This window comes from Sorghum bicolor, chromosome 8, assembly GCF_000003195.3.
Source record: "Sorghum bicolor cultivar BTx623 chromosome 8, Sorghum_bicolor_NCBIv3, whole genome shotgun sequence".
In the NCBI taxonomy this organism is placed as follows: Eukaryota; Viridiplantae; Streptophyta; class Magnoliopsida; order Poales; family Poaceae; genus Sorghum; species Sorghum bicolor.
Window position 1 is genome coordinate 55,443,895 of NC_012877.2, and position 70,096 is coordinate 55,513,990.

Consider the following 70,096-nt stretch of genomic DNA (forward strand, 5'->3'; position numbering starts at 1 on the left):
TCTTTGGAAACGTTAAAGTGAAACGCTCTATTGTGAGGGGCTATTTGATGGTTTCAATGCATCGTTGATGATTTTTTTTTTTTGAAACTGTGCAATGACAATAGCCATTGAGACTGGCCTAAGGTTGCACGCCTCAACTAACGATATTACTAATAACCTTCACTACTACAGAATGAGGCATTGGTCGATGCCCAAAATGGCCAAAAACCTCGGCCTTTTTGCGGCCCGGGGTTAAAGACCCCTTTAGCACCGGTTCGTGTTACAAACCGGTGCTAAAGGGTCCTGCCCAACGGCTACTGACATGTGCTGTCGGGGCAGGGACCCTTTAGCACCGGTTTTTAACAAGAACCGGTGCTAAAGGGGTCCCTTTAGCACCGGCCAGAGCCACGGGCCGAGGCAAACCCTTTAGCACCGGTTTGTGTTACAAACCGGTGCTAAAAGGTAACCCTTTAGCACCGGTTTTTGCTCTGAACCGGTGCTAAAGGTCCGGTTTATAGGCCGGCTCCCTCCTCCCCTCTGCCCATTTGAAACCGAGAGCACCATTGTTGTTCTTGGAGCTTCTTCTTGCTTGTTCTTCATTTGTTCTTCATCTCCAACGCCCATCGTTGATCTTCTTCGACTCCGTCATCGTCTCTTCGCGCTTAGAGGTGACTAACTTCAGCCTTTCTTGTCTTTTTCATGTTGTTTTTGGCTTGTGATGTTCCCATCATTTTTTAGCTCAAATCCACTTTGTTATTTTGAATCATTCACATGAATTAGTATCCATATATATATATCATATTTCATGGTTGACCTAGTTTTAATATATTTTGCAAGAATGAATTATAGTATATTTTTATAATCATAGAAAGTAGGATAGTTCAAATTAATTGGTTTGTTAATATCACTTGATTTATTTTTATTACTACATATAATGTCCATTGTATCATACATGTTTACTAGTAAATGTGGAATTTATAATTGTTTTAAAATTGAGTATGGATAGTAGATGGCAACCGTGACCGGGTCTTCCGTCTCTCAACGGGTTCAAAAGCGATACCGTCCGGAACTCCCTCTCATTACTTGTGGCAAGTGTGGGCAGAAGATTTTGATGGAGTACAAAGTGTCGAAAGAGGGAGTAAACAAGGGTCGTATATTCTACAAGTGTCCAGATCGTAATGTGAGTTATTTCCAGACATTTGCTTATATATGTGCATATTTTTTTAAATGATATTAATTAAACTTTTGATTCTCTCTTTTAATTTCAGTGGGACGGTACCGGCGGATGTACAGGTTGGTACTGGGAGGAAGAATACATTGAACACATTAAGAAATCTTTTGCACAGGTGGTTGAGGCTGAAGGTGGTGAGGCAGTGAGCCGACGAAAGAAGTTCAATGAAGTTGATCAAGCGAATGATCTATCTATTATAGTTGGGATCGGACGCGAACTAATTATGTTGCTTAAGTGCATTTTAGTTTTATTTTTTTTAATGCTAGTTGCGATTGTATTTGTTGTAGCCAAGCTTTTCTAAATTAATCAACTATGTATCTTAGACATGTTGTGCAATAAGATGAGAAACTATATGTGTGCATGGTTTTTATAATATATATGTTATCTTTAATGCAGATGGTAACACGTAATTGGATGTATAATGCCGATCGGCGCTCCGAAGAGTTCATTAATGGCGTGCACTATTTCTTAAGTGTGGCCGAGTCAAATAAGAGGGACGGTTTCATGTGCTGTCCATGTGCCGTGTGCAAGAATTTGACGGAATATTCTAACTCAAGAACTCTTCATTCACACTTATTAAAGTCTGGTTTCGTACCAAACTATATTTGTTGGACCAAACATGGAGAAAGCGGGATTATAATGGATGAAGGTGAAGAAGAAGAAGAAGAAGAAGAATTGGACCATGCCAATATTATTGCTCAGTACGGTGGCTTCAATGATGTTGCAATGGGGGCAGATAATGAAGAAGTGGTGGCGGCAGAAGATGATCGGGGCGATGATGCTTTTGGTGATGCCATCCGTGATGCACAAAGAGAATGTGAAAGTGATAAAGAGAAAGCCAAGTTCGAGCGCATGCTAGAGGACCACAGGAAATCGCTATATCCCACCGCTGAAGAGGGGCAAAAAAAGCTGGGTACCACACTAGAATTGCTGCAATGGAAGGCAAAGAATGGTACATCTGACAAGGCATTTGGGCAGTTATTGAAGATCATAAAAAAGATGCTTCCGAAAGGCAACGAATTGCCCACCACTACGTATGAAGCAAAACAGGTTGTCTGCCCTTTGGGATTAGAAATCCAGAAGATACACGCATGTCCTAATGACTGCATCCTCTACCGTGGGGAGGAATACGAGAATTTGGATGCATGTCCAGTATGTAAGGCATCACGGTATAAGATTAGACGAGATGATCCTGGCGATGTTGAGGGTGAAGAACGTCATAGGAAGAAAATTCCAGCCAAGGTTATGTGGTATGCTCCTATAATACCACGATTAAAACGTCTGTTCAGAAATAAGGACAATGCAAAGTTTTTGCGGTGGCATAAAGAAGACCGTAAGATAGACAATATGCTGAGACACCCTGCCGATGGATCCCAGTGGAGAGCGATAGACAGAGAATTCCCAGATTTTGCAAATGATGCTAGAAACTTGCGGTTCGCCTTAAGTACAGATGGTATGAATCCTTTCGGTGAGCAGAGCAGTAGTCACAGCACTTGGCCAGTTACTCTATGTATCTACAACCTTCCTCCATGGCTATGCATGAAGCGGAAGTTTATTATGATGCCGGTGCTTATCCAAGGACCGAAGCAACCTGGCAATGACATAGATGTCTACCTTAGGCCATTAGTTGAGGAACTTCAACTTTTATGGAGCAAACCAGGAGTTCGCGTGTGGGATGAGTACAAACAAGAGCACTTTGACCTGCGAGCATTGCTGTTTGTAACAATCAATGATTGGCCAGCTCTGAGTAATCTTTCAGGCCAGTCAAACAAGGGATATAATGCATGCACACATTGTTATGAAGACCTTGACTGTGTATTTTTGAAAAAATGTCGAAAGGTCGTGTACCTTGGCCACCGTCGGTTTCTTCCTGTGAACCACCCAGTACGAAAGAAAGGCAAGCATTTTAAAGGTACGGCAGACCACCGGACCAAACCTCTCAATCGAACCGGGGATGATGTACTCGAAATGGTCAAGGATATAAAAGTGGTATTTGGAAAGGGACGAGGCAGCGAACCTGTTCCCAAGGATGCTAAGGGACACGTACCCATGTGGAAGAAGAAATCCATATTTTGGGAGCTACCTTACTGGAATGTCCTAGAGGTCCGCAACGCGATCGACGTGATGCACCTGACAAAGAATCTTTGTGTGAACTTGCTCGGATTCATGGGTGTCTAAGGGAAGTCTAAGGATTCACTTGAAGCACGACAAGACTTGCAGCGCATGAAAGAACGAGACAACCTGCATCCAGAAAAGACAGTTGATGGACGTCATTACTTAAGCCCTGCTAGCTACACTCTGAGCAAAGAAGAGAAGGAAAGCATGTTTGAATGTCTTAGCAGCATCAAGGTCCCATCTGGATTCTCCTCCAATATCAAGGGAATAATTAATGTGCCAGAGAAGAAATTCCTGAACTTGAAGTCCCATGACTGTCACGTTCTAATGACGCAATTGCTGCCGGTCGTTTTAAGAGGAATTCTACCTCCACACGTACGTCTAGCCACCGTAAAGCTATGTGCATTCCTCAATGCAATTTCTCAGAAGGCAATCAATCCAGAGCAACTAGCTACTCTGCAGAATGATGTCGTTCAATGTCTCGTCAGCTTTGAGTTGGTGTTCCCTCCATCCTTCTTCGATATCATGACACACCTCCTAGTTCATCTGGTCAAAGAGATTCGTATTCTCGGTCCTGTGTTCCTACACAACATGTTCCCCTTTGAGAGATTCATGGGTGTCCTAAAGAAATATGTCCATAGTCGTTCCCGGCCAGAAGGAAGCATTGCCAAGGGCTACGGAACAGAGGAGGTCATAGAGTTCTGTGTTGACTTTATTCCAGACCTTGACCCAATTGGCATTCCTGAATCTCGACACGAGGGCAGACTCAGCGGAAAGGGAACACTTGGGAAGAAAACATATATTGGTACGGGAAACGATTACTTCAATAAAGCACACTACACAGTTCTCCAGAACTCCTCATTGGTGGAACCATATGTTGAGGTACACAAAGATTTCCTACGGTCCCAGTGGCCCGGGAAGAATGAAGCTTGGATAATGCGTCAGCACATGGAAACTTTTGGCGATTGGTTGCGCAAAAAATGTCAAGGTGATGAAAACATTGATGAGCAGCTTTATTTGTTGGCCAGGCAACCATCATGGCATGTCCTCACATACAAAGGGTACGAGATAAATGGTAACACATTTTACACAGTTGGCCAGGATAAAAGGAGCACCAACCAAAATAGTGGTGTACGCGTGGATGCCACGGATCCAAATGGGAACAGACAAACATATTATGGACGCATAGAAGACATATGGGAACTAGTCTATGCAGCTAATTTTAAAGTTCCTTTGTTCCGGTGCCAATGGGTGAAGATGACCGGAGGTGGGGTAACAGTCGACAAGGAGTATGGGATGACAACCGTGGACCTTAACAATAGTGGGTTCAAAGACGAACCATTCGTCCTTGCTGCAGACGTGAGTCAGGTGTTCTATGTCAAAGATATGTCTACGAAACCAAAGAGAGGAAAAAATGATGACCACTCAATCATCAATGTGCCAAAGCGCCACATTGTCCTTTTTGGGAAAAGAAACATTGTCGGAATTGAGGACAAGTCAGACATGTCAGGCGATTACGAAAGGGATGATCGAATTCCGCCCTTCATAGTCAACAAAGACCCAAGCATTCTGTTAAACAATGAGGATACTCCATGGTTACGGCAGGATCATAACCAAGGGTCATACGTCAAGAAGAAGTTCACTGTTGTGTCGGCTTGACTTTGTATGAAACTATATTTGAGAATTGTGAATTTTGATGTGTGTAACAAACTTTGTATTCATGACTTTTCCAATTGTTAGAGATCATCAAATGCAAAATTTGTCATGACTATATGTGTCAATTGTGGATTTTCAACTACACCTTCCCAAAACTTTGTCAAATGCAAAAATGGTCTATATATGAAATGTAGATTTTGATGAGTGGAACAATATTGGTATTCATGACTTTTCCATTCGAGACCATCTAGGGTTCCGAAACCGCTGCGTGGCTATGAGTTCTATGAAAATTCAAAATTTAGTGGTCCAAACTTTTCCAAATGAAAAGTTGACCATTAGACAAAATGTAGAACTTGATGAGTGTAGCAAACTTTGTATTCATGACTTTTCCATTTGGGACAATCTAGGGTTCGGTCAAAGGGTGTGTTTGTAAAAACCAATGCTTTGACTTTGGTCAAACTTGGTCAAATAACCCATTTGATGACTTGAAATGAAAAAAGTTTGAATACAAAGTTGTTAGAGATCATCAAGATCTATATTTTATATATTGTCCATTTTTCCATTTGGATAATTTTGAGCCAATCCTAATTACATTTCTATAAAATCCAAGACGGGTTTTGGTCAAATTTGGTCAAATGACAAACTAAATTACTTCAAATGAAAATATTTTGAATACCAAGTTGTTAGATATCTTCAAGATCTAAACTTTTTATATACACAACTTTTCCATTTGAGAAAGTCTAAGTTAACAATACCCACCAATTCTTGAATCTCACACAAACTATATGAAACTATATGTGTCAATTGTGGATTTTCAACTACACCTTCCCAAAACTTTGTCAAATGCAAAAATGGTCTATATATGAAATGTAGATTTTGATGAGTGGAACAATATTGGTATTCATGACTTTTCCATTCGAGACCATCTAGGGTTCCGAAACCGCTGCGTGGCTATGAGTTCTATGAAAATTCAAAATTTAGTGGTCCAAACTTTTCCAAATGAAAAGTTGACCATTAGACAAAATGTAGAACTTGATGAGTGTAGCAAACTTTGTATTCATGACTTTTCCATTTGGGACAATCTAGGGTTCGGTCAAAGGGTGTGTTTGTAAAAACCAATGCTTTGACTTTGGTCAAACTTGGTCAAATAACCCATTTGATGACTTGAAATGAAAAAAGTTTGAATACAAAGTTGTTAGAGATCATCAAGATCTATATTTTATATATTGTCCATTTTTCCATTTGGATAATTTTGAGCCAATCCTAATTACATTTCTATAAAATCCAAGACGGGTTTTGGTCAAATTTGGTCAAATGACAAACTAAATTACTTCAAATGAAAATATTTTGAATACCAAGTTGTTAGATATCTTCAAGATCTAAACTTTTTATATACACAACTTTTCCATTTGAGAAAGTCTAAGTTAACAATACCCACCAATTCTTGAATCTCACACAAACTATGTGAAACTATATGTGTCAATTGTGGATTTTCAACTACACCTTCCCAAAACTTTGTCAAATGCAAAAATGGTCTATATATGAAATGTAGATTTTGATGAGTGGAACAATATTGGTATTCATGACTTTTCCATTCGAGACCATCTAGGGTTCCGAAACCGCTGCGTGGCTATGAGTTCTATGAAAATTCAAAATTTAGTGGTCCAAACTTTTCCAAATGAAAAGTTGACCATTAGACAAAATGTAGAACTTGATGAGTGTAGCAAACTTTGTATTCATGACTTTTCCATTTGGGACAATCTAGGGTTCGGTCAAAGGGTGTGTTTGTAAAAACCAATGCTTTGACTTTGGTCAAACTTGGTCAAATAACCCATTTGATGACTTGAAATGAAAAAAGTTTGAATACAAAGTTGTTAGAGATCATCAAGATCTATATTTTATATATTGTCCATTTTTCCATTTGGATAATTTTGAGCCAATCCTAATTACATTTCTATAAAATCCAAGACGGGTTTTGGTCAAATTTGGTCAAATGACAAACTAAATTACTTCAAATGAAAATATTTTGAATACCAAGTTGTTAGATATCTTCAAGATCTAAACTTTTTATATACACAACTTTTCCATTTGAGAAAGTCTAAGTTAACAATACCCACCAATTCTTGAATCTCACACAAACTATATGAAACTATATGTGTCAATTGTGGATTTTCAACTACACCTTCCCAAAACTTTGTCAAATGCAAAAATGGTCTATATATGAAATGTAGATTTTGATGAGTGGAACAATATTGGTATTCATGACTTTTCCATTCGAGACCATCTAGGGTTCCGAAACCGCTGCGTGGCTATGAGTTCTATGAAAATTCAAAATTTAGTGGTCCAAACTTTTCCAAATGAAAAGTTGACCATTAGACAAAATGTAGAACTTGATGAGTGTAGCAAACTTTGTATTCATGACTTTTCCATTTGGGACAATCTAGGGTTCGGTCAAAGGGTGTGTTTGTAAAAACCAATGCTTTGACTTTGGTCAAACTTGGTCAAATAACCCATTTGATGACTTGAAATGAAAAAAGTTTGAATACAAAGTTGTTAGAGATCATCAAGATCTATATTTTATATATTGTCCATTTTTCCATTTGGATAATTTTGAGCCAATCCTAATTACATTTCTATAAAATCCAAGACGGGTTTTGGTCAAATTTGGTCAAATGACAAACTAAATTACTTCAAATGAAAATATTTTGAATACCAAGTTGTTAGATATCTTCAAGATCTAAACTTTTTATATACACAACTTTTCCATTTGAGAAAGTCTAAGTTAACAATACCCACCAATTCTTGAATCTCACACAAACTATATGAAACTATATGTGTCAATTGTGGATTTTCAACTACACCTTCCCAAAACTTTGTCAAATGCAAAAATGGTCTGTATATGAAATGTAGATTTTGATGAGTGGAACAATATTGGTATTCATGACTTTTCCATTCGAGACCATCTAGGGTTCCGAAACCGCTGCGTGGCTATGAGTTCTATGAAAATTCAAAATTCAGTGGTTCAAACTTTTCCAAATGAAAAGTTGACCATTAGACAAAATGTAGAACTTGATGAGTGTAGCAAACTTTGTATTCATGACTTTTCCATTTGGGACAATCTAGGGTTCGGTCAAAGGGTGTGTTCATCAAGATATATATTTTTATATTTTTTATTTGATGAAAATTATACCCAACTAGCATTCCTAGTAATAAATAACAAAAATAAAAAGTTTTACGTCAATATGATGTGAAAATAAATTTCCAGTTCATTGGATATAGTTTTTGTAAATTTATTGGAATAATATATTTTTGCATTAACAAAATACTAAACAATTCTTACAAAATCATTGCAAATTATAAAAATACAATAAGATATTTAAGTTTAAAAGTTTTCATGTGTATATTAAAACAAATTACAATATATGTCACTGTTTAAAAAACATTATGCAAAATATTTAATTTACTATACAATTTATAATATAAACTGTATATATAAAACAATTAAAAAACCCTAAACTAAAAAAATGGGCCTTTAGCACCGGCCCATAGTGGGAACCGGTGCTAAAGGGTCCGCCCCTATATAAGCAGCCGGCTCCCTGGATCCGGCAGTTCTTTCGTCTTCGTCTTCGTTCCAGCGCCGCCGCGGTCGTTTCGTTCTCGCCGCCGTCGTTTCGTTCTCGACTCCCTCGCCGCCGCGACCACCGTCTCCACCAGCGCCGCCGCGGCTCTCCACCAGCGCCGCCGCGGCCCTCCTCCAACGCCGCCGCCGCGGGCCACGGCCAGATCGAGCGCGCGGGCCACACATCATCCAGGCCACGTCGATCTTCCCTGATCTCTAGCTCCGGCCGGCCTTGCTAAGTATAGATCGAGAACGCCATTGATTAATTATGTATTTATATAGACTAGCTAGACCAGAAATATATATACAAAAAATATTACATATATATACATAAATTAATACTACAAATCAAAACACCATATACATATATATATATATGTATATATGGTGTTTTGATTTGTAGTATTATTTTTTTATATATTTTTATGTATATATGGTGTTTTGATTTGTTGTATTATTTTTTGTATATATTTTTATGTATATATATATATGTAATATTTTTTGTATGTATGTATATTTTTTTTGTACATATATAGACACATATATATAGTTTGTATGTATGAATTATAATTGTTTGTATGTATGTATTATTTTTTTAATATATTATTCTAGTATATATATATAGTATGTATGTATGTTTTATTTTTTGTATATATGTATTATTTTTTGTATGTATGTATATTATTTTTTGTACATATATATACACACATATATATAGTTTGTATGTATGAATTATAATTGTTTGTATGTATGTATGTATGTATTATTTTTTTAATATATTATTTGTAGTATATATATAGTATGTATGTATGTTTTATTTTTTGTATATATGTATTATTTTTTGTACATATATACACACACATATATATAGTTTGTATGTATGAATGTATTATTTTTTTAATATATTATTTGTAGTAGTTTTTTTTAGTATATATTTGTTGTATATTATTCTTGTATCATATTTTATTTTCTAGTATTTTGTAAATATTATTGTTTGTACTATATTATTCTAGTATTGTTTTTTTAGTGTATTACTTGGCTTAAAAGATTCTAGTATTATTTTTAGAGCACTCCAACACTTTAATTTGTAGTCGTACTAGTAGTAGTATATAAGTCTCTAATATATGTTCTAGTAGTGTTTAGCCACTAAATTTATTCTAGTAGGGTTTTGTATATATTTTTGTTTGTACTATATATTATTCTACTTTTTTTTATTAATGTATTACTTGGCTTAAAAGATCCTAGTATTATTTTTAGAGCACTCCAACACTTTCATTTGTAGTAGTATTAGTGTATTTCTTATCTTATATAGAATATATATATATATATGTATGGTTGCAGACATAGAAATGGCTGACCATCCTCATGATGATCCTGATTATATGGAAGCTGCCATTCAAAATATAATCGACGACAGTAGTCAGTACTTCGTTGATTACCACGACATCATGCAAGGCAATCGTACTGAGCAACAAGAGGGCAATGCCCCTGAGCAACAAGAGGGCAATGCCCCTGAGCAACAACTTGTCGTGCAACAAGAAGAAAATACTGGCGAGGTATGTAAATGTAAACATATATAAATAATGCATCTCTTACATTAGGTTTTAGACTTATTACTTGGTTATTAATTTAGTATTTTTGTTTCTATATGTACGTGTAGCCTTCTGGATCGACCTCTATGGGGAGAAGCGTACCTCCACGAGGACCAAAGAAGCCGTTGGAGGGCCGCTATGTAATCTCTGAGTTTGAGATAGCTACAGGCAGACCACTTGGTGAGCATGCAAATAAATATGTTAATCACTGTGGATATCTTGTGAGAGATCAAATACCGATCAGTTGTCGTGAATGGAGAGAGAAGCGAGGTGCTCCTGAGATCAGTTTTGTCTCTGATCGTGACAAGGAGTTAGTTTGGAAAGCCGTCACAGACGTTTTCACCTTCGACACCAACGATGAAGAGTTGAAGGTGCGAATTTATGACTGGACTATGAAGAAGATGGCAGTACTCTTCCAGAATTGGAAGAAGTCTTTGTACAATAAATATGTCAAGAAAAACGAGACTCCAGATTTCAACCTCAAGCAATATGTAAAGCTGAGGGCCTTCTGGGATGACTTTGTGCAGTACAAAACATCAGAAGAGGGCGAGGAACGAGCCAATAGAAACAAAGAGAATGCCAGTAAAAAGGCATACCACCATCATATGGGATCAGGTGGTTATAAGAGTGCTGCTCCCAAGTGGGACCGAATGGAACAGGAGATGCTTGCTAGGGGGGTCACACCTGAGACAATAGCAAAGAATTGGAGCGAGCGCTCCAAGCATTGGTTCTACGGTCATGGGGGAAGCGTGGACCCAGACACCGGGGCGCTAGTTTGGGGCCAAGAAATCTCTAGAGCAGCAGAGAGACTAGTCCGTGCACGTGAGGCGGTTCAGTCTGGTGAGTTCAGGCCTAACAGGGAGAAGGATGAACTCACCTATGCGCTTGAAAATCCTGAGCACGGTGGGCGTACGAGAGGCTATGGGGCAGTTCCGTGGCTGCAATCATTCCAAGCTGATCAAGATACCTACAGAAGCCGCCAGAGAAAGAAGGATGAGGAGGCAGAGCGGATCCGCCGCCTGGAAGCTTTTGTTCTGCAGTCACAAGAGCGCGAGAAAGCTCGTGAAGAATGGATGCAGGCAGAGATTCAAAGGCAAGTGCAAGCAGCACTTAGTCAAATGACGAAAGGGCAAGGTACATCACAGCCTGAGGTCAATGTTAGCCCCCCAGGCCAGTTGAAAAGCAGCTGCGCATCCACGGAAGTACCAACCATTCAGGATGACACGAAGCTACACTTCCCCGTGGATGATGTCACAGAGGCTTTTACTACCTGTGAGCTGCATGTACCAGATGGGAATGCCACCAAAAAGGTGGCTATCGCTGTTGTCAACCCTATCGACCGAACGGGCACTCCAAGAATCCATAATCGACCAGTACCTGGTGGATATGCTAGCGTCTCGGTTGATAGGGTTGAGAAAGGTTGTGGCAATGTGCCACTAGACATAGAAGGGGGAGACGGAGAGAAGACCTTAGGTGAAGCTGAGAAGACATTTATTTGTTGGCGCAAGCGCTTCATAATTATTCCTCAGCATAGGTTTGTGTGTGATTTTACTTCTTATATTATTTATTATGTATTGAAATTTAAAAAAAGTTTACTCACAAAACTTGTAATTGTTTTCTTTGCAGGGACTCCTCCAACCTAAGTCCAGTTCTCTCCCCAGCGCATCATAGTGCTGCGGGCGGTGACAATGCTGGATCTCCTCCAACACCTGCGGCGGCCACACCGACCCCGCCACCGCCTCCACCACGGTCTCCTCCCCCTCCACCGCCTGCACCGCCCTCTCCAAAGAGTGCACGGTCGGTCCCCTCGCCTCCAAAGCGAGGTAGTAAGAAGCGGTCCGTCCAAGAAGGACCGAAGTCATCGGTCCCACCTCCAAAGAAGGCTGCCTCAGCAAAGAGAGCTAAGACGCCAGAAAAATTACCTTACGAAAAGAGTGAAGAGGAGGTAATTGCTACATCTAAAGCTGAGGTCCAACAATTTTTTGATAAAATAAAGGAGGAAAGGAAAAAACGGCTTAACCCAGAAAAGCCGTACTTTTATGTGAAGCCATCGGAACTGAGGCAGAAGGTGGCGGACCATCAAAAGAAGCAACGCGAAGCTCAGAAAAAGCCAGCACTTTCGGACTATGAGCGGTCTCTGGTCAAGTCTTCACAGCCTACTAAGAAGAGAGTAGGAAAGGGGGTCCCACAGCTCGGAGAAGTATCAAAACCGGTGCCCCCTTTGATTGTGCCAAATCAATACGGCTCAAATGAAGACTTGATGCCAAAGAAATCCTTAGCGTTGTCTGAGCTAGACTCGCTTGAGAGTTACTTTGGACAGAGCGGTTTAAATATAGAAGAAATTACCGCCATTCTTGGATGTCATACATTTGAAAAAGCCGAGGTAGTTGATCAATGGAGGGCAAGATATGAACCGGGCAGGAGTCTATTCGACCCTAAGCGTTTACACGAGCTCGGCACACAAATGTTTGCAATAAACAAATGGTGCATTGAGGCGTCTAAAAGGGGAGAGAATTGGATTTCTGTTCGTATTAGACAACATCACTACTTCCGTGGAGATGACCTCATATACGTGCAGTTCGAAGAATTGCACCAATTATGCCACCTCGACGCTCTTGACAAATCTCTTGTCAGCTGCTTTTGTCTGTAAGTATTTTTCCTTTTTATTATACTTCTAACTTCTTTAATTACATGTATATAATCCTTACACACTTAGGATTTGTATGTATATATGCAGGCACCAAATGAGAGAGCTCAGAATGAGAAATGACAATAGTATTGGGTTCGTTGACCCTTATATTGTTTTCAAGGCTCCGCAGGCAGTGTGGACAGCAGATTATGAGACAGAAATCTGCACCAATCTTATGAGGTTCTTTGTAAACCAAAAAGAAAAACAAAAAATACTCTTCCCCTTCAACTTCGAGTGAGTTATATAGTTATTAAGTGCATGCATATTTTATTTTACATTATAGGACTGACCCTATATATGTGTGTGTAAACAGCTTTCACTGGATACTCATGGTCATTGAAATTCCCAAGAACCGATTGATAATCTTTGACTCAATGAGAAAACCACAAGAAAATTATCAACAAATGGTAAACATTATTCAAAGGTACGTAATGTCGATCTCAGCTACAAAAATATCATAATATGACTCTGTAATTATTAGTTCACGATCCACAATGGCTGTGTATAGGGTTTGGGAAAGATTCATTGACCGTGAACATCTCAGTGGATGTAAAGCGCCGCTTAACATAATACATCCACAAGTAAGTTCTACTAGCTAACAAACTTTCGCTAACTTTTAGCCTTCTTATTGTCGTGGTTATGAATATTTTTATATATATATACATCGTACAGTGGTGTTTAAGACAAGAAGGAGGGAACAATCTATGTGCATATTACGTGTGCAAATTCATGATGGCACAAGTCAATCAAACACCCACAGAGACGCTCAGAGTACGTTACATGTCTCTTTTCATTATCTCCTGAATTATATTGAATAACTTAGATAACTAATACCTTTTTTATTTATTTCAAATTAAAGACGGAATGGCTGAGGGAAAAGGTCCTACAACAAGACCGAATCAAAGCTATCCAAGAGACGATAGCAGGATTTCTCCGCGACCAAGTGATCAATCCAAACGGCGAGTTTCACTTCAACGGCAACGAAACTCTTATACCAAACAACGATGATCATTTGTATCGTTTGTAGACATTGGGAGAACAAACTCTATGTATATATGTGTTACGAATTTTGTACATATAAAACTATATATATATAAAGCTTTTTACATATCTATTTAATTTTTGATGTGGTCTATTCATTTTATTATAGGCAAAGCTTAACTATTAAGCTTAGCCTATAATTTTCATTTATATATGCTTAATATGCGTGTAATATAAATATATTATTGTATCAGCAAAACATGTATTGAAAAACCTATTATTATATATTATATATAAACAATAAACAGAACCGAAGAAGTGAACTAAAAAAAAGAAAAAGAAACCCTTTAACACCGGTTGGTAACACCAACCGGTGTTAAAGGGTCCTGCAACGTGGCAGCCCTGGCAGGACCCTTTAACACCGGTTGGTGTTACCAACCGGTGTTAAAGGGGGGGGCCTTTAGCACCGGTTGGCCGAACCGGGACTAAAGGGTGGGCCTTTAGTCCCGAAAGGGCAGCACCGGCTCGGGAACCGGGGCAACAGGCCCTTCCCGACCGGTGCTAATGCCCGATCATGCAGCAGTGCTTACAATGATAGGCATTTCTCGATACCTCGTGGACGAAGCAAACCAAGAAAGCATGGAATAAACAACTTTCTAGTTAGTAGGCTAATATAACCGCTAATGAATTATGCAAAATTAATAAAACTGAGCTACAAAGCTAGGATAACACAAACTCAAAGTAACCAGCAGCTATGAATAAACAATTTGGACAACAGGTCATGCACAAGAGATCATGATATAACGTTCACTGTAGCAAAGAAAAATGCTTAAACATTAAAACATGCTATGGTGGAGTCACTACTACAGAATGAGGCATTGGTCGATGCCCAAAATGGCCAAAAACCTCGGCCTTTTTGCGGCCCGGGGTTAAAGACCCCTTTAGCACCGGTTCGTGTTACAAACCGGTGCTAAAGGGTCCTGCCCAACGGCTACTGACATGTGCTGTCGGGGCAGGGACCCTTTAGCACCGGTTTTTAACAAAAACCGGTGCTAAAGGGGTCCCTTTAGCACCGGCCAGAGCCACGGGCCGAGGCAAACCCTTTAGCACCGGTTTGTGTTACAAACCGGTGCTAAAAGGTAACCCTTTAGCACCGGTTTTTGCTCTGAACCGGTGCTAAAGGTCCGGTTTATAGGCCGGCTCCCTCCTCCCCTCTGCCCATTTGAAACCGAGAGCACCATTGTTGTTCTTGGAGCTTCTTCTTGCTTGTTCTTCATTTGTTCTTCATCTCCAACGCCCATCGTTGATCTTCTTCGACTCCGTCATCGTCTCTTCGCGCTTAGAGGTGACTAACTTCAGCCTTTCTTGTCTTTTTCATGTTGTTTTTGGCTTGTGATGTTCCCATCATTTTTTAGCTCAAATCCACTTTGTTATTTTGAATCATTCACATGAATTAGTATCCATATATATATATCATATTTCATGGTTGACCTAGTTTTAATATATTTTGCAAGAATGAATTATAGTATATTTTTATAATCATAGAAAGTAGGATAGTTCAAATTAATTGGTTTGTTAATATCACTTGATTTATTTTTATTACTACATATAATGTCCATTGTATCATACATGTTTACTAGTAAATGTGGAATTTATAATTGTTTTAAAATTGAGTATGGATAGTAGATGGCAACCGTGACCGGGTCTTCCGTCTCTCAACGGGTTCAAAAGCGATACCGTCCGGAACTCCCTCTCATTACTTGTGGCAAGTGTGGGCAGAAGATTTTGATGGAGTACAAAGTGTCGAAAGAGGGAGTAAACAAGGGTCGTATATTCTACAAGTGTCCAGATCGTAATGTGAGTTATTTCCAGACATTTGCTTATATATGTGCATATTTTTTTAAATGATATTAATTAAACTTTTGATTCTCTCTTTTAATTTCAGTGGGACGGTACCGGCGGATGTACAGGTTGGTACTGGGAGGAAGAATACATTGAACACATTAAGAAATCTTTTGCACAGGTGGTTGAGGCTGAAGGTGGTGAGGCAGTGAGCCGACGAAAGAAGTTCAATGAAGTTGATCAAGCGAATGATCTATCTATTATAGTTGGGATCGGACGCGAACTAATTATGTTGCTTAAGTGCATTTTAGTTTTATTTTTTTTAATGCTAGTTGCGATTGTATTTGTTGTAGCCAAGCTTTTCTAAATTAATCAACTATGTATCTTAGACATGTTGTGCAATAAGATGAGAAACTATATGTGTGCATGGTTTTTATAATATATATGTTATCTTTAATGCAGATGGTAACACGTAATTGGATGTATAATGCCGATCGGCGCTCCGAAGAGTTCATTAATGGCGTGCACTATTTCTTAAGTGTGGCCGAGTCAAATAAGAGGGACGGTTTCATGTGCTGTCCATGTACCGTGTGCAAGAATTTGACGGAATATTCTAACTCAAGAACTCTTCATTCACACTTATTAAAGTCTGGTTTCGTACCAAACTATATTTGTTGGACCAAACATGGAGAAAGCGGGATTATAATGGATGAAGGTGAAGAAGAAGAAGAAGAAGAAGAATTGGACCATGCCAATATTATTGCTCAGTACGGTGGCTTCAATGATGTTGCAATGGGGGCAGATAATGAAGAAGAGGTGGCGGCAGAAGATGATCGGGGCGATGATGCTTTTGGTGATGCCATCCGTGATGCACAAAGAGAATGTGAAAGTGATAAAGAGAAAGCCAAGTTCGAGCGCATGCTAGAGGACCACAGGAAATCGCTATATCCCACCGCTGAAGAGGGGCAAAAAAAGCTGGGTACCACACTAGAATTGCTGCAATGGAAGGCAAAGAATGGTACATCTGACAAGGCATTTGGGCAGTTATTGAAGATCATAAAAAAGATGCTTCCGAAAGGCAACGAATTGCCCACCACTACGTATGAAGCAAAACAGGTTGTCTGCCCTTTGGGATTAGAAATCCAGAAGATACACGCATGTCCTAATGACTGCATCCTCTACCGTGGGGAGGAATACGAGAATTTGGATGCATGTCCTCACATACAAAGGGTACGAGATAAATGGTAACACATTTTACACAGTTGGCCAAGATAAAAGGAGCACCAACCAAAATAGTGGTGTACGCGTGGATGCCACGGATCCAAATGGGAACAGGCAAACATATTATGGACGCATAGAAGACATATGGGAACTAGTCTATGCAGCTAATTTTAAAGTTCCTTTGTTCCGGTGCCAATGGGTGAAGATGACCGGAGGTGGGGTAACAGTCGACAAGGAGTATGGGATGACAACCGTGGACCTTAACAATAGTGGGTTCAAAGACGAACCATTCGTCCTTGCTGCAGACGTGAGTCAGGTGTTCTATGTCAAAGATATGTCTACGAAACCAAAGAGAGGAAAAAATGATGACCACTCAATCATCAATGAGCCAAAGCGCCACATTGTCCTTTCTGGGAAAAGAAACATTGTCGGAATTGAGGACAAGTCAGACATGTCAGGCGATTACGAAAGGGATGATCGAATTCCGCCCTTCATAGTCAACAAAGACCCAAGCATTCTGTTAAACAATGAGGATACTCCATGGTTACGGCAGGATCATAACCAAGGGTCATACGTCAAGAAGAAGTTCACTGTTGTGTCGGCTTGACTGTTCCATTTGGGACAATCTAGGGTTCGGTCAAAGGGTGTGTTTGTAAAAACCAATGCTTTGACTTTGGTCAAACTTGGTCAAATAGCCCATTTGATGACTTGAAATGAAAAAAGTTTGAATACAAAGTTGTTAGAGATCATCAAAATCTATATTTTATATATTGTCCATTTTTCCATTTGGATAATTTTGAGCCAATTCTAGTTACATTTCTATAAAATCCAAGACGGGTTTCAGTCAAACTTGGTCAAATGACAAACTAAATTACTTCAAATGAAAATATTTTGAATACCAAGTTGTTAGATATCTTCAAGATCTAAACTTTTTATATACACAACTTTTCCATTTGAGAAAATCTAAGTTAACAATACCCACCAATTCTAAGTTCTCACACAAACTATATGAAACTATATGTGTCAATTGTGGATTTTCAACTACACCTTCCCAAAACTTTGTCAAATGCAAAAATGGTCTATATATGAAATGTAGATTTTGATGAGTGGAACAATATTGGTATTCATGACTTTTCCATTCGAGACCATGTAGGGTTCCGAAACCGCTGCGTGGCTATGAGTTCCATGAAAATTCAAAATTCAGTGGTTCAAACTTTTCCAAATGAAAAGTTGACCATTAGACAAAATGTAGAACTTGATGAGTGTAGCAAACTTTGTATTCATGACTGTTCCATTTGGGACAATCTAGGGTTCGGTCAAAGGGTGTGTTTGTAAAAACCAATGCTTTGACTTTGGTCAAACTTGGTCAAATAGCCCATTTGATGACTTGAAATGAAAAAAGTTTGAATACAAAGTTGTTAGAGATCATCAAAATCTATATTTTATATATTGTCCATTTTTCCATTTGGATAATTTTGAGCCAATTCTAGTTACATTTCTATAAAATCCAAGACGGGTTTCGGTCAAACTTGGTCAAATGACAAACTAAATTACTTCAAATGAAAATATTTTGAATACCAAGTTGTTAGATATCTTCAAGATCTAAACTTTTTATATACACAACTTTTCCATTTGAGAAAATCTAAGTTAACAATACCCACCAATTCTAAGTTCTCACACAAACTATATGAAACTATATGTGTCAATTGTGGATTTTCAACTACACCTTCCCAAAACTTTGTCAAATGCAAAAATGGTCTATATATGAAATGTAGATTTTGATGAGTGGAACAATATTGGTATTCATGACTTTTCCATTCGAGACCATGTAGGGTTCCGAAACCGCTGCGTGGCTATGAGTTCCATGAAAATTCAAAATTCAGTGGTTCAAACTTTTCCAAATGAAAAGTTGACCATTAGACAAAATGTAGAACTTGATGAGTGTAGCAAACTTTGTGTTCATGACTGTTCCATTTGGGACAATCTAGGGTTCGGTCAAAGGGTGTGTTCATCAAGATATATATTTTTATATGATTTTTTATTTGATGAAAATTATACCCAAGTAGCATTCCTAGTAATAAATAACAAAAATAAAAAGTTTTACGTCAATATGATGTGAAAATAAATTTCCAGTTCATTGGATATAGTTTTTGTAAATTTATTGGAATAATATATTTTTGCATTAACAAAATACTAAACATTTCTTACAAAATCATTGTAAATTATAAAAATACAATAAGATATTTAAGTTTAAAAATTTTCATGTGTACATTAAAACAAATTACAATATATGTCACTATTTAAAAAACATTATGCAAAATATTTAATTTACTATACAATTTATAATATAAACTGTATATATAAAACAATTGAAAAACCCTAAACTAAAAAAATGGGCCTTTAGCACCGGCCCATAGTGGGAACCGGTGCTAAAGGGTCCTGAAAATTTCAGGACCCCGCCCGAGCCCGCCTAGGACCCTTTAGCACCGGTCCGTGGCTAGAACCGGTGCTAAAGGGTCCCTTTAGCACCGGCTGGTAACACGAGCCGGTGCTAAAGGGTGACCCTTTAACACCGGCTCTTTTTACCAGCCGGTGTTAAAGACCCTTTAGCACCGGTTCCAGCCACGGACCGGTGCTAAAGGGTCCGCCCCTATAAATGTGTGCAGGAGCCCTGGATCTGGGCAGTTCCCTTCGTCTTCGTCTTCGTCGAGCAGAGATCTCCGCGCCGCCGTCGTCCAGCGCCGCCCATTCGTCTCCCAGCGCCGCCGTTCGTCTCCAGCGCCGCCGCCGCCATCTACAGCGCCGCCGTTCGTCTCCAGCGTCGCTGCAGCGGCTCTCCACAGATCTACGTATATTTCTTCATGTGTATCGATCGCTCGTGTGTATATATATATATATATATATATATATATATGAATACCAACAGTTTATATATATATATATATATATCTCTTATATATATATATAAGATATATATATATATGTGTATGTATGTATATATATATACTATTATTCTTGTATCATTTTGTTCTTGTATCATTATTTTATATTATTAATATATTTTGTATCATTATGTATATATACTATTATTTTATATGCACTTAATTATGTACTATTATTTTGTATCATTATATATGCACTTATATTTCATACCGAATAGTTTATATACTATTATTTTGTATTATTATGTATATATATGCACTTATATTATTCTTGTATCATTTTGTAGTATTATTAATTTTTTAGTACATTATTCTATGTGCAAGTGTGTATTAGTTTATATACTATTATTTTAGTATTATTTTTTAGTATTATATTTTAGTATATTATTCTAGTATATTACTTGGCTTAAAAGACTTTGTAGTATGTTATTCTAGTATATTATGAATTGTAGTGTTTTGAATTGTTATGAAATATATTTTGTGCTAGTGTTTTGAATTATTATGAAATATATTGTGTGCTAGTATATTATTCTAGTGTTATTGTCTGTATTATTTTTTTAGTATTACTTTTTAGTTTGGAGCACTCTAGCACTTCTATTATTCTAGTGTATTTCTTATTATGTATATATATGCACTTATATTATTCTTGTATCAATTTGTAGTAGTATGAATTTTTTAGTATATTATTCTATGTGCAAGTGTATTACTTGGCTTAAAACATATACTATTAGTTTATACTATTATTATAGTATTATTTTTTAGTATTATATTTTAGTATATTATTCTAGTATATTACTTGGCTTAAAAGACTTTTTAGTATGTTATTCTAGTATATTATGAATTGTAGTGTTTTGAATTGTAGTGTATTATGAATTGTAGTGTATTTCTTATTAATGTATTACTTGGCTTAAAAGATCCTAGTATTATTTTTAGAGCACTCCAACACTTTCATTTGTAGTAGTATTAGTGTATTTCTTATCTTATATAGAATATATATATGTATGGTTGCAGACATAGAAATGGCTGACCGTCCTCATGATGATCCTGATTATATGGAAGCTGCCATTCAAAATATGATCGACGACGGTAGTCAGTACTTTGTTGATTACCACGACATCATGCAAGGCAATCGTACTGAGCAACAAGAGGGCAATGCCCCTGAGCAACAAGAGGGCAATGCCCCTGAGCAACAACTTGTCGTGCAACAAGAAGAAAATACTGGCGAGGTATGTAAATGTAAACATATATAAATAATGCATCTCTTACATTAGGTTTTAGACTTATTACTTGGTTATTAATTTAGTATTTTTGTTTCTATATGTACGTGTAGCCTTCTGGATCGACCTCTACGGGGAGAAGCGTACCTCCACGAGGACCAAAGAAGCCGTTGGAGGGCCGCTATGTAATCTCTGAGTTTGAGATAGCTACAGGCAGACCACTTGGTGAGCATGCAAATAAATATGTTAATCACTGTGGATATCTTGTGAGAGATCAAATACCGATCAGTTGTCGTGAATGGAGAGAGAAGCGAGGTGCTCCTGAGATCAGTTTTGTCTCTGATCGTGACAAGGAGTTAGTTTGGAAAGCCGTCACAGACGTTTTCACCTTCGACACCAACGATGAAGAGTTGAAGGTGCGAATTTATGACTGGACTATGAAGAAGATGGCAGTACTCTTCCAGAATTGGAAGAAGTCTTTGTACAATAAATATGTCAAGAAAAACGAGACTCCAGATTTCAACCTCAAGCAATATGTAAAGCTGAGGGCCTTCTGGGATGACTTTGTGCAGTACAAAACATCAGAAGAGGGCGAGGAACGAGCCAATAGAAACAAAGAGAATGCCAGTAAAAAGGCATACCACCATCATATGGGATCAGGTGGTTATAAGAGTGCTGCTCCCAAGTGGGACCGAATGGAACAGGAGATGCTTGCTAGGGGGGTCACACCTGAGACAATAGCAAAGAATTGGAGCGAGCGCTCCAAGCATTGGTTCTACGGTCATGGGGGAAGCGTGGACCCAGACACCGGGGCGCTAGTTTGGGGCCAAGAAATCTCTAGAGCAGCAGAGAGACTAGTCCGTGCACGTGAGGCGGTTCAGTCTGGTGAGTTCAGGCCTAACAGGGAGAAGGATGAACTCACCTATGCGCTTGAAAATCCTGAGCACGGTGGGCGTACGAGAGGCTATGGGGCAGTTCCGTGGCTGCAATCATTCCAAGCTGATCAAGATACCTACAGAAGCCGCCAGAGAAAGAAGGATGAGGAGGCAGAGCGGATCCGCCGCCTGGAAGCTTTTGTTCTGCAGTCACAAGAGCGCGAGAAAGCTCGTGAAGAATGGATGCAGGCAGAGATTCAAAGGCAAGTGCAAGCAGCACTTAGTCAAATGACGAAAGGGCAAGGTACATCACAGCCTGAGGTCAATGTTAGCCCCCCAGGCCAGTTGAAAAGCAGCTGCGCATCCACGGAAGTACCAACCATTCAGGATGACACGAAGCTACACTTCCCCGTGGATGATGTCACAGAGGCTTTTACTACCTGTGAGCTGCATGTACCAGATGGGAATGCCACCAAAAAGGTGGCTATCGCTGTTGTCAACCCTATCGACCGAACGGGCACTCCAAGAATCCATAATCGACCAGTACCTGGTGGATATGCTAGCGTCTCGGTTGATAGGGTTGAGAAAGGTTGTGGCAATGTGCCACTAGACATAGAAGGGGGAGACGGAGAGAAGACCTTAGGTGAAGCTGAGAAGACATTTATTTGTTGGCGCAAGCGCTTCATAATTATTCCTCAGCATAGGTTTGTGTGTGATTTTACTTCTTATATTATTTATTATGTATTGAAATTTAAAAAAAGTTTACTCACAAAACTTGTAATTGTTTTCTTTGCAGGGACTCCTCCAACCTAAGTCCAGTTCTCTCCCCAGCGCATCATAGTGCTGCGGGCGGTGACAATGCTGGATCTCCTCCAACACCTGCGGCGGCCACACCGACCCCGCCACCGCCTCCACCACGGTCTCCTCCCCCTCCACCGCCTGCACCGCCCTCTCCAAAGAGTGCACGGTCGGTCCCCTCGCCTCCAAAGCGAGGTAGTAAGAAGCGGTCCGTCCAAGAAGGACCGAAGTCATCGGTCCCACCTCCAAAGAAGGCTGCCTCAGCAAAGAGAGCTAAGACGCCAGAAAAATTACCTTACGAAAAGAGTGAAGAGGAGGTAATTGCTACATCTAAAGCTGAGGTCCAACAATTTTTTGATAAAATAAAGGAGGAAAGGAAAAAACGGCTTAACCCAGAAAAGCCGTACTTTTATGTGAAGCCATCGGAACTGAGGCAGAAGGTGGCGGACCATCAAAAGAAGCAACGTGAAGCTCAGAAAAAGCCAGCACTTTCGGACTATGAGCGGTCTCTGGTCAAGTCTTCACAGCCTACTAAGAAGAGAGTAGGAAAGGGGGTCCCACAGCTCGGAGAAGTATCAAAACCGGTGCCCCCTTTGATTGTGCCAAATCAATACGGCTCAAATGAAGACTTGATGCCAAAGAAATCCTTAGCGTTGTCTGAGCTAGACTCGCTTGAGAGTTACTTTGGACAGAGCGGTTTAAATATAGAAGAAATTACCGCCATTCTTGGATGTCATACATTTGAAAAAGCCGAGGTAGTTGATCAATGGAGGGCAAGATATGAACCGGGCAGGAGTCTATTCGACCCTAAGCGTTTACACGAGCTCGGCACACAAATGTTTGCAATAAACAAATGGTGCATTGAGGCGTCTAAAAGGGGAGAGAATTGGATTTCTGTTCGTATTAGACAACATCACTACTTCCGTGGAGATGACCTCATATACGTGCAGTTCGAAGAATTGCACCAATTATGCCACCTCGACGCTCTTGACAAATCTCTTGTCAGCTGCTTTTGTCTGTAAGTATTTTTCCTTTTTATTATACTTCTAACTTCTTTAATTACATGTATATAATCCTTACACACTTAGGATTTGTATGTATATATGCAGGCACCAAATGAGAGAGCTCAGAATGAGAAATGACAATAGTATTGGGTTCGTTGACCCTTATATTGTTTTCAAGGCTCCGCAGGCAGTGTGGACAGCAGATTATGAGACAGAAATCTGCACCAATCTTATGAGGTTCTTTGTAAACCAAAAAGAAAAACAAAAAATACTCTTCCCCTTCAACTTCGAGTGAGTTATATAGTTATTAAGTGCATGCATATTTTATTTTACATTATAGGACTGACCCTATATATGTGTGTGTAAACAGCTTTCACTGGATACTCATGGTCATTGAAATTCCCAAGAACCGATTGATAATCTTTGACTCAATGAGAAAACCACAAGAAAATTATCAACAAATGGTAAACATTATTCAAAGGTACGTAATGTCGATCTCAGCTACAAAAATATCATAATATGACTCTGTAATTATTAGTTCACGATCCACAATGGCTGTGTATAGGGTTTGGGAAAGATTCATTGACCGTGAACATCTCAGTGGATGTAAAGCGCCGCTTAACATAATACATCCACAAGTAAGTTCTACTAGCTAACAAACTTTCGCTAACTTTTAGCCTTCTTATTGTCGTGGTTATGAATATTTTTATATATATATACATCGTACAGTGGTGTTTAAGACAAGAAGGAGGGAACAATCTATGTGCATATTACGTGTGCAAATTCATGATGGCACAAGTCAATCAAACACCCACAGAGACGCTCAGAGTACGTTACATGTCTCTTTTCATTATCTCCTGAATTATATTGAATAACTTAGATAACTAATACCTTTTTTATTTATTTCAAATTAAAGACGGAATGGCTGAGGGAAAAGGTCCTACAACAAGACCGAATCAAAGCTATCCAAGAGACGATAGCAGGATTTCTCCGCGACCAAGTGATCAATCCAAACGGCGAGTTTCACTTCAACGGCAACGAAACTCTTATACCAAACAACGATGATCATTTGTATCGTTTGTAGACATTGGGAGAACAAACTCTATGTATATATGTGTTACGAATTTTGTACATATAAAACTATATATATATAAAGCTTTTTACATATCTATTTAATTTTTGATGTGGTCTATTCATTTTATTATAGGCAAAGCTTAACTATTAAGCTTAGCCTATAATTTTCATTTATATATGCTTAATATGCGTGTAATATAAATATATTATTGTATCAGCAAAACATGTATTGAAAAACCTATTATTATATATTATATATAAACAATAAACAGAACCGAAGAAGTGAACTAAAAAAAAGAAAAAGAAACCCTTTAACACCGGTTGGTAACACCAACCGGTGTTAAAGGGTCCTGCAACGTGGCAGCCCTGGCAGGACCCTTTAACACCGGTTGGTGTTACCAACCGGTGTTAAAGGGGGGGCCTTTAGCACCGGTTGGCCGAACCGGGACTAAAGGGTGGGCCTTTAGTCCCGGAAGGGCAGCACCGGCTCGGGAACCGGAGCAACAGGCCCTTCCCGACCGGTGCTAATGCCCGATCATGCAGCAGTGAGTATAATGACTCATGCGTACAGATCATAAATGCTGCGGTATACAACTACAGATACAAGCTATCTTGAACTTCTCTAAACATCTCAATAATATAAAACCTGCACCAAAAGCCAGCAGGCTAATAAATAGGGCCACATCTCCCGTTAACCCTCCGATTATGGATTAGGCGCTGTTTAGTTTCATCCATCCCATCGAATCTTTGAACACATGCATGAAACATTAAATATAGATAAAAAAATAAACAAACTACACAGTTTGGTTAAAAATGACGAGACAAATCTTTTAAGCCTACTTAATCTATGATTAGCTTTAAGTGCTACAGTAACCCACATGTGCTAATGACAGATTAATTATGCTTAATAGATTTGTCTTGCAGTTTCCAGACGAGCTATGTAATTTGTTTTTTTATTAATTTCTAAAAACTTCTTCCGACATCCTTCCGACACATTCAATGTGACACCTAAAAAATTTTCATCTGCAATCTAAACAGGCCCTAGGTCCCGTTTGGCACTACTCTAGCTCCGAGTCTGGGTCTGCACCCGCTAAAATCGTGCACCCTTTATCCACCCGCTCAACTTGAGGCCTCGTCCACGCCGCTGCCGGGAGCTGCTCCTGTCCACGACTTCTCCTAGACGGACCTAGGAACGTGGACGTGGGCGCATGGCATGTACTCCCTCCTTCTAAATTGTAAGTTATTTAAAAAATTTTAAAGAATCAAAGCATTTAAAATTTAACTAAAATTATAGTAAAAATTATAAAATTTTATGATATCAAATAGATATACTATAAAAATATCTCCTACAATTAAAAAGAACAAAACTAAGATGTGACATTCCATCGCGTCGCCTTTGAGGCTACGACGTGCGATACCACACCGCGTGCGAAAAGGAAACCACGTCGCGTAGTGCCCGAAAGAAGGAAAGTGCCGGCAGGTGCAATCAGGTTTCTGCATTCGTCGCTCACAGAAAGAAACCGCGGCGCGATCGACGTCCTGGATCCATAAGGCGCGGTGAGCCTTCATCATGGCTCCGTTGAAGGTTGCGAACCTTCGTGTGCGGAGGAGCTCGACGTGCGGCCCTGACAACGCCGCATCGGAGGTCGACGGTGCTCGCGTGGTGGGAACAACAGCCTGAAGCCGGCGACAAACAGAGGGTATGGCTTCGACGGCAATGGATCCTACATCGACAGAAGCGGATGCGACCGGCCTACACTCGACACAAGATCTCTCACGGTGAGTGGATGGATCGGATGTGCCGCGTGGACGAGGAGAGGGTGTGTCCGTACTTGCTAATTCTAGGCTAGACGGCAGGCGAATCTGGTGTCAGGACGACCGCGGATGAGCCACCAATGCAGCGAGGGATGGTCTCTTCCTATGGAAGTGCTTGGGGTTGCCTCCGTCCTCATGTGTTGCACAGATTCATGCACGACCTTCGACCGCAATGGCGGCAGCCGGGAACTGCAAGCCCCTCCACCCCCAATGCGTTGCGAGCACGCAGGCCATAGCCATGTTTTCAGATCGGACGACTAATCGCGATTAGTCGTTCTTATCGTAATTGCGTGCTCGATAAGTTTCGTTGATTCGATCAGGTCGATCAGAAACCTTATCATCCGATTAGATGCTATTAGTCGTGATTAGTCGTCCGATAAGTGTAGCAGGATGATAAGTTGGGCCAGTACAGGAATATTGTATTTAGTCCTGTAGAAAGAATTCGGTCCACTTAAGGCTGCCCATTAAAATAAGAAAAGAACAAGAGTGAGTGAGTGAGTGAGTGAAGTGGCTGAGTGAGTGAGTGTCCAGCAGGCAGGAGCTGCAGCCGCCGGCATCCTGCTCTGCTCCTGCTCTCCCTCGTAGCCGGCGTCCAGCTCTGCTCCTGCTCTCCCTCACACCCGGCGTCCAGGACACGTCCGCACGACTCCAGCTCCGCCCGCGACTCCCATCTCCGCCCGCGCGAGCTGCAGCCGCCGGCGTCCGCACTTCCGTCCGCGTGAGCTGCAGTTGCCGGCGTCCGCACATCCGCCTGCGCCTTCACGTCCGTCCGCGAGAGCTGCAGCCGCCGACGTCCGCACGTCTGCCTGCGCCTCCACCTCCGCCCGCGAGAGCTGCAGCCGCCGGCATCCGCACATCCGCCTACGCCTTCACCTCCGCCCGTGAGAGCTGCAGGCACCAGTGGATCCGCCCGCCTGCATCAAGATGAGCCACTCCTCAGTCCGCCTTTGCTATTGTGACTTATGAACTGCCTGCTACCTCAAGCTGCAATCACGGGTAAGTGGCCAAATCACCATGATAATGATTTATTATGCCATGTATATATATATATATATATATATATAGTATATACATGGTCGATCAGGTTATCTAGACATAAGGACGACTAAATGTCTGATCAGCCCGATCAGACCGACTAATCAACCCTAATCGCGATTAGTCGTCTGATCGGTGGTCAAACAATTAGATTCGATAATACGATCTAAAAACATGGGTTCATAGCATCTCCAACATGTTGCATCTTCCAAGGTCACAGCTCAAGGGGTCCAAGCAGATCAAGCCGCTTTGCTACCGGATTTGGCATTGTGTGCAGTGCTATGGAACCGGCCATATCGTGTAGGTACCCTTCTCTGCTTCCACTAGGAGCTATCTTGCTCTATTCTGAATGCTGGCTTTGTGTTGCTTGGGTATCTTAGATGAAAGCATCCATGAAGTTGCCATAAATACATTGCTGATTTGATGTTGCTCGAGGAGCTCAGGTGGAGGCATCCATGCCCCTCTGCGATCTAGCCTCCAAGCTGCTCTATCTTGGCTTCCAAGGGAAGTATCATTTTGCAAGAGGTATGTATGTGATTATGTTCATATTTGGTTTTCACTTCTTACTGTCCTTTAATAACGAGAATTTTTTATTTTTTATTTGTGATAATTCTAAGAATGATGATAATCTAATTGAATATGATTGTCTCTATTTATGAGAAGTGTGTGCACAATATTCTCTGACTTAGCACTCTAACTAAAGAGTAAGCACCAAAAGAGATAAGTTTTTTAGTTCAATTTATCGAAGTAAGGTACGACATCCTTTTGGATTCAAGAATTCAGATTATTTATGTGCTGCTACAGAAATGCACTTCTGCTTGATATTGTGCCACTTGTGAATTAAAATAGACAACTAATTGTAATGCTAAACATGTCTTGTTTTCTTATGTGTTTTAGATGAATAGTTTTATATGTGTTTTTTGTTTAAAAATGTTTGAGATACTATGCTTGTTAATGTTTCAGAAGTCTGATTATGTAACACTCACTGAACATGGAGGCTGCCTCTTTGCTATATAAATTTATTTGAATCCAACAACCTTCTATACTGACCAAACTGAAACTTAGTGTGTTTGTTTGTAAGATCCACGGTCCGCAAGCATGTCCCCGTGTTGAGCCTCGGCGCATAGTGATCCTCAGAACTGAAAAATCAAGTATGGTCCAACCATGGCCACATAAACAGGTATGAATCTTATTAACTGAATTTGGCATGATGCAACCTATAATTTTGAAGTGCGGCGTTCAAATCAGAAACATGGAATCTAGAATAGACAAGCATTTTGCAGCCACTACAAATATGAAATCTCAATTTTGGCTTGACATGGGCTTGAGATATATAGTAATTTTTTTCTATGAGTCCTTATTTACACCTAATGCTGGCCGTTTCCTATCCTCTATTTGTCCATACTTACACCTGCATTTTCTTTATGAATCCTTATTTACACATAATCATTGAGATATGCAGGATGTGTGTGATGCTTATTAATTTTATTATATTCAACTGTACAGCTACTGATCTAATTTAGTAAGAGGTGTTGCACATCTGTGTATGTGGTCTATCTGTTGTGGACTGGCCAAATAGAAACTATACATATACATTTTGAAAGAAAATAAGGGAAAAAATATAGGGGGCCAAAAGGGCAAGGGTGCCAAGACAGGTCCCACCGAAAAATGATGATTGCCTAAAAAATAAAATTGTCGCCTTGCATTTTTTTGTCACAGATTGAATTTATATTTTTAATTTTTTTAGTTTGAAACAAACCTATCTGATGCTAGAACACCTTTAGAATTTAGTGTCAACTAGAAAACAACAGAGGATACCAAAGCTATCTTTTAGGTGCCCCACCTCCTATGAAAACACATGCCCTGCTCTCCTCGGTGACCACCGTCTTCTGCTGCACCAGCCCACTCTCTTCTTAGGTAAGGATCTTCTCTCTTCGGATCTCCATTCCCTGGCAGCATCCTGGACTGATTGAGTGGCGATGGTCATGTTGGTGTGCTGCTCTCAGGCCGAGAACAACAAGAAGGGTGTGTCCAGTTGAGGCCATCAACGTTGACCTGCTGCAGTGTTGTCTGCTCCGGTCCATTGACACCAGCCCTTTTCTAGGTATGGATGTGCAGAAACATCTCTCATGTTTAGTGTTTCAGGACCTTGCAATTTTTGTTGTTGTTTATATTTCATAGCTCATGGATCTTAAATTGAGTTCTTGTTAATTTATCCATAGTTGTGTCGAAGTTTAGCCAAGATACATTTTTGGCTCAGTTCCAGTAATCTGATGGAAGCTAATAGATTCTTGTTGGCATAGTAGGTTCCAAAGAAATCACACAATGTGTATTTTTGAGCAGTAATCATAGTTATTCTTACTGAAATTTTGTAGTGTCACAAGAAGGGTAGATATATGGACTGCTAGGGTGTTTATGCATGTTCTACTGATGGACAGTCTTCCATTCCAAGGAAATTCTGTCGAAGCTATCTTTGATGCTATAATGACTGCACATAAGTGGTGAAGGTGGATCCTTGAGGTATGAAAAATAAGGAAAAATATTATACATAGAATTTTTCAGCCCAAGATATTAACTGATATCAACAGCATGAAAGAAACTTCAATTCCTTTTAAGTTGAGCTATACATTCTGAGCATCAACATAACCCTTTTTTTTCTAACATTGTTTGGGTGGTCAGCAGATTCTACTAGAATAACATTTTTGAATGTTGGTATTATAAATCATGTACTACATATTAGCATATTTTTTAGTGCTACTTATGTATAAAAGTATAGAAGTAAAATATTTTCTCATTCAGTATCTATCTACTTTGGTTGTGCATATGCTCTTCCTATCCATGTACTGTGTCCTTGGCTTCTATAGTTGCAGATTTCAAAAGGTGTAGAACACTTCAATATAGTACAGTTCAGTGATTTCAGTGAGCATGACAGGATGGGATATCTACTCAATACTTCACTAGTTAGAATCATCCATAGAATCTATTGACACACTTGTTTTTGTTAGTGTTTTATCGGCTGAAGTTGATGAAGGAAAGGGAGCCACCATCGATGCGGTCTGGGCTCTGTGAATTATTCAATCTGGCTAAAAAGGCGTTAAAATTGTTGATCGTCTGGTGTCCAGTGAGAAGTTCCTACCTTGGATGAGGGGTAGTACGTTGGGTCTGCTCGTAACCGATAGAGACTAGCAATAGTTTTTACAGAAGTCATAGCTCCTCAACCAAATACACCCAAAAGTAGGGCCGGTGGTGATGTGAAATTTGAACAAGTTAAAAGTTGCTTTTGGTTATATAATATATAAGACATCAATCTTAATAAATCTGTTTTTTGTTTATTTTTATATAAAGTTTCACTCCTTATTCTACAGTACATGTCTACATGGAATAGATCTAAAGTAACATATATTTATACGATGAGTATAACATACTTTGTTTTAAAGTTTTGTGAGAGATTTTTAAAACATGCAGTATTATCCATGTGATAGGCACTAATATTTACATATACACTTGAATTTTATATAAAATATTATCTTAGCCGCATCGTAGAAAGGTCTATACAATAGTGTTTATGAGCATACAATGTCACACTCTTGTGACTATGTTAATTTCATGAGTTTTGCTTTTTTTATTAAATGCCCTATTTGGCGCGTCTAGCCATAGCAGTGATGTCACCAAAAATGTGGTGTTCGATTTCATCGCCTGACTTTTGGTAGACGTGAAAAATGACTTACGTGCAATTTTTGGCGGCGTTTAATTTCATCGCCTGTATGTTTGCGAGTTCAGGCAAAGAAATTGACTTACATGTGTCGGTGTCTGGACTCACGGTCCAGACACTAACAAGTGAATATGTGTCTGTGTGCTCTCAATCTAGATGGTGATGCAGGAAGAACACAACGGATTTACACTGGTTCAGGTCGTGAATGCCCTACGTCCAGTGTGGAGGAGAGATTTGTATTATCCTATCCCCGGAGTACTCGTAGTAGAGATTACAAGCAAGTTGCGCGAGAGAGAGCGTGTCCCAGGTCTCGGCTCTAGATGTGGTGTGTGAGACTTGCTCGTGATTGCCTGTGATCACACGCGGCGATCTGCGATCCTCTGCCTCCGAATGAGACCTTTCCCTTTTGTAGTTCTAAGGGGAGGCAGGGATACATGTGTTTGTGTTATGATATTATGGTGTTGGTCTGAGGCGTGGGTTGAGGTATGGCATTGTACGAGGTGGCAAGGCGCTCTATTCCTGATGTTGTTAGGCCCAGCTGTCCTCCTTTCCTGATTGGGCCCCGGAAGGGGTGCTGGGCGATTACCTTGGCCTCATTAACTTATTATTATTTTGTTTTTGAAAAGGAGGTCAGTGTTCTTATGCTTTCTGAGTACCCTGGTTTATGATACCTGACACAACATGCAGTTCAGATGTTGTGGTGGCGCCAAACGTCTAGGAATCAACCAAATAGTAGCCGGAAGTGCTGCGTCGAAGGTGTTGCAAAATCTGGCCAAGTATGAGAAACAACCAAACACACTCTTAATTTCATAGTATTATTATTTTATCGTGTGATCCATATGTTTTTGTTACAAAAGTTTAGTTATCTCGTAGCAACGCACGGACACGCTACCTAGTAAGTAATAAAGAACCTAATAATACTTAGTTGATATCATAAATGTTATATCCTACTATATAAATTTGATCAAACTTGAGATCCTTTGATTTTCCAAAATTTTTAAAATAACTTACTCCCTCCATTCCAAATTGTAAGTCACTCCAATAATCTTGGAGAGTCAAAGCACATGAAGTATGACCAAAATTATAGAAAAAATTATAAAATTTTGTGGCATCAAATAGATATACTATGAAAATATAATTAATAAAGAACCTAACAATACTTAGTTGATATCATAAATGTTATTATCCTACCATATAAATTTGGTCAAACTTGAGATGCTTTAACTCTCTAAAATTCTTGGAATGACTTACAATTTAGGATGGAGGAAGTACAATTTAGGATGGAGAGAGTAGACGGCACGATGTGGTGGGGCCCCATGGCTCAAAGCCCACTACAAGGGCAGCAGCAAAGCATGATACCAACAAGGGCAGCAGCAGCACGCCGACACAAATCGTGATACCAACATGGCGTTGCCGCCACCATAGCGGCCACAAAGGGCACAACGCTCATGCCATAGAAGTAGGGATGAAAAAGGATCGGATACGGATGGATATCATTGATATCATATTTGTTTTCATATTTCTGGTCGAATTCGAATTCAAATACGGATAATATCAACCATATCGGATAAGATATGATTAGATGTCGACATCATAAATATACAATTTAAGTATTCGGATATGGATACGGTATCGGATGTTGGTTATTCAGACTCGGATACAGACAGATCTGAACCTCTCTAAACAAATTCGGTATCGAATACGGTTGGAAAAAAATATCCGTACCGTAGAAGAAAGCCACCAAGAAAGCTGACGCCAACAACCGTGCCAAGCTATTTGCTCTCCGGATACCAACTGTAACGATCTCGAATAATTAGAATTAGATTTAGCAGGGAAATGAGCCAGAACAGTGTAGGATTTGGAAATTTTGTGAAAGACGCGGTAGAAGCCCGTAGGATGACAGATTCTAGGGCGATCGGACCTATGCAGCAGCATAGGCAGACCCTAACCATGCTGCCACCCATACTCAAGTAAGCTCACACATTTCATCACCGATCCCCTAAATTTCAGTGCTCTAGTGTTCAAATAAATTGGCATATCACCTGCAATTATGGTGTGATTGCTAACCAAGCAAAATCTCTTAATTATTTACACAGCTCTGAATATAACCACAATCTGAATTTTATTAAGAAAATGCAAACTTGAAGATATTGCGCTAACTTGAAATGAATATGCTCAGTATTTTCTCTTTTTCAGCCTATGATGGGATCCTTCACGTTAGGACTTAAGAGCTTTGATTTGATCGACATGTAGAAGTAATTTTCCATCTCTTCCTTTGTAGGGCTTGTCAAGCTCTGCTAAGTCTCTACATTATTCTTACAAGTTCATATTAGGTGGTAAAACTAAACCTTAATTAAAAGAAAAAATGCAGACACTGATAATGAACAAAATCCGCAATTTTACCTTTTATCAGTTACTTAATAATACATATATAATGTTGGTCTAGCTGCCTCTACCCAATTATTGTTTATTAAATTCAGGTATATTGAAATTTAAAAGCCTCTTCTATATTTTAATTACTCTTGCTGTCTAAGTAAAATATGGCCATATTTTACAAGTGAGACCCAACAACATTAAGCATAGGTCCAGCGATGGCAACTACTTGGTCATGGTGTTCATAATACTCCCTAGTGACAGATTGGAAGAAAAGGCTTTATAAATAGCACCATGACTCATACACAGGCTATAGTATGACATACCGGAAGAAAAGCATTATAAATAGCACTATGACTCATACACAGGCTATAAGAGTACAAATACTTCTTAACATCACAATACTAAATAGCATGGTTACAAAACAAACTTGATATTTCAATCTAAGGACAAATGGCTCCCCTATTTAATGGGCTTATTTCCAGAACATACGACCTATACTGTCCACCATGGCATTTGGTGTCACGTGCGTGTGGTTGTGGCACGTAATAATTTCAAAAAAAAAATTGAGGTAACATTGTTGGTTCCAACCCCACCCCATCCCTCGGGCTTGTGGGAAGGGTAGGGATGGCAAACTGGGCGGTGGTGTGCATGCTTCGGAGAATCTTCGACGACGTGCTAGCTCGGTGATGAGAAGGTTGTTCACCGCCTATAGAGCACGAATTTCGCATTGATCCATACGATTCTCGAGGATGGTGGTGGTTAGTGAATCGAAGCCCTAATCTTTCAGGTAGTGGTGTTTAGGATGGAGCAATATCGATGTATCGGTATCTTTCTGTGGAATTTTGTAGGATTGGATTATTAGGGTTTCATCTGTTCTTTGATTTAGTGTACTGGATTTAGTCTATGTTGGGGTATTCATGGTTTTGAGTATTGGCTATGCAAATGTAAGAACTAAGGACGAAGAGTCAGGCCCGGCCCTGGAGGCGGGCAAGCGGGGCGGCCGCCCTGGGCCCCCAGTTGGACAGGGCCCCACCCCCAAGTATGCAAACCATACAATAATTTTTAATGTATTTGTATATTTATATGAATTGTTGCATATGAATATTGCTTTTGCATGTAGAGTTAGGTATTTATGAGTATATATATACAAGTAATATTTTACACCTCCGAACTATTATATTGAACAGAATTTAGTATCGTTTAGTATTTACGTTTTGGTGTTGTTCAGTTTTTTTTTGCCATGGTGTAGTACAGAATGATATTCAACGTTGTTCAATACTATTCGACATTTTTTCTGCTTAGTTTTGGCTTACGATGTAGAATATTTAGGCCTTATTTGGTTCCTCCTGCTAAATTTTAGTCAGCTAAAACTATTTTAGCTACTCTTGGGTGACTTGTGTAACTAAACTATTTTAGCTCTTTTTTAGTCAGTGTGTTTGAAAGTTTAGCTATTAAAGTGACTAAAATTTAGCGAGGGAAACCAATCAAGCCCTTATTCTATAATAACAACAACTACAACCTTGTTAGTTCCTATTTTTTTAACATTTTTCATCACATCGAATTTTTAGACGATGCATAAAGCACGTGTAATTTGCGAGACGATTTTTTGAGCCTAGTTAGTCTATAATTGGACAATAATTACCAAATATAAACAAAAGTGCTACATTAGCCAAAACCAAAAATTTTTGGTACTGAAGCACTTTTGTTTTTATTTGGCAATTATTGTCCAATCATGGACTAACTAGGCTCAAAAGATTCATTTCGCGATTTATAGGCAAATTGTGTAATTAGTTTTGATCTTGACTATATTTAGTGCTTTATGTATATGCCGTAAGATTCGATGTGACGAAAATTTTTAATTTTTTTGATTTTTGGAGAACTAAATAATGTATAAAGGGCTCCAAAATTTTTTTCGCCCCGGGCCTCAAAAAAATTCAGGGCCGGCACTGCGAAGAGTTCACAGTTGAGGTTAATCTTGGGGTTTTTCGTTGGTTATGGATTCAATTGATCATATATAGATGAGAGGATGAATTGGTTTGATCATTGTGAGGTAGATACGTGTGGTCACCTCTCTAGTTTGAGGACTTTGCTTATGATCTCCATTATCCATAGAAATAAGCCACGAAGGTAATTTACTGGTTGCTACTTGGCAGGACACTTGAAGATGGACTTAGGATGGTTAATGATGATGACACATACACTTAGTGATGGCATCATTGTTGCATGTCACGAAGAACTTTTTTGCCTAACTAGATCATGACGACAATATCACAGGGCTTAATTGGGATGACACTGTTACCAATCCACATTGTTATCATGACTCATCAGAAAGAACCTGCTGTTGTGCTGCTACTATCTGCTACTGTACTCTGCATGAGCTAATGAGAACCTGCAGGGTCTGCAAGAAACAGAGGATAAGAGAAAGCAGATAGAGAGGCGCAGCCTGGCCTCTAGGTTCACAACAAACAGGAAATTATTAATCAAGAAACCTAGCGGAAATTACTCAAATGTTTGGTACGTTAACCCTTCCATTGCAATCGGCGAGAGCAAAAAACAAACTTGAGAGACTAGAAAGGACAGCTGCTATAGACTATAGGCCCTCACAGAGGAAACGAGAAACTGTTGAAAAACAAGCCTTAGTGGCAAGAACCACCCGAGCTCTACTGAGAATCTCTGAAAATAACTCAAATCAAATCCGATTCAAACCACAACCTTGTCACCATACCATAAGTTATCCATTCCAATAGAGAACTCCCAACCACAACCTTGCCATAACATGAGTGGTCCATTCCAACAGAGAACTCCCGAAAAGATTTGAGATTTAGTCATCAACATAAAATCCACAACCTTGCTATACCATGAGTGATCCATTCCAAAAGAGAACTCTTGCAAAGATTGAGATTTTGTCAAAACCATAAACAAACTGGGAGCATATGTCACACCACAACAAATTTGCCCCAAATTGCATTCAAACCACAAGAACGTAAAATCCCAAAAATAACTCCGAAAATCAAGAAAATAACAAATTTCAGATTGAGAGAAGTGAACAAGCTTGATTGTTGGATTGCATTAAGATGTGCGATTACAAACCACTTCTAGCACTAGTCAAATCTATTAAAATGGACAAAAGCTCAAATCAAAGAGTCTCTCATCCCTCTCTAACACTAGCCTTCTCTCACAAAATCTTTAACACTAACCTCCTCTCACACCATAAATGACACTGACCCAACAAAGGATTCATTATCACTAACAACTGCAAATTTTGACCACTCAGGGTCGATGCAACTTGCGACCCAAGGCCCTCCCCCCTTAGAGCTTGTCATGTTAGTCTTCAATTCAAAGGGATTGATTACAAGTCAAAATCCTTTAATCCCCTCGACTGAAGACTATCCGAACAAGCTCTTAGTTAGTCTAAGGTCAGCAAAAGCCCCCCACCCCCACCCAACCCAGATTCAGTCCACTAATGTCAGGTATGAAAAAGAAAAACAAAGTAGACAGCAAGAAATAAAGAGCTCCAGCAATGAAGTATATAAAAGGTGCTCCTCTTCCACGATCATCACACTGTAACAGACGAAAAATCTGGCACAAGATCCCAGATTTTGCACTACTTCCATGAACACATATGTACTGGCACCATGAACAACCATGACCAGGCAGGTGGCTCCCTATCTCTCTTGTGGTAGCTAAGGTACAGGGAGTACCACGGTAGCTAGCTAACACTAGTTGATGTACTGTGACACCCACTTAAACCCATCGCCGTACCCCATCTTGCGAACAACGCTGCACATGAACACCTCCAGGGGGCGGACGTTAGACTCGCCCAGGTTAACCTTGCCCTTGCCAGTGGTGAAGTTGCTCAGCCCCATGTGATAACGGAGTTCCTCCTCTGAAGCGGCATAAGGGATGTCGATCTTGTTCCCCAGGATCAGGAATGGGACAGTGGCCAGGGAGTCATCTGATAGGAGCGCATCTAGCTCCTTCTTTGACTCAGCAAACCGCTCCTTGTCATAGGCATCCACAAGGTAGACCACTGCATCCACCTATATCAGAATGAAAACAGGAAGATTCAGCAAACCAGATGTCGAAAGCATGAGACTTTGGTATTTCACCCATCATCAAAAACAAGTTCATAATGGCAAATGAGCAAAATCGCTTTGCGGGATGGTAAAAGTGCGAAACCAGTTTTTGATGATGGGTAAAATACCAAAGTCTCCGAAAGCACACACGTCCAGTTCCACCAGCATTCACAGTAACACGGTAAATTAGGAAATCAAGATTTGATCATTAGGAATAATAAAAGTAGGCTATACAAGTATGCAGCAGGACACCAAAGCAGAATCTCTAAGGAAGTGCCATAGTAGGATATGTTTCATCAGTCATCAGACCATTGCATGATTTTGGTAAAGATATGCTTCAAACCAAAAGTGTTTTGGATATAGAGGACCTAATGCTTTAGCTAAGAAACAATGTCCCAAATCTAAAATACCTCCTTAAAACCCTGTACCTTCTAAGGTTCAATTTAGACATATAAAATCAAACATTTGGAGTGGAGGAAACAGTTTTGTTTTCTTCCAAGGCAATAGGTATTAGCAATCCATACATAGTAACATATAACAAATTCGGCAATGGTGTAGCAATGTATTCTGTCAGGCACTCCTAATTTTCTCATATTCCTAATGTCTCTTCTATCAGGAACTCACACTTAGTTTCTTGGTTTCCGGGCTGTTTATTAGCAGTTTCTAGTTTGGACATTCTCTGGATCCTACCCATCCTTGGATCCCTCTCTATACCTCCCCCATCTTCAAACCTTTATCCTCTTCCTTTTTACCTAGAGTAAACTCCAGACTCTAGTTCAAATGTTTCTCTATATTGGCATATAGTCACTTTATTTAGCATTCTCATATTACAGAACAATATCCCATCATATTACAGAAGAATATCCCAATGACTAAGCCAACTCCACCACCTCATTGAACAATAAAGAAAGCTAAAAAAGATGAAAAATATAAATATTAGTTGCAAGAATAAATGCTAGTTGGGCACACAGTCACATAAAACGGGTTCACTACCTTCGACCCTCGACCTAGGTTCATCGACCCCGACCCGGGTTCACGGGTTCATTTTCGACTCAAAGTGTAAAAATCACTCGTAAGTAGCGTACCACGTTCCGCGACCCCATACCTCGACCCCGTCGACCCAGAAACTGTGACTATGGTTGGGCACACAAAAAAACAGACAAAGCAGAAGTCCAGAAGAGCATAATTCCAAAAGATCATGGAATCCACATACCATCAAGCATATCTCCCACTAACAAACTAAAAGTTAGATGGCTGCACCAAGGTGACTAGCATATAGGGGTGGGCAATGAGCTACTTACTATTGTATGCACTAAACCCACAGACTAACTTGATGGAAATTTGGTAATAAGCAACATGTGTTGCAAGTGGGAGCAAAAGTGAAGACCAACATATTCAATGTCCTCTGATAATGATGCCAACTAAAACATTTATTGCTAGAAACGAAGCATGGCTACTAGTAATCCTCAACTTCAGAACAAACTAGAGAATTACAAAGGATAGCACGAAATCTCCAGAAATCACACCCGTAGGAGAAGAACACAATGATACAACTACACACCAAGTTATCACACCCGTAGGAGAAGAACACATTAATACAACTACACACCAAGTTACTAATATCAAAGGAAAAAACAAAACAAAAAAAGGAGGAGAAAAGTGGGACCTTAGCATAGTAATCCTTCCAAACACGGCGAGCAATCTGATGTCCTCCTAAATCAAATGCCTTGAACTTGATCTTCCCGATGCTCAGCTCTTCAGAAGTTGGATACTGTGTAGGCTGATGCTGGACCAATCTCTGCCAAAAGAAACACAAAATCCCAAATAGAAATTCCATGAGCTTACACATGTTCAAATATAAACTGCATAGAACTTTCCATTGCTATATGCTTAGCTTCACCACATACAATTTTCAGCAGGATTCTAGGAGTTGTAATTGTGAACTGTTGAAGAAACAGATCTAAGATTGAAGTTCTGAATGAAAGAAACAACTTTTCCCCAGATTTTACACCCTAGAAGGCTAGAATCCCAAAAAATTGTTATGGAATCTTAAGCCCACAAAACAGAAAGAAGCAAACTCGTCCTCAGAACATGGAACTTTTCAAGGTCTAGGAAGCTCTGGAAATGGCTAAGAGCAACTCCAACAGTTTTGCAAATTTTGTTTGGCAAATGTTGTTATTTGCCAACTCTCAAAACGATATGGGGAGAGAACAAATAGGACATCTCCAAGTGTTTGGCAATTTTGACTTGGCAAAAACAAAATTCTACTGGTTCTAAAGATCAACGAAGAAGCATCAGGTTGTCAGCTTGCTATAAAAGCACGCGCATGCAGAATGCCAAGCCTATTCTAGGTGTGCATAAATGCCAAGAAAGGAGGAGAATTTGCCAACTTGCTATAAATGCCAAACCCAATTGCCAAACTGTTGGATAGAAGATTTTGAGAGTTTTGGCAAAAAAACAAGAATGCCAAACCTATTTGCAAAACTATTGGAGTTGCTCGCCCATACCAAACAAGGCAACCCCGATTCTTCAGAACATGGAACTTTTTCAGGTCTACTAGAAAGCAATCCAGTGCTCAAAGAAATGGTTTGTCCATACCAAACAAGGCAACCCCGATATACCAACATAAATCTGTACTTCCAAATCTGGGGAAAGGTATTGTCTCTAGGGCCTTGTTTAGTTCTCAAAAAATTTTACAAAATTTTTTAGATTCACCGTCACATCGAATATTTAGACGTATGCATGAAGTATTAAATATAGGCGAAAATAAAAACCAATTGCACAGTTTGGTCGAAATTGACGAGACGAATCTTTTGAGCCTAGTTAGTCTGTAATTGGACAATATTTGTCAAATACAAACGAAAGTGCTACAGTATCGATTTTCCAAAAAAAAATTTAGATCTAAACAAGGCCTAGATGTTATCCTCAAAGGGATACCTTACCAGCGATGAAATATGACCGAATTGTTCTCAGTCCTCATAATTTGAGAGATTTCCAGTATGACTTTTGCAACGAATGTTCCTGGACTACACGAGGGCTATACTTTGAATTGTTACATAAAAAAATCATAAAGAACACTCAACCCTCAAATGGACGTCTATCTAGGGGTAGAAAACTAAAATCGGAATGGAAACAAAAGCCCTGAACCTAAAGAAACGCGCGCTCATCCACTTATACCTCTCTACAATTTTACTCCATATACAGGATATAGCCACAGTACCACACATCAATTCCCCCCTGAAACAGCACGGAGGTGAGTAACACACACATGGATCCACCAGAACCAGATCATCACAAGACTAAACTGTGGGCGTTTCAAACCGAAACAGAACTCCGCAATTCGCAAAAAGCATCGACCTCATAGCCCAAAGGGAATGTTTTTTTAAAAAAAAAAAATCAGGTAGCCATATTAACCCAACCCATTCAGCCCATCCAAACCATCCGTGGAAGAAGAACCAACACACAGCAGCAGTTTGGAAAAAAATAATATAAAAGAGATATTCCATCCTGACCTCATCCTTGAGCATGTGGAGGAGCGTGGTCTTGCCGGCGTTGTCGAGGCCGAGGAAGAGGATCTTGGCCTCCTTCTGCCACAGCCCCAGCGACGCCAGCACCCCGTAGAACCAGTCCACCAGAAACATCTCCGCCCGCCGGCCCGCCTACTCGACAGCCGGCGTCGCGCCCTTCTCTTCCCTGCCCCTCTCTCTAGGTCGCCGGGAGGAGGAGGAGGAGAAGGCGGCGGGCGGCGGCAGCGATGAGGAAAGTCTAGTCTTAACGGATCTTGGCGGCGGAGGGGAGGGCAGCTAAAGAGATGATGAGGACATATGCGAGGAGGTCCCTGAGGCTGACAGGTGGGGGCGGTCGCATGGTGGGGCCGGCTTAGCAGATGGGGTAAGTAGTGGTTGGTTGGTTTGGAACACGCGGCGGATTCCCATTTGTTTGTCTACGTGGCGTATTTCTACGTATAAATGTCGAAGACAGGTGAGTTTTTCCTACAGTGGCTGTACTACGAAAGAGGGCTGGTCAGTGTTTCCGGACGGGTACGGAAATTATGAAAACACACTGACTTTTATTTATACTTAGGCCGTGTTTGGTTCTGGGTGAAAAAATTTCGCGATACTGTAGTATTTTCATTTGTTTGTGGTAATTATTGTCCAACTATAGACTAAGTAGGCTTAAAAGATTCGTCTCGTAATTTTCGACCAAACTGTGTAATTAATTTTTATTTTTACCTATATTTAATACTCCATTCATGCGTCTAAACATTCGATGTGACGGAGAATCTTGAAAAATTTTGGGTTTTTGGGTGAAAGTAAATAAGGCCTTATAAAGAAACTTAACAAACCTTTTGTATGTCATCATGGCAAAACTCAAAACTACCACTGCTTCTTGTGATTTTTCTTGAGAAAGGATGGGGATGGATAGGTTCTTTGACAGCGATAAGATTAAACATGCATTCATTTATGTGGTTTTCATATAGTTGGAACGGCCGGCCGTAGTGGGTATAAAGTTCACCTCAACAAAAAAATTATAAAACACAAGGTTTTAACAACAAAACATTGCAAGTTGGGTATTGTGTGCACGTCTTTGCTGATACCACGGGTGAAATAAAAAGGTGAATATTTTTTTCTAAACCGAAACTTTTTATGTGGTTAGAAAACTTGCATGGAAGTTTGTCAACATATTATAAACAAAAGAATATGCTAGAAAATGAATTTATATGCATGTAAACCAATTCTTGTATTTTATTTTATTGTTTCAATATGGTTTAAACGCCTCTCTACATACACATATGCACCATGACTCCTCGGAATATACACGTATATTTTACCTCTATGAATACGTATACATATATATTAGATCGACATATCTTGAGATTAACAAAGTTGTCACAGGCCTTGCGAACCAGATAAGCAAGTTCCACCTTAAGCTATCTGAAAAGTATGCGTGCAATTTCTGTTTTATGTTAACAAACAAAAGGGTTTGGAGGGGAGGAAATTGGTCGTGCTGTCAACCTGTCCATGGAGGGAAAGGAAAACTATATCTAGCCCGTATCCCTAGCCTGAAACACCACATGACACTAGAAAATAACCCAAACAGCTACACGCTGAGTCGTTGAGATGGGCATGTTAGGCCTTATTTAGCTCTATTTTTTTTTTTTGCAAAATCGATACTGTAGCAATTTTGTTTGTATTTGACAAACATTGTCTAATTATAGACTAACTAGGCTCAAAAGATTTGTCTCACAAATTACAGATAAACTGTGAAATTAGTTATTATTTTTATCTATATTTAATGTTTCATACATACGCCACAAGATTTGATGGGATGAAAAATCTAAAAATTTTTGCAAATTTTTTTGGAAACTAAACAAGGCCTTAACACAGATGCAGAGGCAGGCAGAGGCTCTCTCAAAAGCCTTTAGCTCTGGAATTCTTCATCGACTGTGCTTTGCCTCACAGGGATCCCCAACCAGTTCCTCCGCATCTGGAATTTTGGATCGACTGTGTTTGGCCTCACAGGGATCGCCAACCAGTTCTGCATGCCCGGCTCCTGCTGCACAGATCAAAGCAAGGAGAAATCAGAGAATGCAAAATGAACCCAATGAATGAGTAATAAAAGATCCAAGAACAGCAACAAACACAGTTACTACTTTCAACGCCCACAACCAACATGAGTAGAAGGCAGCAACCAAAGAGGCAAGGCAGTTTAAAGGCCCAGCGTTGCATCATATCTGCACGGAGTAATAAAAATGCATAGCACAGATCCATGACATTTAACCACGCCTTTAAAACAGTTTGCAATGCAAAACATGCTTCGCACGTTACAGGCGCCGTCCTAGGTTAGTTTAACCATGCATACACAGCAGACAGCTACAGATTAAATCCTCAGCTCCTAAATCCTCCTTCCTGGGACAACTACAAAATAGGTGCCTAGTTTTGGTAGTTCGATGACCGCGGAGCATCTTCACCTCCCTCGACAGATCTATTGTCCCACGGCGAAGCATGGTTCCTAGAGATGATCAGTTAGCGTCGTACTCAGCCTTCCAGCCCTCTTCAGCTTGGCATCTCTTCCTGCAACAAAAAATACCAGTTGTGTTTCTCACATAAAGCATGTACATACAGGGAAACAAACATCAAGTTAGTGCACCAACCTCTTCTTCGGGCAATGCAGCGTGCAACCCTTCTCACGATGTTCAACTTCTCCACACTGCTCACACTGTTTACTTGCGCACGGTTCCTCACTTGTCTTGGTTGTGTACTTCCTCTTCCCAAGTCCTGGCTTCAACTGCGGTGCTAGCAGCTTGAAACCAGGGTCCACCTGAGGCCACTGCGACTTGTCTGTCATGGGTGGAACTATACCTCTATATGCAGCCCTAAACCGCTCAACAGAGTAGTAGTCATGGACAAAGGATTCCACGTTGGCATTTGTCTCTGTGGTTATCCATGCCAGAGCATGGAGGCAGGGCTTCTTGGTTAGTTGCCACTGCCCGCAGCTGCAGCTGTGCTCGCCCAAGTCCACCACGTGCCTCCACGGCACCATGTCCTCAGAGTTGCCAGAAACTTCACCGGTCTGCAACCCGCATTTAGAGATCTTGATGTTTCTCAAACTCCTTATTTGTGTATTAAGTTGTTGGATAACTGCAGGGAGAATATTGCCCGAGAGCTTGCTTCCAATACACCTCCTTTTGTACCAAACCCCCATTGTCATCTGCCTCATCTTGTCAATCAAGTCAACCAAAGGCATGCCCTTTATGTTCATAGTCCATTCGTAGAAACTTCCAGTTAGATTATTATCACCAACATCAGCAGAAATTGCTAATCCTGGTAGATTCCCTATAGCCTTCTTCAATTGCTCCATGAACCAAGTCCAGTTCTCATTTGAAGCAGAGTCAAAAATGGCCCATGCAACAGGGTACATCCAATTGTGACCATCAAGCGCACAAGCACACGCTAATTTCCCTGAGTAGATGCCATCCAAGTCTGTGTAGTTGAGTGCAATGTCAGGTCTGCAGCCTGTTTTGAAGCCATCTATGCATTGCTCCAGAGCAAAGAAAAGTTTGTCGAAGTGGACATCATCTCCACATATCTTAGTGCAAATCTCCACAACTGAGCCTGGAGACAAGGAAACAAGTTCAGCCCTGAAGTTGTACAATGTCTGAAAAGTGTCTTCCCAAAACTGAAAAATCTTGTTCATCGCCCTGTGCCTTCCAGCCCATACGGTAGCATAGCTAACCTCTACACTATACACCTCCTGCAGTTTCTCTTGCAACTCTTTTGCCCCTAGATCTGGACTCTCCCTCAACCAATCAGCAGCCACCTCTGCAACCCAGCTTTGTGACGTCATTGAGGTAACAGAGTTACTAGTAGATATGCAATTGTGCTCTTGAGGTATCATGCTAATCTGCAATACAGGAAACAGAAACACAAAACAAATTAGACAAATTACTACCACTAAGCGAGTTAACAAGTTAGGCAGGTTAGAGTAGTACCACAACAGTTGGTTCATCCCGCAATTTGCGTGCCACAATTCTCCATGGACAGCCTTCTGCCTTACACTCAGCTCTATACCTAGTCTTATCAGTCTTGATTTTGTGCACCTGAAACCCCTTCTTTACTCCATGCTGTCTCAAAGCCATCCTGAAGTTCTTCATCGACGGGAAATATTCATTTACTTTGATCCTTGGATTTTCATTGTCATACACAATGTTGAACTTAACATCTGTATTATCATCAACTGGAATTTGTGCAGTGGCAGTGTCAGCATAAATAATAGGCTCCACCGAAGATTCCTCACTTTGAGTCTTTCTGGCTGCTTGCTGTGCATCAGCTTCAGCCCTCAGCTCAATATCCACAAGGACAGCTTCATCATCCACGAAAACACCCTCATCATCCATCAGAGCAGAAGCTACATTTCCCTGAAGTACCACACCATGATTGTGGCTAGCTGCTGGACATGACTTGTTAGCATTATCAGCTGCTAAATGCAACTTCTTTGCATTAGGACCTATTGTGTACGTCTCCTTTGTTTGAATACCTCCTTCCTGCAACTCCTTTGAATGAGCACATCCTTCTTGTGAGTATGCCTTCTTTCTGCATGCCAATATGAATTATTCATTGCTATAGGGTAAGCTCAAAAGAAAACTGGAAACTCTGTTAATACGCTTGACAAATCTAACATGCGCCCTGTTATAACAACAAAAGCCTTGACATTTTGATGTATTGAGAGTGTCAAAATTAATAATATATAGCATCAAAACAATTGTACCACATAAATAAGCTCTCTACTGTTAACAACAAAAGCCAAACCGAACAATGTCCAGGTACAGAGAATAATCTGTTTGCTTAACGCAATGCAGTGCTTGTGGGCTGTTCAGGTAAGACAGGTGCTTACTCCACTTCCTGTTGGGGTGAGAACTCCCTCTTGGAATTTATCTCCGCGACAGGAGTTCTCAGAACTTTGCTTAACTCCACCATCATCATGTTCTCCTGAAATCAAAATTTAAAAGTTTAGCACTCTCCATAAATCAAGTAAATGTGATCAAAGACATCTATATTCATGAACGGAAAAGCCTAAATTCTATAGTACATTGTTTTATTGGCATGGACACTTGAGCCTGCATAGAAACGGCTATGTTAAATAGAAATAGAGAGGCGAATATCATGTGGTTACTCTGTCAAGTCATCTATCGATACCAAATAACAAATTGATATTCGAGTTCTTCATGGGAAACACAATGGATGGCTCACGACAACTGGATGGCAATAACCTAAGCAGCTAAAATTTAACTCATGAATAACAAATTGATACAATGCAGCCACCTGAATGGCAACTCATGAATTGGGCAGCCCAGAAGAGCGACAAGTTGGATACTAACATGATCACAATTCATACAACAAGTGACGTAAAGCGCAGTAAAAAAGTCTGTGAAGAAGCACGGCGAGAACAGCGGCGGAGATTGGAAGGGGAAGGGAGGCGAATACCCACGTTGGACGACGACGACGACGACCGCATCATCCTTCACCCCCAAATTGCCAACCGCCGCCACTACCCAAACTGTCCGGAAAACCCCGAACCCCCAGAGGCTCCAGGCTCACGGGAGGATCCCTCTACCCCGGAATCTCACCGGAGATCCGGGAAAGCCGCCGGCGCCCACGGCGGAGGCGGGCGACAGGCGAGGGTTTGGTTTCTTTTTTCTTTTTCTTAATGAGATGAGAAACACGAGATAATCACGTGGTACCGTATTTTACCTCGATGACGAAACTACCCCTGCCCCTTCTCCTTCTCCAGCCTCCTGCCGGCGCCGCCTCCCCGCTCCGCTCCCTGCTCCTCCTGCTGCCACCGGCGCGCCGCCCCACGGTGATGTCAGCGGCTACGTCGACGGCGCCGTCGAGTGGAGAGTATCCTTCCCCGGTGTCCCCGCCCTACCCGGCCGCCTCCAAGGACGTGGAGCTCCGGCGCGCCATGACCGCCTCCGCGCGCTCCGCGGCCTTCGCCTCTGCGGACGTCGTGTTCGAGGACGAGTGGCTCGCCGTCGTCGACAAGCCCGCCGGTGTCTACTGCGACGCCTTCCTCACCTCCCTCCCTTCCTCTGTCGTCTCAGGTAAAAAAGATGACTTAAAAGGATTCTGCTTGTAGGTGACAATGGCGCTGCTACAGTTTGCAAAATGCGATTCTGCATAGCTCATTGCTTTGCGAATTGTGATTTCGTACGTTTATCATCCAATTTCAGTGATATCGATGATTTGGATGACGAAATTGGCGGATTTTAGGTAGTTTGTGATTTGTGTGCAATACAACGTTTTGTCTATTGTTATTTTACTGATGGCAATGCCATTGCTCAATACTTGGTTTGGTTTAGGACATATGCAATGGATTGAGTGCAAAATGTGCATTGGAAGCTATTTATACAATGCAGAATGCCTTTTGATAAATTGTGCAATTTTGGGTTTCATCACATTTCCACAGGCATAAGTCAATCTGCATTCAGGTGTTGATTCTCATTCTATTCCCAAATAAAATAATCCAAGTTCACATAATGTATCTGTAATGGACTAGTTTTACCATTCCTACTAGCAAGTGAGTGTCTGGCACTGAAAGTATGGCATGCTATGACTGATGATAATAAAAATACAATGTGTATATTCGAGCTGCCTCTACAAAAAAAAAGAAAATGCTTTAGAATCCATTTCCATAAGGAATACTTATTCTAGAACTAGAGTTATGTTCAGCAGATAGAAGCAGAAAGGTATACGTTGTTCGGCTGTAGGGACTGTCAGACTGATATATTATTGTCTTGAACTCCTGTTTTTATTTGAACTCTGCTTGAGTTTCTTAATGTCTGCAAGCAATCAGTGCAGACTAATGGCTGTAGGATTCTAGTAAGCACAAGTTTTAATAATGGATCATATGAAGCTCTATAAATTTATCAGTAAGAATTTATGTGTGCAACTCTTCATTTATTTCTGGGAGTTTTTGAACTGAATACAATATTCACTGTAAGATATTTGTTTCTTGCCTTTTCTCCCAAAGCATATGGAATTAGTTATGTCTGGCTAGTAGTTAGTACCTTTAGGACTATAGGCTATAGTTGGTACTTCTGGACTGGCTGAGGTGATGAAACAACGCTTCTGATCTGTCTGTCTTTTGTCTGAAAAGTAAATATTTGGTACTTAAAAAACCAGCTACGTAATAATATCAGTGTGTTTTATTTCTGTGTTAATCATCTAGACCTATTTGAAGCCACAATGAATTGTTTTTCTTTGCATTGCCTCACCATATATATATTCTAACTACAGGCAAATATTTCTTGCGACTTGCAGAGGATCCAGCAACTAAACCTAATCTTCACCTTGCAAACAGGCTGGATCGTGATACCAGTGGGCTCATGGTTATCACCAAATGCAACAAAGTTGCTGGGAAGCTAGTGAAGGCATTCACAGATCATAAAGTCAAGAAAACATATCTAGCTCTTTGCATAGGTTGCCCACCGACATGGGAAAAGATTAAGATATGTTCTGGTCATGGACGATCAAAACATGGTGCTTGGCGTGTATATGCTATGTCTGATGTTGGCCGTTCACTCCCAGGTGGTTCTGTTGTAAGGGACATGAGCACGCAGTTTGAAGTTTTAGGGGTCAATGGTAAATGTCAGTTTAGAGAACCCTACAACTTTGACACCGATGATATTGAGTCAATTACTGTACAAGAAAAGGCAGCTGACCAGACTTGTAGTGGTGATGTGAACAACAGTGCCATTTTGGTTAGAGCCTATCCCCAAAGTGGACGGACACATCAGATTCGTCTACACTGCCAGTATCTTGGTTTCCCGATCAGAGGTGATGTGAAATACGGCGGGGTGATTGAGTGGAACGGCGTAGAGTGTGATGGCCATGCATTGCATGCGGAGAGCTTGTCATTTGTACACCCTATCACTGGATTGCCCATCACTTTCCGGTCACCTCTCCCTTCATGGGCAAAAGAATGTATATCAACAATGGAATAAAGTTCCCTTGATCTTATTGTGATGCACGATGCTCCAGTTGACACTGAAATATCCACCAAGGATGTAACTCTGAACTGCAAAAGGCATCATCTCTTGAAAGCCTTTTCTGGGAGTAACATAGGGAAGTAGCGCTATCAAGTGTCTTTCTTTATTGCAGGGATGCTTATTAGGATATCACAAATACTGAGATGACTGTTACAGGCTTGTAGCACAGTTTACTTCAGACTGTAATTTTAGCATTTGTACTGTAGAGATATTGAGTTGTTTGTTGTAGATTGTTTCAAATTTTGAGTATGCTAATTTATGCACACATGTTGTACCATGAATATTTATTTGGTTCTTTAACAAGACATCCAGAAAATTTCAGATCCACATCAAAAGTTGCTCTTAAAAGGGAGGCAACAGGATGGGATTTTTCAGTATCTCAAATGCAGTTCTGCACCTGAGCTAGTTCTAGGTTTGGATGGCCATTTGAAGTGAGCTGAAAATCAATTAAGCAAATGGCTGTTCAAGAAGTTTATAAAAAAAACTTGCATAACAATGAGCTGCAGAAATTGGTTACTTCATTTGCCGTGGCTGTTCTGTCCTCAGGCAAAAAAATGCATAACCGTGTGTGTGCCATGTCAACTGAGTACAGAACAGCCATTGCAAATCAACTAACCAATTTCTGCAGCTCATTGTTAATCTGCTTGAGTGGATGAAACCTTAAGAGACGATTGCTCTTAAGGTTCAACACAACTTAAGCTAACACAGAACTTCAGAGAGAAACATTAGAACATCGACAAAAAGATTTCCTCATCTCATCCTTTCTTTGATTGACGCAAATGAATGAACCAGGGAAGTTTACCCCTGCTGAAGTTATCGAAAAAAAATGTCTTGTGCCTGAACGCACTCGGAACATACAGTACAATCAGTTCGCATGCCAATATTGGCAGCAGGTCTCTGGGGATGAAAATTCTCAAAAACTCATCACGTCGTCCTGGCTGTTGCACCAGAGGAATCGTACGTCTTGCTGAATTGTTCAGAGAATTTTTTTTTTTTCAAAAATCATGCCTTTATTCTCTCCAGCGGTTGCCGCAGCTCGGGTTGCAGCAGACAAAGAAGAGCGTCATCCCCTCCTCGCCTCTTGCAGTCGCCTGCAGTCCAAGGGCACGGTGAGCTCAAGTTTCCGGCTCATGGTGTATGAAGAAGAGGAGGGGGAGGAGGTGGTGGTGGTGGTGGCCGACCTGGAAGAAGACGGCCTCGCCGTGGCCGCAGGAGGCGCAGCGGACGGACTTGGTGCGGGGCAGCGTGGGGTCGCCGGCGACGTCCTGGAGCACCTGGGTGAACTCGCCGGCGCTGTGGTGCACCACGTTCCGGTACACGCAGTTGTTGTCGGCGACCTCCTGCGGAAAGCGGGTCCAGCAGAGCATTTCAAACCACGTCAGTCAGGAATCTAGAAACAGGTAGAGATGGAAGAACAAGAGCAGAGAGATCCGAATGGATGGATCCGAGACGAGGCTGATGGATCGGCGAAGGAAGGAAGGGAAGGGAACCTGGTGGTCGCAGTTCCGGCAGGCGTAGAGGAGAACCTTCTGCTCCCGGTCCTCCTTGGGGTACAGGATGTTGTTGCTGCCATGCCATGGCCATGCCAAGAAACAGAGAGAAGGTGCCGTCAGTAGAGCAGGTGAAAGAGGAAGCGAGCAGACAGCATCGCATCAGCAGCGTCGTCGTCGTCGGTCAGCGGCTTACCATTCACGGCAAAACTTCATGGTACTCATGGCTGCTGACCACCGGCTGGGAGAGCCTGCTACTTTGCTTCACAGCTGTGCTGAGTTAGACTCTGGACTGCTGCCTGGCTGGTTGTCGTCTGGCTGCTTCGAGATCTTGTTCTTGGTGGGTTTTCGGCAGTGGAGCTGAAGGTTGAATCGTAGTAGTCCGTTCTTCTTTGCAGGAACAGGAAATGGTTGATTGGGAATGGAGATTTGGTCAGAGCCTCCCTCAGAGGGGAGGTGAGCAGGCACAAAGTGAAGAGATATGTTGTCAAAAAAAAAAGTGAAGAGATATAATATTATAATACCGTTTTCTTTGAATTGGTGATGATGATGCCTGCCTGTGGGCCGGTGGGGACATGAAAGACAGAGACTGCTCGGGGTCTCACCGGGAAAGAGAGCTTTCATAGGCCTTGTTTAGTTCCAAAAAGTTTTGCAAAATTTTTCAGATTCCCCGTCACATCAAATCTTTAGACGTATACATGAAGTATTAAATATAGATGAAAATAAAAACTAATTGCACAGTTTGGTCGAAATTGACGAGACGAATCTTTTGAGTCTAGTTAGTCCATGATTGGATAATTTTTGTCAAATACAAACAAAAATGCTACAGTGTCCATTTTACAAAATTTTTTGGAACTAAACAAGGCCATAGGGAATCGCAATAGTCGGTCTCACCAACCAATCACCACCATCTAGAATAGTATTTTTTTTCCATAATAAATCACTAAATAATATTTTTAATTATATTTTCAGACAAACAAATCGTCTTTCTCTTTTTCTCACTTTTAAAAAAACACTCTCTCACACAATACAGGGCACTCTTGAGAAGTTAAAAGGCTTTTAACTTTAATCAAACTAGAAGGTTTCCCCGTATATCACCACACAAATAAAGGAGAAATATAAATATATTTTTACTGTAGTTTATTGAGCCATATTATATTTTTCTAAAACAAAATCTCACTATCTATTTCTCTTAATATGTAAGTTATCCAATTAAGCAATCCACCATTACACACATTTAAAATTCACTAGGTCATACGATTATAATATCCACGTCAGCAAGTCACCTATTTTTTATGAACATGTAAGTTGTCCAACTAGTCAATACACACTCTAGCCTATTTATGTTTCTTCTTTATATCCACGGCAATGCACAGGGAATCCTCCTAATTTATATATAGCTTGATTTATTAGTAGTCAATTTTTGAAGAGGAAGTCACGTGAGAGAATTATGCTATTAGTATGCACGCATAGTCATGTGTAGGTAATTGCATCCACTACTAAAACCATTTATAAGTGGACACTTATATGCGGCAACAAGAGAAGTGGATAATAACTTGGCTCAATGAGGTACTAGAGAATTAGGCTAGTGAGATTTATCTTTATAAGAGATATAGATATACAAAAAAAACTTGATATTTATAGTACAATAAATATTATTAGATTAATTATTGAATATATCTATAACTCTTATAAAGCTAAACTCCACTAGATGAATTCTCTCTTCATGCAAGGTGTGCACATCATTGCCCACTAAGTGACCCACTAAATATTTTATCTCTGTCCACATCATTTCCCACTAAGTCCATGTCATCCCATATTAATTTAAAAAATTGACCATATCATCTATATCATGTGAAATACTTTAAATCTTTAATCTATTAACATACAAGTCATGCACATACACTATTTGTTTCATCCCCAATGAATTCCTTTATAATGTAATCAAATATTCGTTTTTGTTCTATTAGCTTAGCAATTTTTATTAGATCTAATACAATAAAATATATTCAAGTCAAATTCATATGTATACATATATAATAGACTGAATACTATATAGTAATGTTATGTATATAATGATTTATTTTTTAAAAAAATCCCACAACAACGCGCGGGGAACAGTTTTTAAATAAACTTATGCCCAATAGTTGCATGGCCTCATCAACGTTTTCCTATATTACTAATGACTACGAGAAGGAAAATGGTCGTCACTTAAGATGGGTGTCAGTGGGAGTTTTATGATTCTGTTTTCAAGACTCTCTGATATTAAAAACAGTGTAATAAGTTTCGTTGCTATGAAACTCATTTTATCACATCGAACTATTTTTATCTCTCTCTTATTTAAAAATATGCCACATCATGTTATTTAATATGCATACAATTTCCAATGGGACTGGCCTATGACCAGAGATGGAGACCATTGAAACTTTCCTAAGACTAGAGATGAAGTAGTCGGATCTAAATATCACTTGTTACTATATTTTAGTATAAATATAAATACGAATAGTTTTTCAAGCAAGAAGATGTCTTAAATTCAGATTTAATATTTACTCAATTTGATTTAAATGTGTATTGTTAAATTTAACATATATAAATAGAATTTTAGTGTTAAGTTCAATGATAACTAAAATAAAATAAGATTGCACTTCTAAAAATCCATAATATCAAAATGAACTAAATTATAGTGGAAAATATTTAATAAAAGGACATGTCAAAATATTTAAATCCATAATATTTAAATGTGTATTATTAAACAATTATTAATTATATCAATCGATCAATCATTATTCATTGAATATTTGAAATAAAATTATACATTATATAAGATAGTTTACATCAGTAAATAAGCTAAGTTATTTAAAATAATTTACAATAATAAATATAATAGGTTTAAACTAAACTAAAAAGATACTAAAATTAATTTAATATGTATGTATAACTAATAATATTGTATCAATATTTAAACTTACTTGTAGATATAACATTAAATAGTTTCAATGCATCTTTAGCAATATTAAAATTAGATAATTAGGCACTAGTCATGAAGATAAAACTTTTAAATAGATGCATTTATCTAGTTCTTCACAAATATGAATAAATGTTTGATATTTCATATTTTTCAAATATGGATCTAGATCGAATAGATAAAAATACTAAAAATAAATTCAGATACATCCATTTAGTATCCATATAAAAAAGGATATGAATATAAATATCCATATTACAAGTTTTAGCGGATCCGAATGTTGGATAATTCAGACATCTATTTTCATTTTCCATCCATATGCAAGACTAGCAACGTTAAGAGCATCTCCAGTATAAGTAGTGCTAGCTCTAAACTGATAAACCAATTCTTCGCATTGAAGATTATCTTCCAGATTTTTGTGGATTAATTGGCCGCAACGTTAGGAGCATATTTGTTGATGGACACCATGTACTCCCTCCATATACACATAAAACAAGTTATTTTGGACAAGGTTTGAGTCAAACATTGAGAATATAAATCATAAATAACTTTTAAATTGTTGAGTTTGAAAATACGAAAACCATATGAATAGATTTATCTTGAAAAATACTTTCATAAAAATATATCGATACCACTTTTTGATAAATATTTTTATAAAAACAAGAAGTAAAAGTTAGACTTTGGAGACTATGTCATTGTTAAAAACGACTTGTTTTATACGTATGAAGGGAGTACATGACACATCAATTCATCGGTACGCTAGTGAGAACTTCCTATGCATCTCTAAGGCCATCCTCAGTGGGAGGTTTCATTACCCAGTTTCCAAAGCATCTATATTTTGAAAACAGTATAGAAGAGTTTTATCCCTATGAAACTCTCTCTACTCTCATAAAACTCTTATCACCTATTTCTCTCTCTTCATTATTAATATAGTGTCATGTCATCAATTTTTTTAATGTTTATGAAACTCATAAAACACCATTGGGCCTAATAGTTCTAGATAGCAATGTCGGCCACCTTTTGGCCCGGTGGCGATTATTGTATCAGCAGCCCACGGCCACGGCGCAGGATTTAAGCCCTCGATGGCGACCTGAGTTTGTAGGAAAGACGTGTGTCAATGCAAACGCTGCACCGTGTTCATATGAGTAGTTGGTTTCACCGGGTTGCCAAAACCGAAGTCATTCACCGTCGACGCTCGGCCCCAAAATTACAAATGTCATGGCGCAATATACAAGATGACATCATGGCGAAATGCCTGACTATAAATAAGAAACATGACGTCGTTGTTTGTGGGAGCATAAATTTGGAAGATCTGTTGTCAACACTCAGGAAACTAGTGGTCTTGGGAATAATAAAATGTGGGACAAGATATGGAGAATTGGAGATTGACTGCACCTGGAAAGGTAAAAATCTTTGGCTGGCGAGAGTCTTGCACGGATGGATATATACCCTGTCGAACTGTCGCCAAGCATAGATTGTTGTCTAATTTTCTCACAAGGCGTAGAGGATATAAAGCATGTGTTGTTCATGTGTCAAAGAGCAAGAACAGTTTGGACAGCTTTAGGCATATAGAGCAAGGTGGAGGAGATCTTGAGGGTAGACATATAGGAATCCACTGTAATCTAAGAAGTTTTGTGAATGGGTGGCACTTCATCGGAGATGAATGGTACGAGTCTTGCGGAGCTCATTCTTTTTGATGGATGGTAGCATGGAGAAAGTATATACAAAGTTTTGGGAGATCGACTATGTCCATCGCAACAATGGTGAAACAATTTTATGAAGGCAAGAGAAAACAAACCGATTCTAAAAGAGAGAGATGGAAGATGGAAAATCCACCAAAGGGCAAACTTATGGTGAGTGTAGATGCAGGGTTTGATGCAAACTTTGCAACAAGATCGAAGTGCGGGAGTGGTAACGAAGGATGTGTGTGGGTGGAGGTTGTATTGTAGCAGCTCTCATAGCTTTTCTGGCACATGTAGTAGATGCAGCAATGGCGGAGGCATATTGGTAGCAATAATAACTTTATAGTTCAATTAGACTACATGCAGATTGTTGACACTATGAAATACGGTGGTTTCTCGGCAACATCAGCAACAATAATCTATGACCAGTGCATGGCGCTTTAGATAGGTTTTGGTGATGCTAGCATTGAACACGCACTGCTATAAAAAAGCTAGTAGGGTGGTGCATGAGCTAGTTAGGAGAAGTTTTGATACAAAACAAGATTGTATATGGGTCGATGAAACCTCTGGAGTTTTACGATTTATTCAGGCGTACCCTTATTTTTGTCCAAAAAAATTATTCAAAACTTGATGTGCTCCATATATAAACACGATCGCGACACGGCGTATATCCATTGATGTGCTCTACCTCGAACGCAAGTGGGAGTCGTCAACAAGCAATGGATGAGACTTCTAGCGAGTCATTGCTGCTCCCGGTCGCTACAAATAAAAAATTAGGAAGCATGCTTTACTTCTTAAATCACCGCTAATTATCTATATATAATGTATACAGCTTTGAAGTAAACGATATGGTTTTATATTCTGATGACAAAGCGATCAAGAATGTGCGTGGCTTTGTTCAACAATTCCAATAACTGAGCCACCGTACCTGCCTCTTATGCTGAGAGATTTGACTAAGCAAATTTGGTCATTCTTTCTGTCCTAGCTATTTCTATACGAGCATATATTTATAGTTGGATAGCCGGAACAATAACTACATTTTGCGTTCATATGCAGTACAGCGACACACCCTTATCTGGTTTTTTCATGTTTGTTTAAGTTTATCAACCAAATCTGCATGTCATTTAGCACTCACAGTAAATAAGCAAATAAGGTTTAACATTTTTCTTTCACAATAAATTAGTGAACAGTACTTTCTAACATGACTTTTTAGCCAAACAAACAGGTCGACAAGTTACTCTTTGTTCAACAATTCCAATAGCCTCTGGCGTCATCGCCCCTCCGAGCGCTAGCTTGGGGCAGATGAGGACGAAGCTTGTTGAAGCTACCTTTTAAAGCTACTTTTTTCAGCTTCTCTAATCATTTTGCTCCGGGGAGAAATATTAATACTTAACTCCAAATTTGTATGTCCCTCATCATTTAAGTACCCTCAATTGAGAAGCCTTTAGAAATATGGCCCTAGACATGCGATTGTTTTGATATTTAGATTTTCAAGGTTCTCTTTTTTATAATTCTATGGGGCTTCTCTTCACTGTTTGGGACAGGGGAAAAGACCAAAATATCCCTCTCTAATTTCACAAGTAGCAACTCCTTTTTTTCCCGAGCCTATCACGACTCCCACACCGAGTTGGGGATCGCCACGACCGATGACTCGAGCAAAATCCGTAGCCTCCGTTGCCCACCATTGGTCGGCCTGCTCCTCCTCCTCCACCTACCCTCGCCCTCCAAACCCGTGCCGTCCAACCTGGCCAGCAGACGCGCTAGGGTTGGAAGCCCCTACGTCGTACAACAACGAACTTCCAGACTGTGAGCTCCAAGCTACAAACACCGCCCAGGCCATGAGCTCCACGCAACTCCCAGGCGCAAGCTCCCAGCTACACACACAGCCTCGTGCTGAGTGCTTCGCCGGCCATGTGTGCCCCACCGTCGTCCGCTCGCGCCACATGCTGCTGCTGCTCACCATCAAGAACAGCGGATGCTGCTTAGCAATGGAAGATGGCAAGAGAAGGAAAGATGATGACATGTGGGGCCGTACAACAGTGATAGTGAGAGGGGCCAACAGATTAGAGGGAGGGGTATTCTGGTCTTTTTCGGCACCCTAAACAGTGAAAAGAGCCCCTAAAATTATTATTATTAAAAAAGATAAAGCCTAAAAAATCTTAAATATCAAAATAATTCGTGTGTCTAGGGTTATATTTTAAAAGACATGCGAATTGGAGGTTAAATGTTGAGGAGCTTATGAATTCGGGGTTAAATATCAAAAATTCTTGTGAATGGGTGTTTCTAAAGGCTTATGCCCAAAGCTATTTGCAGGAGCTTGTTTGGTATAAAATCACCAAAACAGGTTTGTGAAGCTGTCGAAGAATCTGATCCTTACTAGGATGGACGTGCCGCTGATGCCCCTCAGGCCTCATTCATTTTGGTCTGATTGGATCGTTCTGATGGATTACTACGATCCGTTTTCAATCCGGATATAAATGAAAATGTGTGTTCGTTTCGATCCGATGTAAAACCAAAATTGAGCCAGAATAAAAAGTGACTTCGCTTTTCTTTATCTCTACAAACCGAACCACCTATCATCCGTATTGGCTTCCAAGGCTAGAATGAGTAATAAGCATGGATCCACTCGTTCCTAAGGTGAAAGAAATCAGTTTGGTGATTGAATTCTGAGCCAACCAACGAGGCCTCAATGAGTCCGCGACAGTTGCATGGGAGACAATCATTGAGATTTGAGAAGAATATATATATATATATATATATATATATATATATATATATATATATATATATATATATATATATATATACTATGAAAACTGAAAACTAGGTACAAACTATGCAAACTCCAATGAAGACCACATCTTTCTAATCTAATGGCTAGAGGTTAAGGTGGAGTAATTTAACACTTAAACCCCCCACGCATGCATTCTAATATTTTTTTGCACCCAGCCCGGTGTCGTTCCATCGTTATGTTCTGTCTCGCTCGTGGCCGATCGAGATTGTGCTGTTCTTTGCACGATAGAACCCGCTGTCGCCCCTTGTCTTCGTCGCGATCCCGCCCCCGCCTCTCGTCGATCGTCGCGACTAGAGTTTGTCTGCCATGGACACTGTCAATGCCCGTGACTAGACTCGTGATTATGCACGGCCCCTCGTCCCGATCGTGTCCAACGCCGCCGCCCCCATGGAGATGATTTTGCTTGCAGTTCACAAATTAAAAGGGATGAAAAAGGGATGTTACTATTCCAAAAACCATGCGGTGAGACGATTGTTGTAGCTACTATATAGAATGTGACCAAATCGATGAAAACCTTTCAGATCCGACTGCAGTTCACAAATTAAAAGCGATTTGATTTCTGGAAAGGAGCATGAATTATTCAGATCTTCTCAGTGCTATCAGTATCTATAGTGTGCGGTAAACACGGTCTGCATGGTGATGGCAGGTAGTGCTCCAGGCTGTTCGGGTTGTATTGTGTTGTTCTTTGATGCTGGGGCCACGAGCAAGACGGAACGACGCTGGGCCGCGAGCAGCCATGAGCAAGACGGAACAGCGCTGGGGCTGGGTAAAAAAGATTAGATTGCATGTGTGTGTGTGGGGGGGGGAGTTAAGTGTTAAACTACTTCATCTTAACCTCTAGTCATCAGATTAGAAAGATGTGGTCTTGATTGGAGTTTCTATAGTTCATACGCTGCCTATATATAATCCCTGTTATCTATATTTATGTCAAAAAAAAAAGTAATGCTAATCTGTGGACTCTCCAAACGAGCGTTGCCTGGCCTTTTGTGTCAGGGCATGCCGAGCCAGGGATGCATTGGACCACGACACAACGCAAACTAAAAATAAATATTGAGTAAAATACACTGACGCCCTTTAACTTGTCAGTCTGTGCCACTTTGGTCTATGAACTTGCAAATCCGAAAAAGTGACCCCTGAACTTGTCCGCCTGTGCCACTTTGGTCCATGAACTTGCAAACGCGAAAAAGTGCCCCTAAACTTGTCGACCTGTGCCACCTTGGTCCATAAACATGCAAATACGAAAATAACATCAGCTGTATGGCACTGTTCTGCCACGTGGCCGCCTCTGGTAGGTCATGCATAGCACGGTTTATGGTGTTGACATCAGTGATGATGTCAGTACTTCTTTTTTAATTTACGAAATTGATATATTTTCATTCGTAGCGTCAAATATATCAAATAATATATCAATTCGTTGCATTTATTAATTAAAAGAAATAATTTTAAAACAAGCAAAAATTATTCGTTTTTCTAGGTTTCATATTTTTTCTAGGCAGAGTACATCATGAAGAGGCTACACAAAACATTTCATGAATTTAGCATTTCACTAATAATTAGTTATGAAATAAACAAATATTTGTTGACGCGTTGAAAGAGCCTTTACACGCATAGACCAAAGTGGCACAGGCCGACAAGTTCAGGGGCCACTGTTTTACGTTTGCAAGTTCATGGACCAAAGTGGCACAGACGGACAAGTTCAGTGGTCACATTTTCAGATTTGCAAATTCATGGACTAAAGTGGCAAGTTAAAGGAGCGTCACTGTATTTTACTCATAAATAAAAATAAAAATCAGCAGCCACCACAATCCAGCTGCATCAGTTTCACCAAAATCAGCAGCTACACAATTTGGGCCTTGTTTACTTTCAAAAAATTTTGCAAAATGGAAATAGTAGCATTTTTGTTTGTATTTGACAAATATTGTCCAATTATGGACTAACTGGACTCAAAATATTCGTCTCGTCAATTTCGACCAAACTGTGCAATTAGTTTTTATTTTTATCTATATTTAATACTTCATGCATACGTCTAAAGATTCGATGTGATGGAGAATCTGAAAAATTTTGCAAAATTTTTGAGGAACGCCTTGGAAGCAGAATGGCAGCCGAAGGTGGATTCTCCGAAGGCACCCCGCTGGAAGACCACTCTGTACAGAATCTCTTTCCCAGCACATACCCGCCGGCCGCCGCGTTGGACTCTAGAAGCCGCGTCAACCAAACTCCTTCTGTCCGCGTGACGCGTCCAACCTGTCAATCAACTGCCATGCTTCTTCCGTTATACGCACACATGGTTCTTTCTAGACGTCCACGCCCGTCCCTCTCTCTCCCTTGACACTCCTCTTGCTGGCAAGAACCCGGCCGGCGGCCGCCGCGTGATTTCTTGCAGTGCAGAGGAAGGAAGTCAGGAACAAGGGAATCCATATTTGGCGTTGGATCCCTGGCTCCCTCCCTCTAGATAGATACATATAAGATTTCAGAAGAAAAACGAGGCCCTTCTCGATTTCTTGCAGGTGCGTGGTGCGGCGGCAGCGCATGCGCATTCTCTCCTCTCCCCGTCTTCCTCTCCCCGGACAACCCGGCCGCCGCCTCCCGCATCTTCCACCCTCGTTGTTGTTAGATTAGAAGAGTCTTCCCCCGCATCGCCCAAGGGATCCTCGCATCCCGACATCCGATTTCTCTCCCTCCCTCCCTTCCCTTTCCCTTCCTCCTCTGCTTCCGGGGAGGAGGAGAGGAACGAGACGAAGGGCGGCGCACCGGGAAGGAGGAGGACGACAAGGAGGAGGAGGAGGAACACCATCCTTCCTTCCTCTTGCACGCGGCCGGAGTCCTCGTCCTCAACCCTCCTCCTTGGCCGCCTTGGCTCCACTTCCGGGTGCCATCACACCACCTCTGCCGGCGCCCACCGGCACCCATGTCGCCCTTCTACCTCGCTCGCGGTGCTTCCAAGGTCCGTCCCGTCCCGTCCCATCACTGGGTTCTTGGTTTCATTCGTGTTTTTCGATCGGGCCAGGCAGAGGCCTGATTGTTGTTGAAAAGGCTTAGACTTGGATTTTGAGGATCGGGTTTATTTGCCGTGCAGCTAGTGAGAAGGATTACCTCGGAGACATCAGTCGAGCTCAAGATTCTCTCCGATAAATGGCGGCTTCTCCTCGCTGGCCTCATTTTCCAGGTAAATATATATCTCGGCTCTGAGATTCCTCCCCTAGTCCCCTGGTGATTCATTCATTCTAAATTGATAGATGGTCAGCTGGGTATTTGCAGTTTTCCTACTTACAGTCGCGCTAATAATTCTTCTTTATTTGTTGATATAAATAGTACATCCATGGCTTGGCCGCTCATGGGGTTCATTACTTGCACCGGCCGGGGCCCACCCTTCAAGATCTTGGCTTCATGATTCTTCCGGTATGTCTGCAGATTGGTTGACCAATGCACAACGTCTATCACTATAATTCAATATACTGGTAACACTTACTAATTTGCGTTTTTGGCCTCCTCAATTTCATTTCATGTAGGAGCTTGGGAAAGAAAGGGGTTACATCAGTGAGACATTGTTTACATTCATCTTCCTCACCTTTGTATTGGTACTCATCTCTCTCTCTCTCTCTCTCTCTCTCTCTCTCTCGTCTTTCTTATCTTCCCTTTCGATCGGGATAGATGGCCATGATTGCACATTGGAAGTTGGCTATTTTGTTTTAAATAAACGAACCAATAACTTTGCAATTATACTTGACGGATAACTATGCCATGCTTTATCCACAATGCACTACTCTTTATTCACATTTTCAACCTCCTAGTGCTACCAAATTTTCTTGTTCTATTCCTGAAATGGATCTATTTGTTCAAATCTGCAAGTTTAACCTGACTCAAAAAAAAAATGGCGGAGGTGACCCTGCTTTTCTAAAGCCAAATTTTTGTAACTTAACTCAATTGTGACAACATGATTTTGCAATTTGTAGTTGTGTTTTTCCCTGAAATGGACCAATCATTCTCCTAGCTGCAAGTTTTGCATTGCTGAGTTGTAACAGTGTCAATTTTGCTTTGCAGTGGACATTTCATCCTTTCATCCTTCAGACTAAACGCTTCTACACTGTTCTGATATGGCGCAGGGTACTTGCGTTCTTATGTGTGAGTGTTTCTTTATTGCAAGTTTTTTTATGTGATTTCCTGATCAGATGATACCTTAGTTTCTATTCTACAACTTACTAGGAATATATATTTTTTGTTTCTTCAGGCTTCTCAGTTTCTTCGAATAATAACATTCTATGCAACACAGCTTCCAGGACCTAATTATCATTGTCGCGAGGTATCAGATTTTGTTATAAATTTATTACTACGTGCTATGTCATTATGACTTGGGAATCCTTTATTAATCTCAAAATACACAGGGCTCACCTCTGGCTAGATTACCACCACCCCAGAATGCAGCTGAGGTCTTTCTGATTAATTGTAAGTGGTGATTCCCTATGCGTCAATATATTGTGCCTCTCTTTTTGTATGTGCAAATATACTGAGCTTGTTATGTCATTTGACTACAGTCCCAAAAGGAGTGATTTATGGATGTGGTGACTTGATATTTTCATCCCACATGATTTTCACCCTAGTTTTTGTCATAACATACCAGAAATATGGAAGCATAAGGTGAAGATTTGTTGTCCAGTTATTTTCTTCTTGTTTATATCAGCCCATTTGTGAAAGATATGTTGAATCATGTTTAAGTCCTATTTTTTTTTGTTAATTCATGCCAGGTTTTGTAAGATGCTTGCTTGGTGCATAGCTGTTGCTCAGAGTCTTCTTATTATATCTTCTCGCAAGCACTACAGTGTTGATGTTGTTGTTGCATGGTTAGTACATATTTATTTACTGAACTGGATGATTATGCCATGTTTCTTTTTCCCTTTATTGATGTATCTTTCTTATGCAGGTACACTGTGAATTTGGTGGTTTTCTTTGTGGATAAGAAGCTTACAGGTGAGAAAGAACCTATGCGAATGTTCAGTAATCTTTTCCTATGTGGTACCATATATCGCTAACACTTGAATTTCATCCTGTAGAACTTCCTGACCGATCGGTGGGTTCCACATCAGTACTTCCTGTGAGTACAAAGGATAAAGATACCAAGTTGAAAGAAGAAAATACGAGATTGCTGAATGGTAACTCTATGGATTCAGCTGATCGGGTACGAAATTATCATGACGAGATGGCTATAATTTTGTTGAACTACCTTGCGTATTACCTGAACTGAGCAATATTGTTATGTTGCGGTGCAGAGACCACGAACACAAATGAATGGAAAGCAAATTGAGAATGAAAGCCATGTTGGTAGTGAAACTGTGAAAACATGATAAACTCTGATGGATGGGGTTTTGTCATCTAAAAGACATTCCAGACAACTAGCTTTGGTGCCTAGCTCCTTGATGACTTCATGACATGTAACTACGACCTACGAAGGAAATAGTTTTACATCTCGCTGTTCTAGGCAGCAGAAGTTTTGTTTGCAAAACTGTATATCTTCCTCAGCTGTCTCATTGTAACCCCATTTCTTTCTGGTTTCTTTCGTTTATTTTCCAGCTTGGAATTCATATTCTTTATACCAATTGTGTATAGTTAGCACAGGGTTCTTTGCATGTGAACAGTAATCATATGGACAATATAAGCTTGTCCTTGTTATAAGTACCCATTGTTATTATTCTAAGTCAACTTATTATTCAAGTCAAACACATCTAGCGTAAAATAACTTTTCTAAAATAAAAAAAGGATATAACAACACATCTGAAATGTAAAAATCCCAATTGTCAGATATCCATCTCGAGAAAACATATATGTATATGCATCTGTTTATATATAATGGATACTAAAACGGTATCCAAGTTCGTCTTTTTTTTTTCATCATTTTTCATATCTGAATTCAGATCCATATGTGACTTGAATGTGGATATGGATGCAGATACAATATTTTTTGTATTTGTAAAGAAAAAAAGTTCCTATTGTGACTATGCTCTAGCATCTAGGTAGCCTGCAGTGTGACCTCAAGTTACTTATAATCTTACATCCCACATCTATACCATTATCAGCATTGTCTCAGCCTCTCAGGATCAGTGGACACAAAACCTGCAAGATGACAGAGTATGCAAGTTAGAGGTGGTGTAACAGTTTTCCCTTTGTGCTTTTCGTTAAGCAAATGCAGTTATGCAGGGCCCTTTACAATCGACTTGTACTGAAAAATACTATTAATTTCTTTCTTCCTATTTAAACATAAGGCCATAGGGGAGAAATATGGAACAAAAAGAGAAACTACTCAGGTTTCAATGCTTGCAATCCTACTCAGGTTTCCCATAAATCACTTTCTCTATAACTAAAACATTCGTAGAACAATCATCCACACGCCGCTTCGCTCGCTCGCTCGATGGCCCGCCCGGCGCTCCCTCGCTCTCTCTCGCGTGCGGTGGCCTGCTCTCGTGCGGACTCTCTCCCCTACGTGACAATCTTGGCGACACTCTGCCCTCGCAAGTCTCCAACGCCATCGTGGGGCAACATCCATGTGCTGCCGCGCCTTCGCAACAGGGCCACGCAACCACCGGAAGGCTATCCACGCCTGGTGCCTCCGCCTCTACGCTGTCATCGCCCATCCCCAACCTACCATGCTGTCTTCGACCGTAGGTGAGGATCCGATCCCATCAAACTTTCAGACGACTGCACGATCTCATCGCTGCTAGGGAGGAAGGAGGACTTCTTCATTTTAGGGATGGACCTAGCAAGTGGGATCCACGTGACAGAGATAAAGAGACAAGGTCAAGACAGTCATTTTCCACATCTTCTCCATGCTGGTATAATGAGTTGGTTTGCTACACGATCAAGAGTGGCAAATATATAGCACTGACAACTAATTCTTATGGCAAATACTTACTCCCTCGTCTCCAAAAGACCGTTGTTGGGCCTTGTTTAGTTCCTTCCAAAAACCCAAAAGTTTCAAGATTCTCTGTCACATCGAATCTTTAGACATATACATGAAGCATTAAATATAGATAAAAATAAAAACTAATTACACAATTTATCCGTAATTTAAGAGACTAATCTTTTAAGCCTAGTTAGTCTATAATTGGACCATATTTGTCACATACAAACGAAAGTGCTACGGTGGCAGTTTTCCAAAAATTCTTGAAACTAAACAAGACCTTATTGACTTTCAGATATCTTGTTTGATCATCAGTTTTATTAAAACTTTTTCTATAAATATCGTCTATTTTAATATAAATTATTTGATCATTAGAGATACTTTAATAATGATTTATTTATTTTTATAATTTATAAAAAAAAAATTTAAATAAGACGAACGGTCAAACATGATGTCTTAAAGTCAAAAACATATCTTTTTAAGATGGCGGGAGTATCTAATTGTCATTCTAAAGCTGTTATCTGAAGGACTAGCAACCGGGAAGAGAATAAATATTTAATTTTTCTAAATTATTCTTTAACTATATTTTTAGTTTTGTAAATAGTCTATATTTAATATTTCGTATTAAACATTCAATCTTATAAATGATAATAAAGTTTAGGAAAAAATCTAAATAACCCTCTGAAGTATTGATGGACGTCTAGTTTTAGGTTTGACCTATGAAATCGGGTAAATGAGACATTAAAGTTGGTTTAATTCACCGTGGTTTTCCAGGGCGGTTTTAGCCTACCTGGCAGCCAGCGTGGCAAAGAGTTCAGGCCGTCAGCGGCGCCGCGTGCTCTCGCTCGCCGGCCGGCGCTGACTGCTCGTGCTCTCCGCGGTCCGCTCTGCCTCCCAACGCCGCGCCCGCCTCCTCTCAGACTCCCACCGCGACTTCTGTTCGTCAGCGCGGCGGCGGCCTGCGTCCAGCCCAACGGAGAGAAATCTAACCCTAGCTCCCCCGTCGGCGCTGCCGGCGACCCTTAGGATCTCCGGCGAGCGCCACCGACCGCGGATAGAGTGATTCGACCAGTGGGGGAGATTGAAGGAGCCCCTTGGTTTGGGAATTTCGGGGGAAGCAAGGGGGGTTGGTGATTTGGTGGTGAAGGGAGCCAGGGAGGTGGAAGGCTATGGGGTCGTCGTCGAAGGTGGTGCGGCCGGAGGAGGTGCTGGAGTCGCTGAAGAACGACGGCAGCATCGACGCGCTCCGCATGAAGATCATCGCCCAGCTCAAGGCCAACGTGCGTGCCCTCCTATTCCTTTGAGCCCTTTTCTTTTGCTCCTACTTGCTGTATTACTGTTATGTTAGAAATTGTTTGTTGTATGATGAGACTGCATTATATTTAAGAAATCACTTCCAGCATAAGTTGGTGGACCTGCTTTGGAGATATGCTCATAGTATGAAACTCTGGGGCGGTCTGAATTCATGATCTGCTATCCAGGTTGTGACGCTGTGTGCGCTTTTCTGTAATCGATGGAATCAGGAAGCTCTGTGACTAAATCAATAAAATTAAGTTAGAGTTCAGTAGATTATTTAAAATGCTGTTGCAGTTCTCAGGTGATTGTGCATGTCCCAGTAGACCCTTAAACAGGGAATTGGTTTGCATGATAATTAGGTTATTTAGTTGTCCTTTGCTGTCACGTGGCACTCGTTTTGTCGTCCGTTTTAATCTGTATTTCCCTTATATCAACATGACGGTTTGGGATTTTTTATTTTTTGCACGAGAATTTGGGTATTTAGTTGCCCTTTGATGTCACAGGCTGTTTCCTCATTGGTTCTGTTCTACTTTTCCCCATATCAACGTGATTTATCGGGAATTGGATCGCACAAGAATTTGGGTATTTACTTGTCCTTTGGCGTCACTTGGCACATGTTGTTTCCTCAGTGGTGTCATTCTGTTTTCCCCTCGAATCAGCATTACGTTTCGGGAAACTGTGTTTTTACTTTCCTTATTTATTAGCATAAAGTTTTATGTGTGCGTATGGCAGGATATTCTTGTCGATGTAGAATAAAGTCATTTCTGCATTGTCTTATGCTACATGTACCCTTCTTCATGCTCTTGGCATCACTTTTATGTCGGACTCACCTGACCAATGGAGTACTGAGGAGTGGAAACTTGGTGATGAACTTTCTTACTTTGATTTCAGGAAGATATGAAGAAAAACACCATGATGATGGTGGAGCAAAGCAAGGTATTGAATACTCCTGGAGCTGAGAAAAAGACCAAGAGGGAGTTGTTTGATGCACTTCGACAGGAACTGGAGTAAGCTCCTGTCTTTCTGTTTGATCTATGCTCAGTAACAGTACATCGCCTGGTTTGTATTTGGCCTTAACCACAAATTGCTTATCTGGATGTTATAAAATGTTTATAGCAGTTTTTACTTTAGCCTTGACCTCATACACAGATCTCCAGGTCTTGGATAAGTCATCTTCCTACCTTATCGTTTGCCTGTTGCTGGTTGTTCAAAAAGTAGTGAAGTGATATAGTTCCCATGATTTTATTTGTTCTTCCATTGTTCCGGTGTATTGTTTGTATTGTGGGAAATCCAATTTTGCATCTCCCGCACTTCGCAGCTTTCGACTCCATTCCCAGCTTCGCCTCAACCAGTATGAAGATTTCATCAAATCTATGATGCAGTGATAACTGTTTTATGCAATGCAGGACTCCGGTCCTTGAGAAAGCCTCCAAGGCAGTTTGGGAGCTGATTCTAGACAATGGTGGATTAGGGAAAGAGATAACTGAAACAGTTGAGAAAGTCTTCTGCCGGCTCAGTGGAATTGACATGATGCCACCTCCACCTGCAGCCACTGGTGCTCGTCAAGAGAAAGATGACATGGCTGTTGATGAAGTTGTGAAGAGCAAGGAGGTGGATGCTTTTGAACCATCCTCATCAAGGAAGAGACCCTTCAGCGACATCAACAGAAAAGGAGCAGGTGCTTTACCAAATGGCAGTGCTACGGATCAGCATGATGAGTCCGAGGATAGTGACCAGAAGATATGATGCTGTTCTGTGCTGTAATTTTTAGTTCAGCCTGTAGTAGCTTTCTTCCTGTTCATACAAGTTCTGTGAGCAACCACTATAGGATATTTAAGTTTTCAAGAAAGCAGCTGCAGTTGAGTTTCTTCTGAATATAGGATAAATTGGTTGACTTGACAGTTTTGTGGTGTGTTTAACTTGTAATCATTCAAGAGTTATGTTAGATGCTTCTTGATTTTGCAATATTTTAGCAATTTTCCAATGGTACCTTGGTCTGAGTTGGATGGTAATCATTTACTTTCCTGTTTAGTTTTGAGGGATGGAGTGGGGATCCATCACAACATTCATCAGAAGCACTTGTTTTAGTGACATGAATGTTGACTGAAGTCGTCCCAACCAAAATTTCCAGAAAGACCCTACATGGTTCATCTAATCTACGATGACTTAAACCAAAAACACCAATAGCAGCCACATAGTTGTCCCCACTAAAAAGTCCATCCTTTTTAGCAGAAATAATCTCGTGTCCTTGGTAACCAAAAGCATAAAACCTTACCAGTAAATTTGACAAACCTTACGAGATTGTGGTGAGCTAGTTCCCTCGTGATGCCAAAACAATGGCATAAATGCGTTGATACAACTATCAAGTATCAGCAGCAATAAGGAAACACGGCAGGGCATCCACTTAGTGTCAACTGTCACAAGGAAATAGCCAGAAAACAAGCTACTCATAAGTCAGACAAGAATTGCTCTACTAGTACAATTGAGATAGGCTTCTGCTCAGCAGTCAGCATTACATCATTGACATCATGAAATGGGCTGTTGTTCACTATCACTAGAAATTTTAAATCTTGTTAGGCTTCACTCGACCGTGTTCCTCCCTCCAATCACGAACCATGAAGCTACAAACTCTTGATGTTCCATTCCTTGGCTCATGATGAAATGTTACGTGATTGGTATTGACTTCTGCATCAAGCATCGATGAAGTGGATGTCAAAGGTGCTTGGATGGATTTGCCACACGTTCAGGGAAGCGTATTCCTCCAAGCACTCCTTCAATTGAGCCTCACTGTATCCCTGTGATTCACAGACATTTTAGCACCAACCAAATTTTCAGCAATCAGGCCATACTGAGTTGTGCACCTCTACCATATGTGTATGTAGAAGTAGAAACTGTACCTTTCTGGAGATCAAGTTAAGAGCATGAGCATATCTCACATCCATGCTGCTCGTCCTAGCAGCTTCGTCTCTCAGGATGGAATATATGTCAGATATTGCATCAAGGCCAGACCGCTGGCGGTCATCTGAGTATAACGAGTATTTGGACATTTGCATCAGTCGCAGTGCTTCGTCAACATCACTCTGAGCCACAGTTTCTGAAAACCTAAGTCTTGCCAAGGCCTGAAATAGGCAAGCAGCATCATGTTTAAAGAGAGATTTTTCATATGGTATTGTGAAGGGAAAACAGTCAAGTTACTTACAATAGAAATACGGAGTATGCTCAAAAGTGTTCTGATAGTTGTGTAGGAGGTTGGTGCATTTGACTTTGCCTCCTCTTGGCGGATGCTGGAATATGCAGTTGCAATGTATTCCTCAAGCTCTCTAGGAACAGAAGGAATGACTCTTCTAGCAGCAGATATGTATGCTCTGTAACAGATAAAGATTGTAGAATAGCAAGTATTAGATAATGCAAAGATACTACACAATGATTTTATCTGTACTTCAGGTTTTATAGTTTCTGGAACTTCCAACTAAAATATGAGCAATTCAACTATGAAATTGAAATTAAGTGAACATGAGCACTGCCACTCGAGGAATAGTGTCCTTGCCTGAGTACAGATGGCTCAAGTGGTGTGAACCCC

General features: G+C 40.4%; 7 protein-coding genes and 1 long non-coding RNA gene across 14 annotated transcripts in view; 4 read left to right on the top strand and 4 right to left on the bottom strand.

Moving 5' to 3' along the window:
• On the top strand, positions 26,317-32,039 carry LOC110429625. 4 transcript variants are annotated; one of them, XR_002446720.1, is made up of 7 exons: positions 26,318-27,646; positions 27,899-27,985; positions 28,066-28,210; positions 28,767-29,602; positions 29,692-29,789; positions 30,061-30,205; positions 30,691-32,039. It is a non-coding gene; the product is annotated as an uncharacterized LOC110429625 (long non-coding RNA). The 4 variants fall into 4 exon arrangements; XR_002446719.1 differs by having other exon boundaries at positions 26,323-27,646; positions 28,767-28,865; positions 29,470-29,602; positions 30,061-32,039; XR_002446717.1 differs by having other exon boundaries at positions 26,317-27,646; positions 30,061-32,039.
• On the bottom strand, positions 37,267-41,680 carry LOC8155459 (GTP-binding protein SAR1A). Its single transcript, XM_002489040.2, has 3 exons — positions 41,362-41,680; positions 39,516-39,647; positions 37,267-37,813 (listed from the first exon to the last, which is right to left on the bottom strand). Exons 1-3 carry the CDS (start codon positions 41,488-41,490, stop codon positions 37,493-37,495), a joined length of 582 nt encoding a protein of 193 aa, XP_002489085.1. The 5' UTR covers positions 41,491-41,680; the 3' UTR covers positions 37,267-37,492.
• LOC8155272 lies at positions 43,144-47,048 on the bottom strand. Of its 3 annotated transcripts, none has more exons than XM_021446191.1 (5): positions 46,838-47,048; positions 46,244-46,338; positions 45,342-45,942; positions 44,004-45,253; positions 43,144-43,405 (listed from the first exon to the last, which is right to left on the bottom strand). In XM_021446191.1, the coding sequence occupies exons 1-5, from the start codon at positions 46,865-46,867 to the stop codon at positions 43,366-43,368; spliced, it is 2,016 nt and encodes a 671-aa protein (XP_021301866.1). In that variant the 5' UTR covers positions 46,868-47,048; the 3' UTR covers positions 43,144-43,365. The 3 variants fall into 3 exon arrangements, with proteins under 3 accessions (XP_021301866.1, XP_021301867.1, XP_021301865.1); XM_021446192.1 differs by lacking the exon at positions 43,144-43,405 and adding an exon at positions 43,558-43,923 and having other exon boundaries at positions 46,834-47,047; XM_021446190.1 differs by lacking the exon at positions 43,144-43,405 and adding an exon at positions 43,558-43,923 and having other exon boundaries at positions 46,838-47,046.
• Positions 47,076-49,725, top strand: LOC8068836 (RNA pseudouridine synthase 1). 2 transcript variants are annotated; one of them, XM_002442276.2, is made up of 2 exons: positions 47,076-47,453; positions 48,649-49,725. In XM_002442276.2, the coding sequence occupies exons 1-2, from the start codon at positions 47,105-47,107 to the stop codon at positions 49,353-49,355; spliced, it is 1,056 nt and encodes a 351-aa protein (XP_002442321.2). In that variant the 5' UTR covers positions 47,076-47,104; the 3' UTR covers positions 49,356-49,725. The 2 variants fall into 2 exon arrangements, with proteins under 2 accessions (XP_002442321.2, XP_021301868.1); XM_021446193.1 differs by having other exon boundaries at positions 48,673-49,725.
• On the bottom strand, positions 50,126-51,391 carry LOC8066366 (DNA-directed RNA polymerases II, IV and V subunit 9B). Its single transcript, XM_002443311.2, has 4 exons — positions 51,087-51,391; positions 50,891-50,966; positions 50,582-50,740; positions 50,126-50,491 (listed from the first exon to the last, which is right to left on the bottom strand). Exons 1-4 carry the CDS (start codon positions 51,113-51,115, stop codon positions 50,411-50,413), a joined length of 345 nt encoding a protein of 114 aa, XP_002443356.1. The 5' UTR covers positions 51,116-51,391; the 3' UTR covers positions 50,126-50,410.
• LOC110437464 (phosphatidylinositol:ceramide inositolphosphotransferase-like) lies at positions 60,637-64,011 on the top strand. The gene is made up of 12 exons (XM_021465916.1): positions 60,637-61,275; positions 61,408-61,497; positions 61,644-61,730; positions 61,841-61,909; positions 62,373-62,453; positions 62,560-62,631; positions 62,714-62,774; positions 62,864-62,966; positions 63,074-63,169; positions 63,250-63,296; positions 63,380-63,504; positions 63,596-64,011. The coding sequence occupies exons 1-12, from the start codon at positions 61,240-61,242 to the stop codon at positions 63,668-63,670; spliced, it is 942 nt and encodes a 313-aa protein (XP_021321591.1). The 5' UTR covers positions 60,637-61,239; the 3' UTR covers positions 63,671-64,011.
• On the top strand, positions 66,017-68,505 carry LOC8068837. Its single transcript, XM_002442277.2, has 3 exons — positions 66,017-66,500; positions 67,408-67,523; positions 67,923-68,505. Exons 1-3 carry the CDS (start codon positions 66,390-66,392, stop codon positions 68,260-68,262), a joined length of 567 nt encoding a protein of 188 aa, XP_002442322.1. The 5' UTR covers positions 66,017-66,389; the 3' UTR covers positions 68,263-68,505.
• LOC8066367 (DNA replication licensing factor MCM7) overlaps positions 68,799-70,096 on the bottom strand; it is a 4,971-nt gene continuing 3,673 nt past the window's right edge. Inside the window, exons 12-15 of the mRNA XM_021446245.1 lie at positions 70,064-70,096; positions 69,716-69,881; positions 69,414-69,635; positions 68,799-69,311 (exon numbers count right to left, since the gene is read on the bottom strand). The exon at positions 70,064-70,096 is cut by the window's right edge and continues 171 nt beyond it. Coding sequence (XP_021301920.1) covers positions 69,207-69,311; positions 69,414-69,635; positions 69,716-69,881; positions 70,064-70,096 — 526 coding nt within the window. The 3' untranslated portion in view covers positions 68,799-69,206. The remainder of the gene's footprint in view (positions 69,312-69,413; positions 69,636-69,715; positions 69,882-70,063) is intronic.

What these genes read in the sequence shown, in the direction of transcription:
- LOC8155272 (XM_021446190.1), bottom strand. Translation starts at nt 46,867, where the DNA reads ATGATGCGGTCGTCGTCGTCGTCGTCCAAC. An exon ending in CGTCGTCGTCGTCGTCCAAC is followed by an intron (nt 46,339 to 46,837) that starts GTGGGTATTCGC and finishes TTTTGATTTCAG; the next exon opens with GAGAACATGATGATGGTGGA. An exon ending in CTGCATTGCCCGAAGAAGAG is followed by an intron (nt 43,924 to 44,003) that starts GTTGGTGCACTA and finishes TTTTTGTTGCAG; the next exon opens with GAAGAGATGCCAAGCTGAAG.
- LOC8068837 (XM_002442277.2), top strand. Translation starts at nt 66,390, where the DNA reads ATGGGGTCGTCGTCGAAGGTGGTGCGGCCGGAGGAGGTGCTGGAGTCG. An exon ending in TCGCCCAGCTCAAGGCCAAC is followed by an intron (nt 66,501 to 67,407) that starts GTGCGTGCCCTC and finishes CTTTGATTTCAG; the next exon opens with GAAGATATGAAGAAAAACAC. An exon ending in GCACTTCGACAGGAACTGGA is followed by an intron (nt 67,524 to 67,922) that starts GTAAGCTCCTGT and finishes TATGCAATGCAG; the next exon opens with GACTCCGGTCCTTGAGAAAG.
- LOC110437464 (XM_021465916.1), top strand. Translation starts at nt 61,240, where the DNA reads ATGTCGCCCTTCTACCTCGCTCGCGGTGCTTCCAAG. An exon ending in GGGTACTTGCGTTCTTATGT is followed by an intron (nt 62,454 to 62,559) that starts GTGAGTGTTTCT and finishes TTGTTTCTTCAG; the next exon opens with GCTTCTCAGTTTCTTCGAAT. An exon ending in TGTGGATAAGAAGCTTACAG is followed by an intron (nt 63,297 to 63,379) that starts GTGAGAAAGAAC and finishes TTCATCCTGTAG; the next exon opens with AACTTCCTGACCGATCGGTG.
- LOC8068836 (XM_002442276.2), top strand. Translation starts at nt 47,105, where the DNA reads ATGACGAAACTACCCCTGCCCCTTCTCCTTCTCCAGCCTCCTGCCGGC. An exon ending in CCCTTCCTCTGTCGTCTCAG is followed by an intron (nt 47,454 to 48,648) that starts GTAAAAAAGATG and finishes TTCTAACTACAG; the next exon opens with GCAAATATTTCTTGCGACTT.
- LOC8066366 (XM_002443311.2), bottom strand. Translation starts at nt 51,115, where the DNA reads ATGAGTACCATGAAGTTTTGCCGTGAATG. An exon ending in ATGAAGTTTTGCCGTGAATG is followed by an intron (nt 50,967 to 51,086) that starts GTAAGCCGCTGA and finishes ATGGCATGGCAG; the next exon opens with CAACAACATCCTGTACCCCA. An exon ending in GCCGGAACTGCGACCACCAG is followed by an intron (nt 50,741 to 50,890) that starts GTTCCCTTCCCT and finishes CGCTTTCCGCAG; the next exon opens with GAGGTCGCCGACAACAACTG.
- LOC8155459 (XM_002489040.2), bottom strand. Translation starts at nt 41,490, where the DNA reads ATGTTTCTGGTGGACTGGTTCTACGGGGTGCTGGCGTCGCTGGGGCTG. An exon ending in TCCACATGCTCAAGGATGAG is followed by an intron (nt 39,648 to 41,361) that starts GTCAGGATGGAA and finishes TTCTTTTGGCAG; the next exon opens with AGATTGGTCCAGCATCAGCC. An exon ending in GGAAGGATTACTATGCTAAG is followed by an intron (nt 37,814 to 39,515) that starts GTCCCACTTTTC and finishes ATTCTGATATAG; the next exon opens with GTGGATGCAGTGGTCTACCT.